The 72,089-nt window shown below is 38.6% G+C and overlaps 1 pseudogene; it reads left to right on the top strand.

Moving 5' to 3' along the window:
• Positions 1-12,582: 12,582 nt before the first annotated feature.
• Positions 12,583-67,088, top strand: LOC100349577 (small ribosomal subunit protein mS40 pseudogene; annotated as a pseudogene).
• The last annotated feature ends 5,001 nt before the right edge of the window (positions 67,089-72,089 follow it).

Below are 72,089 nucleotides of genomic sequence, written 5' to 3'. Positions count from 1 at the left end.
GGGTATCATAGACATCACCAGCAACTTTGATTATATCAGGCCTATTTTACTCCTGAGTTTTTCTTTATTTTGAGTTCCTTTTCTACACATAGTCTAGCCATCCGCAGACTCACCATCTATTAAGATAACTATTCCATTCCAACTTGGTATTATTTATACTCAATGTTGCTTTTAGGAGACCAGGAAAATGGTCCTGGTTATTATCTACAACTATTCTACTGGCAGCAACTTCACATATTACCCTACAAATGCATCTCTTAGTGGTATTTTGGATAAGGCTGCATCAGTCTTAGTTAGCATCATTTTTCAAAATTTTGTTTATTGATATAAGTGAAACTACCACTCCTTTTATTTTATTTATTATTGGGAGAAATATGCTTAATCACAAGCACACTGATAATTTTTTGCAACTAAAAAAAAAAAAAAACTTATGGTATGTAAAAAGTGTGAACTTTAACATCTCTTTGGGGATTTGGCCCCAGTTCTGGCCCTGCCACTTTCTGGCTGGAAGACATTGGATGGATTAATGAGCCTTTCTGATCTGATGTCCCATCTACTTAGATATGTAATAATATATTTAATGAATAAAATAACATAGGTCTGTGATATGAATAAAAAATAGTATTCTTTTAGTACAAGTATTTTTCCATCTCTTTATCTCCAGTCCTTAGGATGCTGCTCAGAAGAGAGTGAAAACTCATTGTTAGTTTGAGTCAATGAGAGTATAGGAGGATGAATGACCAGATTAGTCAGTGGACATGAAGGTGCTATATATAGATAAAAAGAAATTTTTGATTTATCAAAACAAAGAGAAAAAAATTAGTATCAAAGACTGCAAATCTCTGAAGGAAATCAAAGGCCACCATGGATGGCTATAGGCACATGTTTCCTAATTACCATGCAGAAACTACAGTCTAAAGCAATAGCAGACTTGATGAAAATTTTTCAAAGCGCTTAACTTACTAAAAGTGTCAACCACAATTATAACTATGACAATAAGAAAGCATTGACAGTGTACTTACAATACGCTGTGTACTCTGCTAAGTACTTTACATGTTTTTCTTCATTTATTGACCCCAGATGGGTGGGTATCAACATAATCCTTAGATACTGAAAATAAAAGAAACAAGGCCAAGTCATGGCTAAACAATTGTCTCCTTATGATCAGTTCAAAGTCACACTGTTATGTAACCTTTGGTTTACAGGTCTCACTCAATTCCCTGAGAGAAACTACTGGAGAGCATTTACTCTGCACTGCTCAATTTTAAGTAATCAGAACCCAGAGAGTGTTTGGCCTTCATTAAGTAGGTATTTTAGTGTTGAATGCATTGATGATTCAGCCCACACATAAACTTTGTGTTCAGGCATCTCAAAAACCTCAAAACCTCAAAACCTCAGTTGAAGGAGCACTCTAGTCCCTTCCTGTTTCTTCTCTTCTCATCTCTCTACCCCAGCCTACTACTCATTGTGCCTCCTTACTCTGTTGCCAATCACATTTGTGGTTCTCTTGGCAAGGCCAATTTTTAAAATCTCAATACTAATTTATATTATAATGGAAACAAAAAGAGAAAGACCTAAAGCTCAAAAGTAATTGAAAAAAAATTCATGGACAATGGAATTAAATGTAAGTTTATTTGGGGGCAAAAGTTTTGAAATCCATCCATAATTGCTTCATAGTAAGAATTTTCCTGAACTTTCTAAAGACCTATTCCACTCTAAAGCCTAGACATTAATATTTGAAATATTTGAAAATAATTTGAAATAGCAGTCCATAAGGCAGAGTCTCATGCTGAGAACTGCTGTTGGATTATGATTTGTATTGTGTGTGTTTAAGTTTGAGGTGTTCATGATCATAAAAGATATTTCATCTTTCAACAACTTATGGAGCAGAGCTCATATATTGCATACATTTGGATCAGAAACATCATCTTCCCCACAGAGACCCAGCCTATAAACTGGGAAAGGGATCATGACTATTGTAGGGAGCAGCTGTCCTCAGCCTTCTGATCATCCATCCTCACTTTCTGTTTAATGACAAGACTGTGAAATACTTTTGGCTGCCCATTATCCTTTCCTTACGCATGCAGTGTTCTATCAAGCACCTTAAAAACTCTCCATGGGTGAAGCTCTCCTGGCTACCCCTCTGACCTCACTGCTAACTGTGAAACAGTACCAGCCTGGCTTCTTAAAGGTAAGCTCTACAGCCTGGTTCCTATTATTTCTTGGCATCCTATCATCCTCATTGTAGTAGGGAACCCAGTTCCCTAACAGTATCTCTATGAGTCAGTCCTGAAAAATAAGGAATAACTACCACTAAAGTTTTCAGTGTTGCTGGCACCTCTCTCACTAATAATTTTCTCATCACTTTGGTAAGTAGAGTATCTTCTGGGCCCTCTCTTAGAGCAGAATTAGCCAGTGAATCCCTTAACTACCATATCCTATCCAGCAAACTGAAGCTGATAGAGTTCTTTACATCTGTTCTATCATACAGCAAGAGGGCAACAGGTTGCACTGTTACAACCTGCTCCTGGGAAGGATACCTGAACATAGGTAAACCAGCTCTTTAAGCAATTCTGGGAGAGAGAGCATCCAATCCTTCTGGTGACGAGGAAAGAGAGCCAGTCCTGAGAAGATTTGAACAGTACACCAAAGCACTCACTTGTAGATTTCTTTAGGTGGGCAATATCTCATTCACAATTGCAAATCCACCTCCTAACATGATGCTTGGCATATGGAATAAAATAAATGTGATTATTCAATGAATGTAGGTATAAAAGTGAAGGAAAGACATAGTAAGATGGGAATGAACTTTAGAGGATCTAGACATGCTGAGATTAAGATGTCCATCAAACGTGTATGATTGAGCTTAAGTCTGGGGGAGATATAGGGGTTGAAGCAAAAGTTTTGGAGTCATTAGAATATAATGTTTGATCCCTTTTTCTTGTCAGAACTAATTATAAAAATAAAACAACTGTATTTCCCAGTCCCCTTTGTAGATGGATATTGTTATGTGAAATAACTGTTAGTAAATGCTATTGAATAGAATTTTTTAAATAAAAAGGATCTTCACAAAGTTTATAGGAAATGAGTATTTTGAAAAAAACATGCCTGAATTTCAAACACTTTTTGCATCAAAATAAATATACCTTTTAATTCCATCTTTCCATGAATATTTTGAAGTCCCACATTCTCCTAAGAAAGGAGACAGGCTCAACTATCTCCTGTCCTTCTCTTGTGCTCCTGATGTTTGAATATCTGTAGGTATAACTGTTGGAACCATAGCAAGCACAGACTGACAATGAGAGAAAGCCTCTCAGAATGCAGCCCTGGCAGCCTGGGTCTACCACACCAGTGCAGGATTGCTTGTCTCAGAATTCTATCACAGGAAAGGAAAACAAACTGCATCCCACACATGCCTCTCTTTTCAGATTCTCTTATGAGTCAAATGCAATCTATAACTGATAATGACCCTGGATGAAATAGCAGATGATGTAAGAAAAGACTGGAGGGCACTTAGTTTAAAGGAGTTAACAAAAAAGCAGTTCATTGAAAATACAGAGTAGATAACAGAAATTAATTGTGGAAACATGAAAAGGCCCCAAAAAGATTTACATCATTAAGGACAAAGGAGTAATAAACACTTTTAAAAACAGCACAGCAGATCAATAATTAAAGTGTGTCCATCGGATTTGGTGTTTAGAGATATCAGTGGCCTAGTACTCTGATAGAGAAGGCAACTGATTGATTCTTGATGACATTGCTTAATACTGAATTGATCATGATTTATTTATTCAATAAGTAATCATTGAATACCACGTAAGTACAAAGCACTCTTTATACAATGATAATCAAAACAGAGAAGTTAGAGTCTTATAATTTATAAAGATAATCCCCACTCCATGAATGAAAATGTGAATATCTGCATCTTTGGGTAAATTCATCATGAAGTCTTTTAAACAAAGACGACATTACAACCCATGTCACAAACACACTTTTTCGCAGTTTTCATGTATTGTGAAAAAAAACAAATATTTTAAACACATGACACATGATGAAAACTGTCATGATGTAGAATTTATGGGTGTGTCCTAAGGAGAGAGTTTTGAAATTCAGTCAAAAGTCCACTACACCTATTCAAGCAAAGGTGCTTTCCATCCCTGTCGTGAGTAAATGAAATGATGGAGAAGATACGCTTAAGTAAAGAATACATCCAAATGTATAGATAATAGCAAGAGAAGATCACTTACAAAATGTTTATGAGGTAAAAATGAAATAGGCTACCTCAAGATATATGTGAAACTTTCTATTTTTTCCCTTTTTCATTCTTGTATATATTGTATAAATAAATAATTGGCAGTTCTGAAAATAATTTGAAATTCATGACAATGTCACATCATAATAGCTTAACCTCGCTTGAGCAATTGCTGAAATTCACTGTTGGTTCCTGGTAAAAAACACTTCACGGAGTAGGAAGAGTCACATTTCATTGTAACATGCTCATGAAAGACATATTCTACTTCAGAAGAGCTAGGTTGCTGGGCTTGAACTCTGACAGATTGAATGGATCTCTGGCCTGTCCTCAGGTCACTCCTGCTCTGCAGATTAGTGGCACTGATGATTTAGAGGTGGATACAAAACAAGTCAAAACAACAATAGGAACTAGTTATTACTGGAAGAGAAATGAAAGAGGATGGAAAGGGAAAAAAAACATAGACGAGAAAATATATATTATTTTGCACACTGGGTTTTCAAGCTATAGAAGAGAGTGGGAATCAGGAGAGTGGAGGACAAAGAAAGATAAGCAGATTTCTAGAAATGCTAAGTACCTATTTGAGACAGACAAATGAGAATTTTTTCTGTTATGGTCACAGTACCTTCAATTTCTAACTCTTCTAACTGTACAAGAGCTTTCCCAAAGGACTCCACAGAATACAAATGTGTTTCACAAGTTTTGAAAGATCCTGCTTCCTCAAGGTATTTTGTTGTTATTGTTGAAACATTTGGAAAGCAAAGTGTCAAGGAAAATGATAGTGGGATGACTTTGCTATTCTTCAGAGTGTTTTCATGCTTCATTTGATATCCACACAAATGTCTTATTTAGCCTTAGTCATATGTAAAATAATAAAAAAACTGGAAAAGGGATAGATAAAAAGTGATCACAGACATAGTCAACATGAATAAATTATTGATATAAGACATATATGCCATATATAGAATGCTGTGTATATATAAATGCTAAAAGTCAGATGAGATTGTACAAATTTCCTTTTAAAGTATACCTTTCTTTAGCACATATATTAAGCAGATTTCCTTAAGAAGAGGAATTCAATTCAGTACTAGTATCTTTAAGTGAATTAAGCTTGGTTTAATGCTGGGTTGAGAGCATTTAGAGGCTACATTAGGGATAAATCCATAGTAAATCAAGTAAGCAAACAAAAGGGAAATTATTAATTTTAGGAAAGATGAAAAATTTTATAGGAGAGTGTTAATAGAATCCCACATTATGTAGGTGTGAAGAGTGCATAAATGTTCATAAAAATGTAAATACCGAATTCCTATCTATTCAAAATGATCTGTATAGGATGAGAAAAGGTGGTGTGTGTGTATGGGCACACACACACAATCCTCTATACATTTGAGGGTAATCAGAATATAAACATTTTAGAGAATTTCTTCCTTAGCACCAGAACAGTCATTTGAAGCATAAGTTAAGTACATTTTCCAATTTCCTTTGCAGATAGATGTAGCTATATGACAGAACTGTGTAAGTGCAAGTTCCTGAGGGGAGATTTTTTAAGTACTCCTGTTAAGTGTAGGATTGAAGTCACTAAATACTGCTTAAAACTGAAACAAAAATAGCAATCTAAGTAGATTATTGAAAAATATAAGTATAATGGTAAATACTAAGCTAAATAGTCAAAATTTATGAAAGTGGTTGCCTCTGGTGAGCTGTCAAAGAAGAACAGGGTGGTATTTGATGGTATTTGGGGACTGTTGCTTTAACAAGCTCTGGAGAACAATTTGACATTTTTTAAATCTGTAGCTATAGAATTTTGTTCAAAATTACTACTTAAATCTAAAGTTACAGAAGATATTATATCATCTAACAAAAAACCTATGATTACATTTGTATTTAAGATATTTAAAAGGATTAACTATATTTAAAGATTCTTATTTCTGTAAAGAGGGATATGGCAATGGGACAGAAGGAGGAAGACCTCATTTTTATATACTTAGTAGGTTTGATTTTTGAATGTGAATTTATGATTTTGGTTAAATTACATTTCTGTATAAATAAAGTTTATACAAATTGAACATGGAAGTAACATTATGGGTTAAAAAATAAATTCATATCACATTATTTTCATAGTCTTAAACATCGTACATGAATTTTGAAATCCCCCAAAATTAACTTAAATATCCAGCTATCATTTGGAGACTGGCTTGGAGAAGACAGAACAGTGTAGTGCACAGAAACAAAATCTGATCAAGTGGCATATTTGATGAGGTTAAGTTACATCATTACCCAGGGAAGCTTCATTTCAAGTTGCAGAACAAGTGAATGCATTAATTATCACAGATTGAGTAGATGTAAACAAACAGCAAACCACAAATGGCAATTCAGAGATATGCGCTTTATCAATATGACTTGGAACCTTCTGGAATTGATTATCATTCAAATGAACACCCACACAGCTGAATGTTGGCTGCTGTAGGTCTTTGAATCAAGTGCAGCACTGAAGACATTTAACCTCCCTGTATTGAGATTAATTGCCGTATGAGAAGCATATGCAGTTAGCTAGGCTTCTCAGAAAACGGTAAAGCCAGCTTTATTGCTTTGATCCCTAAACAGGCTGTCTCTCTTGCTTCTATGGCTTAGCCACATACTGCTATTCCAAACCTGGCGATCAGAATTGCGTGCAGGAGACCACAGGAGTTTAGATGGAGTGTAGCTAATCTGAACAAATCTAGCTGCACTATCAGACAAAGCATTCAAATAATGCCTCACTGTGTTTGGTAATTAGCAACATATTTTAAGAATATTCAATGTATTGCTATTGTATTATGACACTATTTTACTCTTGATGCTGGGGATTGTGGCTCTACAAAGAACCCTTTCTCTCTCTCTAAGTTAAGGTACTTAGAATCTCAAACCTGTAAGGAACCCTGTAGATCACTATATTCAGTCCACTGCATGATGCAGAACTTTTCCATACAGCATCCCTGGAAAAAATAATTTATAGCAACCTGATCACCACTGGTCACTGAAGGGGTAGGTGGGACTCACCATGCCAAATGGCTACTCACTACATTTGTGCATGGTGAGGGTTGTTAAAATTCCTCCAATTGTTGAGCCCACTGCTTCTAGCTTTTCCTCTCTGGGAGAATATTGAATCAATTTGATCTTTTTCTGAATTTTGTGTAGACAACCTGTGTTCTATATCCTAAGAGGTTTCCTTATGCATGAACAAAGTTGTGCTTTTCATATTCTGTATGATTCAAATATTTTCTGGATTATCAATGTCCCTCTAAAAATCTGATATCCAGACCTGTGTAGAAATTTCAAGATATAGTTCCCTCACCTCTTGGACAATGACTCTGTTGCTCTGTGTAATTTCTTGACTGTACATTTCTATAAAGATAACACAAGACAGAAGAGCCATTGACTGCTCTAATCTCAGTGCACTTTATTTTGGTTTCCTGAATATTATTCTGTTCTTCCTCTGGAGTGTAAAATCATCCAGGGCAACTAATCAAGGGCCAAAGGGAAGTTTGAGCCCATTTTGAGAAACTCAATAACTCTAGCAGAGGCTAAAAAATTATTTTGTGAGTCATGTGGTTTTCAAATTACTGCCATCAACAAAATATGGATGATGGACCAAGAGGCCCTCCCCAGATGCCAGTTCCTCAATCTTGGCCTCCCCAGCCTCTCATACTGAAAGCCAAAAAATTTATATTCATTATAAATTACTCAGTCTGTGGTATTTTGTTATAAGCATCACAAAATGAACAAGACACAAATTGAGTAGCATTTTTATAATAAAACCCCTTTCATTCTCATCTATTTATTTACAGGAACAAGTTTTCTTAATGCTTACAATCATAAAAGCAAAAAAATAGGATTGATATTCCGACAGAATCTTATTTAATTCTAGCACTAAAAATTTTACTCATAGATTTATGAATTTTTAAAAAGTCTAATTCATCTTACTAAGAAATACACCTCTACCAACATTTTGTTTTTATGATGAACAAATATTTCTTCAAATTTGTCATAGGTTATGTTGTTTTGGTTGATTGGTACTAGTAATAATTGTCAACTCAAATTAAAAAATTTTAGGCACTGGAACCTTGTGAACATAGGAATTTAAAAATTTTGTATTTGAACTCATATACATATTCTTCTTAAACATATAGCATGACTAATAAAAGACTCAAAATTTAAAATATGGGAAAAGTAAAAATATGAGTTTTCATGGATAAAGGGGCAGCATAAAATTTCATATAAAGCTGAATATATTCCTGTATTTTATTAAATGATGACAGGAATATTAAGATATTAAGTTATTTAAATTCCACTGGATACTTTTTTAAAATTGAAGGATTCATTTCATTTCTAAATATCAGTATTATCAACATGCTGGAAATTATATTTTTTGCATTACTTAGATAATTATATTCTTAAAAACTACTTAGGTTCAAAATTTACAGATGTCAAAGTGAAACAATATAAAGCGGGGGGACTAGCTTTTTTCAGTGAAAATTAAACAGATTGTCTTCTCATAAATGAGCACAAGAGTTGCATATCACTTCCTGAAGTCTTCCATGAGAAGCCTGGTGCTATTTTCCCTGGATTAATTAGGAGTGTCTCAATCATTTAACCCTTTAGTGCCCTTGGTTAAAGGCCAAGTGGTGAAGCAATACAGTTACTCTTTGGGATTGGGGTGGAAGTGTAGAGGTGAGAAGAAGTCAAGAATTGCATAGGAGGGCTTACACATAGCTCATCTCATTCCTTTTGCACAGTACCATAGACCGTGCCTAGCAGACCTTTTCCACTGGTTTGAAACTGACATTTCCTCCATTTTCTACATAGGAGTCAAATATTCACTGCTCATACTTCAGGTAAAAATGTACTTTAAATGCAGCTCCAGCAGAATGTGAATTTCACCTACTTGTACTAATGACTGTCAGAATTCCATTTGTGGGCTCTCCATAGCCAATTTTAGTCATGCTGCACTTAAATGATTGAAACCACTCTTTGCTTATTGACTTTTTCATACCACATGAGACGAAACACTGTCTCTTGTGAATTTTGGAAAAGCATATAAAGATACTGTCACAACCTTTTATTTAATTTAAGGGCCTCATTTCCTGCCTGATTGAGCTCATGTACTGTCGTGGAAAATTACTCAGCCTCGTCAGAATAGCCTCATGAGTCAACCCTTTGAGGAAAACTAAAGCAGTGGCACAAGGTGTCCCCTACACAAGAAAATGGACTTCTGACTTACCAGGGCCCAGCAACTACAGGATGCAGTTGGGTGAGACTGACCAGGTCAGTCTGGGGAACAGCAGCTTCTTTGACTTCAAAAAAGAGCAGAAGGCTCATTTATCAACCAATGAAAAATGACATTTCAGTAATTGCTTTGCTTTCAATTAAATTCACAATTTCTTCTAAATAAATCTTTTTGTGATTATGGCCATTTTTGAGGCTTGCCTATATCTGAACAAACTGACACACCCTAATTAAATGTCATATATGTATAAGTAATTATAAAGAATGAGGGGGAAAAATTAAATTTTCTGTTTTCTGGCAGCAGGATAATAGTACTTCACGGAATAAAGTTGTATACCATAGCTTCATCAGGTTCCATGGATATTAATCCATTCTCCTGGATGTGACAAAATCCATGGAAAGTCAAGAATAGCCTGTAGATACTGGATTAATAGGTTCACAGACTCTGAGAGTGAGATACAGCTTCAAGACTTAGTTCTAGATGCAGTAAACCGAGACTCAATGAGTTCAAGTTGCCTGAGTTTCTGAGGAGGCAAATCCCATGCATATCATAGCACAACACCATTCTCTTCTTCTCAGCCATCTCCTCCACAGAGACCCAAGAAACTAAATACCCCCTTTCCAAGTCACCATTGCAACAGAGGGACTCATTTAACAGAGTTGGCCAATGAAATGCAAATGGATGTCTGCCACAGTCTCACAGTCTCTGCCTTTGTGGATTAAAAAACAAAATATGTAGCTGCTCTGGTCTTTTTCTTTCTTGTTATCTTGAGTATGAATTTGCAACCTGGAGTTAAGTTAGATATCTTTTGAAGATATATATATATATATATATATATATATATATGAATGTCCAAGAAAAATAGCTATCCTGACAAACCTGAGCAACTGAACAGTTTCCAAGGGACTGCCTATTTCAAAACTTCTCTTTATTTTCAGATTTCCTGTTTTATGAGAAAAAAATCCTCCTTCTTTTGGCTTAAGTCACTGTATTTGTATTCTCTATGCCCTGTATCCAAAAACATTCTGTTCCTCCTTTTACATAATACATACTATCCAAAGAAAGCCACAATGTCAACTTGAGAGCTCAAACTGAGTGTAAAGTGTGTACCTGATGTCTTAGGCCAGCTGATGAAATTTGGGCGGTGTGACCTGTGTACATACTACCTATCTGAGTTCCCTTTACATTCACACTCATTCCCTATAGATGGTTAAATAGTGATTCCCAAAAGACATGTTCAAGTCCCAACCCTTGGTACTTGTGAACGTAACCTAATTTAAAAATAGAATCTTACAGGACACAAGTTTGACCTAGATGTTGAGATGCTCACGTCCCATGTCAAAGAATGTGTGGTTCAATTCTTGGCCCTGGTTCCGATTTTAGCTTCCTGCTAATGTGCATTCTAGGAGGCAGCAGGTGATGGTTTAAGTAGTTGAATCTCTGTCACTGACAGAGGAGACCTCGACTGAGTTTCAACTCCCAACTTTGGTCCCAGTAGACCCTAACTCAGACTCATCAATTGCAGGCAGTGGGGGCTCTCTTTGATTGTATATATGTTTCTGTCTTTCTCTGCCTCTGTCTCTGTATCACTGTGTCTCTGCCTTTCAAAATAAAAACGTTAAAATAAGGTTTTGCAGATGTAATAAAGTTAAATATGTTGTAATGAGATCAAGTGGACCATAAAGCCAGTGATTAATGTCCCCATAAGAGAAAGGAGATTTGGCACAGTCAAGCTCCAAGACAAATTAGCCATGTGAAGACAGAGGCAGAAGTTCAAGAACAACACAAGCCAAAGAGCACCAAAAGTCACCAACAGCCAAAATGAGCTAGCAGAGAGGCAGTGAAGGTATCCTCTCACAGAGCCCTCAGAGGTTTCAGACTCTTCTACAAATGTGAGAGGACAAATTTCTGTTTGCTTGAAGCTACCAAGTTTGTGGTAATTTGTTACTGTGGCCTTGAGAAACGAATACACTTCCAGAGATGCTTTGATGGTGAAGGAGAGCAGTCTGAAAGAGGGACAGTGACCCACACTTAACACGAACACAAGATACCCTTTAATCTTATCCACAGTGCAATAAGGCTGCACTGGCACATTATTTTATTTTTCATAAAAGCACTCTGAAGAATATAGCTTGGGTTTGGGAGAACTAGTAATGCAGTGGTAAATGTCCTTTCTCTGAGTTATGTGGATGTTTTTTTAAGAGAGCAAAGGCAAGAAGTAAGCACACTCTCTGCCCAAAGTTCAGGCATGATGGAGGTCTTAGCTAGGTATAGAGCTCAGTTGAAGGGGTGTTTGAAAATGAATGAGGCAGCTCTTCATTGGTCAATCAATGGACAATGGTGGGGGAGGAAGGAGACTGCCATTTCATGGTTGAAGGTCAGAAGTGTTTATTGCTCTACAGTTCTCAGGATTCCACATAATCAAGCATGTTCCCTACCAAAGTATCCACATCACCCCACAAACAAACTCTTCCCCCAGGATCCCGGGATCCAACACCAGGCTTCCACTTCCAATAGAGAGCCTTTGAAACCTACACTCCTGTCCCTGTATCCACAGTGAGTGGGGAATCACCTTCCCTCTCCATTTTAACTTTGGCTACATGGCCACGATTGAGGCCTTCAGTGGATGCCAATCCTACTTCCTCCTTACTTCCCTGATTAAATGATGAAGGAGAATTAAAGCAAATCCATCAATCCTTTCATCATTATTCAAGAATGAGGGACTGTGTTTTATTTTAAAAACACTTTCCCTCCATTACGGGTTGTAGTAGAGGTCATATCAAAATTTTAATTAATGAAATAAAAATTAATTCAATTGATCTAATATTTCCTGAATTCATTATTTCTTAACTTGAAAAGAATGCATTCTATAAAATAAATCTCAATAATAAAACTATATAATTAGTCTGAATGATGATGGCATATTTAATAAAATTAGAAATTTTTTATAATTGTATCAATTAATATGAACAATAATTACTTAGTTTTAGTATGTAGTAGTTTTATATATTGCATACACAAATTATAGTATTAAAATAATCAGGTCCTGTTGGGGGCCTGCGTCAAGATGGCGGCCTCCGTATTGCACACGCAGCTGCGGCGGTTTTCTACCTTTCTGCTTTTCGCAAGTGCCTGCGGAGTTCAGGTTCCCTTCCAGACTCTTGGCACCAAAGCCTCCCCTGAGAAAGATTCTTTGTCCACTGTTCCCATTTCTCCTTATAAGGATGAACCCTGGAAATACCTGGATTCAGAAGAATACCAGAACCACTATGGTTCTTGCCTTGTCTGGGCTGACTACCGCTGCAACCACAAAGGAGGGGTACCCCCACAGCGGACTCAAAAGACATGTATTCGTAAGGAAAAAGTTGCGGGGAATCCCTGCCCCATCTGCCGGGATCACAAGTTGCACGTGGACTTTAGGAACGTGAAGCTCTTAGAACGGTTTGTCTGAGCCCGCATGGGTATCATCTTCCACGCTCCATACACAGGAGTCTGTATGAAGCAGCAAAAGAACTTGAACCAGGCCATGCAAAAAGTCAGAGAGCACAGTCTCCTCAGGTACCACCTTCCCTAGGGTGAGCCCCAGGACCTTGACTTCAGTACCTCTCTCTGAGCTGTGAGTGTCACTCCACCAGCCCCTACCCTGGTTTCCAGCGATCCCTGGTACCCGTGGTACAGCTGGACACAGCCACCAGAGAGAGATCTGCCCCGCCTTTGGCAGCTCTATTACGGCCATCCACGAGAAGAGTGCGGCCCTCTGCCTGCTGCAGAAGCTACCCCCTCCTCCAGTGATGTGGCAGTTCCCAGAGTGCTCTGCAGCAGATGCAGACTGAGGGTCAGGAGACAGTGCCTAGGGTTACCCTGGATGTTACCCTGTCAAATTGTATCTACTTTGTGGCCAGCAGCAGGTCCAGGGAGAAAGTGATTGTTGATGAAGGGATATAGATATATTGGGCTGAGGAGGGGCAGTACAGATGTGTATGGAAACTCTGTCCCCTATATATTGTAAATAAATGGGCTGAACATTCAAAATAAATAAATATAATAATTAAAATATTTTAATGTAATTCCAAAGTAACAACCACAATTTAGCACTTTATTCTTATTCTTACAGTAAACATCTCCAAGTCAACAAAAGGAGCCAATTGAATTAAAATTGCATGCTTAATGTCAAATCTACGTCAGTAGGAACAGTTGTATTTAACAGGAAGGGGCATGGTGGTTTTATTTCACCTGTATTGATATATTATTCTCTAATCACTTTAAAGTCTACATAATGCTCTTAAAAATACTACACATGATAGTTTTATTCAACAGAAAAAGCATATTATAACAGTGATTTTTGTCTCCTAGAAATAGGCAGTTAGCTAAATATAGAAGAGAGTAACTGAGAAATCCAGTCCAAGACAATTGCTGGCTCTTGCTTCATTTGGCTCAATTATTTCTCTTCCTATATAGAAGAAAAGGCATCCATTTATAATCACTAAAAATTAGCTTCCCAGAGCCATAGTTATTTCAGTCATTATATTCTAGACAGCCACTTTGTCTTAATAGGACATTTGGATAAATAGAGCATGCATTTTATTCCAAGACCCTAAGAACAAAGAGTTTTGCATTCATGGCCAAAATAAGAAGGTGATTTTGTATCAAATAACAGAGAGGTAAAGATAGCATGAAGTAGGTCTGTACCTCCATTAGCTATAAGACTGGGATTGGAACCAAGATATCCTGAATCCTTGCCCAGTGATCCATCATAAAATTCTAAAAGTTTCATGTAGGGAAAAATAAGAGGCATATAAGGAGAGGGGAAAACATTTAGTTTGCCTATGGCTGATGTTACATTGACATGGAAAAGTGCCATAAGTTTTCCAGAAAACCTGCCCTGCACTCTGCTTATGGTATCAGGGGTTTTCTTCTGGCTGTGTGGCCATCCACAATTGTGTGAGGTCAACATCTTTAGGACCAGAGCTGTGGCTGTGCCGTAGCAAGTAAAGCCACTGCCTACAGTTTCAGCATCCCATATGGGCACTGGTTCGGGATACTCCACTTCTGATCCAGCTCCCTGCTAATTTGCCTGGGTAGAGCAATGTAAGATGATCCAAGTGCTTGGGCCCCTGCACCCACATGGGAGACCTGGAAGAATCTCCTTTCTCCTGGATTCGGCCTGGCCCAGCCCTGGTTGTTGCAGCCATTTCGGGAGTGAACCAACAGATGGAAGACTTCCTTTTCTCTCTGTAACTCAGTCTTTTAAATACATAAATAAATCATTAAGAAAAAAGGAACAGAAAAGAAAATGCAGAGTAAACACAAGATGTTTCTATGTCCTTAAGGCTGTGGCCAACTCAGTTGAAAGCCATTGTAATCCATAAACTGTACTTTGGAAATTTATATTTACTAAATAAAAGTTAAAAAAAAAAGATAAAAAAAAAAGTTGTGAATCCCTAGTAAGTTCTTCATGGAGACTTCTGTGAATGGAGCCTTTTCACAATAGGGTGAGCCACATGCTCATATATGGAAAAAAAAGTTGGAATTGGGCCTTGTAAATTAGGTGGCCACAGAAAAGGGTGAGCAGATAACACACACCCTCCTAAAAATATACATTTGTGTCTCCATTGTTTGGATTTTTTTCACTATAATTGTACTTATTAAAAAATTCCAAGCAACCACTTTGAGGGCATTGTGTTGATTGACCTTCAGGCCAGTTGTGCATATAGCAAGTGCTTCAAGTCACAACATAGAAAATCCTTTCATGTAGGAGTTTACAGAAGGGATTGGATTTATCACACCATGAACAATGTAAAAAAAAATACACTAAGTTTTTTTCTTTCTAATTCTCCTGAATAATACCAAGATTTTTTAAAAATTCATATAAAATAGAAAATATGTGATTTGTGAGTAGCTTGGGTAATTAGTTTATTCATTCATTCATTCATCTGTTCAATAAATATTGATGGAGGACTTTTCGTGAGAAAAGCTTGTATGGAAACAGACGTGAAAAGAAAGGAGAACACTGTCTTCTGGAAGCTTGTAACCAGTTGGGGAGACAGACTATAATCGGTAGTTAGAAACAATGCAATAATGATAACTCTTGAGGCTGTAATATGGGGATACATGCAGGAAAATGGTCAGTCCTGCTTGGGCAAGTCAGACAGCTTTCCCAGAAAGGAGCCTGCGTTTGAACTAAAATAAGGGGACAGAGGGAAGTTCAGTGAGCTGAAGGCATTGCACACATAGGAAATGCCATGAAAAGCCATGAAAGTCTCAGTAATACTATCTTACAATTTCTGAGAACTTTCTCTTGGCCAGGTGCTGCTCTAAGCATTTTCATGTGTTGACTCATGTGATTTTCACAACAGCCCCCAATTAACTCATGTAATTTTCCTGTATTGACTCATTTAATTGTCAGAGGTGCTGATGGCACAGCTGGGATTCCAGCCCAGCAGTCTGCTCTTGGATCCCTCAGAGCCCAACACACACTGTCTTGATTTTGGACAGTGTCCTAATTTTGAGTTTGGACTTGAAGAGTAACTAGATGTGGCTAAAGCACAGTCTGTATGCAGAAATATGTGAGAGACCATAAACTGTAAGGAAGCCTAGCAGAGTTCATCACAGTGTGCAGGCCTCCACAGCTGACAAGTGAAGATAGCCAGGATGCTGCCATTTCAGAAACAGCCATTGTTTGGTGCGCCGCTATCATGAAGGCCAGAAAGCATAAAGCAAGTCCCAAGAAACATCCGTCACTTGCCGTAATGTTGGCCTCATTACGCACACAGATGAATGATTCCAAGCCACCTTAGTGTTGTAACACTGGTTTTTGTTCTTTTGTGACATTTTTATTCTCTATAGCCAGCCCCCCTCAAGTGTTATATGACATGCATTTATTTTCAATACAGATGTTGCATTGGGGATTTTATGACACGGCTTAACATACCAAGGGATATCCTGAGGTGCGACGATTACCAGAATGGATGGTGCAGTGATTTTATTGCTCCATTTCTCATAGCAGAATGCATATGCCCATGCTTTCCTGTTACTGTGGGCATTTCTAAGTCACAACAAAGTGGAGTCAGCTGGTGGAGCACTTGACCTTGGTAGGTTTCCAGTGTCAGCAGGCCCTCACACAGCTCAATTCCAGTCATTACTTCCTATAGGACACCTTCTGCTATGATCCAGTTGGTTACAGGGCCTCTAAAGCTAATGGCTGGTGTCTAGGCTTTAACTTACAAATATGTCCTGGATGTTTCATAAGGAAAGTGGTAAATTGAGAAAAGATCCAGCCATCTGTGATTTTCATCAGTAGACTTGGAGGACAAAAGTATCCTCTGGGACTTCCATACTGACAGAGCCTCATAGTGTTATTGTCATGACTTTGATGGTGAACTTAGGTCACATGCATCTGAGTACATACAATTTGTTTTGATACCATGCCTACTAGTAGTTCAATACATTTTTCTTTCTTTGTGTCCTATTTTGTGTAGAAATGTCTATAGGGTGCTAAATATATAGAAGACAAGAGCTTACGTTATGGAGAGATTTGTTTTCGTTGTTCTACCCCTTTAAGCTAATTCTTCTTTCGAGTGTAATATGGAGCAATAAGTGGAGGAAGAGAGAGAGAGAGAGAGAGAGAGAGAGAGAGAGGGAGAAATAATTTCTGTGCAAAGTAAACACAAGATGTTTCTATTTCTCTGAGGCCCAAGGGTCATCAGGCCACCACTCCAAGCCCCACACCTGACCCTTGGCCAAGTAAGCTCCCAGGTGAAAATCTGCAAAACAGGCCAGCTCTCAGAGAAGAACTAGAAGACAACATTTGTCAACCCACATACCCTGCCTTTGGCTCCTTTACACCACTGGCTACTTACTTTGAGAGAAATGGGAATATTTTCACATGTTCTTACTGCTAGAGGATATTTGGAGAGCCATGTATAAGAGTACTGCAAAAAGTTAATAGAAAATAAAATTAAAAGGTAAATTTATTTTGTAACAAAGAAATTTTGTAATCCATGTGTAGCTCTTTTGGAAGACCCCCTCATATGTGTAAATTTCCAATTTATTCATGCCAAAATCAACATATGTTTTGATTCCACTTTCCATAAACACTTTTCTTCTCTTGAAGAATTTATCTTACATCCACTATACCAAACAACTTATTTTAAACACTGACATGTAATTCCTTAATGAGAAGGACCAAAAAAGTGTATCTTATTAGAAACAATATTCATTATCACTGGGTCTTTAAACATTATTGTAGTTGAACTTTCATAATACGACAAAGCATTCGTGAAATTATCTGCAGACTAATTTTAACAATAACTCCTTGAAGTAGACATGTCTGTCCTACAGTGTTTATTATGAATTTTACAAACATTACTTATATTAACAGTAATGATGCAGCTGGAGAGTGTTACATGTGCCTTCTCTAGGCTGCGAAGTGAAAACCAACAAGAGTGTGGGGAGACTTGCAGCCCCTTTCAAGGCCACAATTCTTACTGCCAACATATCAGCCCAGGCATCTCCTTGTGTTTGTGGATTGGTTTGATGATCCACTGCATGCCAGGATTTCTTCTGATAGCTTTACGGAGTAGATCAATGAGAATAACTTCAAAGAATTTGTATGTGGGGTCTTCACCAACCTATTAAGAATTCAGGATTTCCACAGGCCCACAGTGGCACTCAGCTCATTCCTCTGCAGTAGACCGAAATCTTTATAGAAATAATTGCTAGTTAACACCGTGATGGACAGGCTTGCTGTAGGTTGGTACCTTTAGGAATTGGGTCACTGTGGCCATCACAGCACACACAAATCCTATAAATGACATAATCTTGCTTGGTCTTATATCGTGGATTTTGTACCTTGTCAGGCTAGGTTGGGTGGGAGCTCTGTGGAGCCCTAAGAGCTGATGGCACAGTCAGCTACAGATCCTCAGAAGAAAGTGCATCACATCCAACTGCTTCTTTTCCCTTAGTTGCTGGATATACTTGTAGGCACCAATTCTGGCTTACCTGATGGCTGCTGACGGATGGAAAGGGAAATCCTCTCTCACTACAAACTTTTAAAACTATCCTTGTACATTTGACCCTTGCTAAAAAGCATACTGGATGGAAGATCATATCTAAACAAGGCAACCACTGCCTCCTAGAGATCTCCTTAATAACTCCTTATATTTGTTTCACTGTTTTTAGTTACCTTTTATCAAGCACTGCATTATTGGGAATTATGAAATCTTTATGTGTTGCATTTCATTTAACTTAATTCTCAAAACTTTACCATTTAAAACGTTATGGGATGGAGTAAATAGTCCTTATTTAGAGCCTTGGAGAGTTTTAAGTTATCAGGACACAATCACACAGCTGTTTAAGTTACAGACTTGAGACTCAAATTCAAACTTCGAAGTCAGTGCTTTTAGCCAGAACATACTGAAGAAGACAACATGCCACTCTTTTGGCCTTACTATGCCCTGCCTTGTATGATTGTTTTGGATTGTTGTGTAAAATATTTAACAAAAAAATATTCAGTGGGAATTTTTTTTAAAAATCTGCGTTGGAGCCCCATTCTTCTGCTGCATACTAGCAAACTCTGGGAAGGATACATGGACTTTCAGAGACTCAGTTTCATCCTCTGCAAATATAATGTCCTCCTAAGGAGGCTGGAGCCAGCACATGGATGATAAGTGTAAGGTATGACAAAAATGTGCCTAGACTTTTTTCTATTCTCCACAGCATTTAGTACAACACTGAGTAACAGAAGGTGCTAACAAACTCCTTAAATTTGGATTGGAATTTTAACACTGGGAAATAGAGTTACTAAACTTATGCTGTATCTCAACAGCTAAATATTTTGCAATCTGGTACAGATTGAACTTAATATGTTTGATGTTCTCTAATATCCTTAGCTGCTCATTTACTTGTAAAGAAAAATTTTTAACTTGATTTTACTAATTTCCAATCTTTTCCCTCTATGATGTCTAAACATGCACATTGCATGATCCAAAACTTTATTTTAGCTGCACCAAAGGTCAATGTCCAATGCTGCTTTGTGACAATTGGGATAAGCAATTATTACAGATTATTACAAGGAGTCTAGACAGACCCTACCCATTTGGGTGGGTGGCAGGGTCCCAAGCACTTGGAACATCTGCTGCTGCTTTCCCAGGTGCATTAGTAGGAGTTGGATTGGAAGCAGAGCACCCAAGATTTGAACTGGTATTCATATGGGATGCTGGCTGTACATACAGTTAATTAACCCCCTTCACCAAAACACAGGCACCAGACTAGTTTACAAACTTGTTGTGTTACTATCTCAATTTTTAAAAAGCTACCTTAAAAGAAAAAAAAAAAGTGCTATCTTTCTCACTGAAGCAATCTTGCCATAGGTATGATGGCTTTTTTCCCAGTTATATGAATCAGGATTCAAAACCAGTATGCCAGGGACTGAACATTAACTTGCATGTTGAATGTTCCCCAGAGGCTCATGTCACACATACACACACACACATACACACACACAGACAAAATAAAACAAAACAAAACAAAAATAACAAAACAAAACTTATGTTAATAGTATTAAGAGGGTGGAAACTGAATTCAATTATAGTAGCTGAGGCTACGGCTTTTGGAAGGCAAATGCATTGGATTGGGTCATCAGAGTGGAGGCTCCATGTTCTATTCCCAATAGCTTTCTAAGGTCAAGTCACAGAAAGACACCAGAGAGAGACATACACTCCCTCTTGCTGTATAGTGCTCTGCATCTCCTTGGGATTCTGCCAGCAAGGAAGTCATGATCAGAGTCTGAACTTTTGAACTGTGAACCTCCACAATAATGAGCTAAATAAACCTTTTCTCTTTATGTAGGTAACTTTCCTTCTGAATTCTGTTGTGGTAATGAAAAACTGACTAACACATAAAATATGCCTCAACCTCAAAATTATATTGCTTAGACTGTCGCTTGTACTATAATAATGTCTCAGTCAGTTCATTGAACACTCAGCAACTCCCACTTCCCTATCATTCTGTTCTGTTTTTGTAGCTTGCTACGTACTTACTGTCACCTTCCTTAAATCCCAAATCATTGAGAACAGGGATCTTCACTTTCACCTGCCTGTGGCTTTCATGTGAGATACACTTTTGGCTCAAGTTAAGCAGAAAGGAGCATATCTGAATAGTCGCCAGGCATTCCCCCAATGTGCAGGTCCCAAGACCACCCAAGAGTTCTCCAGAGCTTGGAACCAGAGACTGTATCATGTGCCCTGATGGCAGATCAGGGGAACTTTGAAGATATTGTTTGACTTTCCACTAAGGTTCTGTGAGGAGGCTTCTCCTGGCTGGAAAAAGAATCCCCAACCATCTCCCTTGTTCTACTGCTTTAGCCTAGTACTTTAAACATAGCAGGTGTTCAGTTGATAAAATAAATTATTGATAAAATAAGTAAGACAATAACCTCTCCCTATTTATAATTCCTACACCTAATCCTTGCTCACACATGGTGTTATGTCCCCTCCCCCTATTCACAAGTTGAAGTTCTGTTAGTACCACAGAATGCAATGCTATTAGGAAAAATGGTCTTAGCAGAAACAATTAGTTAAGATAAGTAGAGTAGGCTTAATTTAATTTAAGTAATTAAATAGGACTGGTATCCTTACAAAATGCTGAAATTTGGATATAAAGATACATATGATACATGCATACCAGGGAGAATGCCATGTGAACATGAATACTGCCATCCACAAGCTGGAGCACGTCCTCCCCCAGCTACCTACAGAAGGGACCAACTCTGCCCACACCTTGAGGTCCGACTTTCAGCATCCATAACTGTGGGCTACCCAGGGTGGTAATTTGGTGTAGTAGACACTTTAAAGTGATACCTAGGCTCATGATGTGTTTTCAACCTTCCTTCTTGTTTTGCAAGACCAATCTGGCCTAGGGATAAGTTGTTGCTTCTACTCAAGAGTTTTTTTTCTGCTTCATTCAAAATATGAGTTTTGTTGCAACATTGAAATTTTTCACATATAAATATTTTTCCTGACTTAATCAATAAATTCAAGACTTTGACAACACAGAATGATACTGCCCCTCTATGACTTCTGTAGAACTGATCCAAGACAATCTGATCATGAATACTCCTGGGAGCTTTTATGCTTGTTTGTTTTAATTTTTACTTATTTAATTTATTTCTATGAAAGGGAAGGGGAGAGAAAGAGAGAGAGAGAGAGAGAAAGACAGAGAGAAGGTGAGAGTTCTCTGATCTGCTGGTTCACTCCAGTGTTGGGCCAAGCTGAAACCAGGATCCAGGAACTCCATCCAGGTCTCTCACATGGGTAGCAGGGTAACAAGTACTTGAGCCATCACCTGCTGCCTCTCAGGGTGTGTACCAGCAGAAAGCTGGAGTAGGAAGTGGAGCCAGGAAATGAACTCAGACACGCTAATAACAGATGAAGGTGTCCCAACAGGCATTTTAACCATTATGCCCATCACTTACTTCTTGGGTCTTTTGAGAGATAGACAGTAACCATTATGAGCCTTGAAAGAAGCATGAGTTAGCTACTCTTGGTAAGTCTCACACCAAATATTGCCACAACATTCATTTATTAAATGAATGTTTATTAGCAAGCTATCTGTTCTGTGAGGTTAATGAAGCCCTACTAAGCTCTCAGCACTTTTTGGTGCTCTGAATCTTAAAAGTTTCTCTCTCAGAAGGTGCAGGAGAATTCTAGAAGCATGTGCTTTAAGATCTAGTACTTTAGCTTCAGTATTGAGTAAACCTCGATACTCTGACTCGTGGACTGGGTGCTACGATCAGCTTTGGGGACAATCTTCACTCTTCACAGGTACAGGCCACAGGTGCCATGAGATTCTCAGACAAGTTTCCTATCAGTTCAGGGAATGCGTTTAGAATTCACCGTATTTCTACTCAGGAGTAGCCCATTTCTGAAATTCATTTTCTAATTAACAATTTACTGATTTTTCACAAAATCCTCATTCAATATATTAATTAGCTGAATCTCCAAGGTTGATCTCATGGAAGTGCTTATAGTAGTTCTGGAACATGTCCATTTTAACACAGCATTGGCTGACTATCCCTGTAGTGCAAATTCTCTTCTGATCATAATGCCTGCTGCACTGGTTTGCAGCTTAGCCTTATCCGCACACAACATACCACATTGTCTAGGCTAACAGTTCTTTACCCTGGCTGCACATTAGAATCACCTGGAGACTTTTAAAAAAATTCCAATGCCCAACCACCACCACCAGAGATCATGATTTAATGGGTCGAGGGTAAGGCCCAGACATCAGTATATTTTAAATGGTCCTCCGGTGATTTTTAAAGTCCAGGGTTGATAATCACTGGTTTCTGCTAAGGTGTTTTAAAATGCATCACTGCCATGGTAACAACAATTAGCTGGAGCTAAGTGGAGGCTGCTCTGTTTGAATGGGGAGGGTGTTCTCCAGTGGTCTTGTTACTGAGGTTAACCTTGTGATGTGTTTGGCCCTCAGGCAGCCCTGGAACCACAAAGCAGGTTTACTTTTGGCCTCCAAAATACTTCTAGGCCCTCCCAGGTCCAATTATTGCATAATCAGTCCAGCATTTATTTCCCCAGCCTTCGCATAATATAAAGCAAGTATAGAGAAGTAAAAATTAATTCAAAAATTATACTTTTATGCAAAAGAACAAATTTGTGTACTCAGAGAAATTTAATACCCCATGTCTGAAAAAGGTTTGAGAGGTGCTACAATAGCTCCAAAAAGCTTTTTAATTTTTCTGTTTTCTTATACCTTCTTCTAAGAAAGCTGTCGCAAGTAAGTAGCAGAGATGGAACTATTAGGCTTATTTTAGCTGTGATAGGAGGGGGCTGTATGAGCAACAACCTGACATTGAATCCATCATACTTTTATAGGTTTTATTAGAAAATAGTATCATTTCTGGGCCTTTTGGCTAAGAACAAATGTATAAAATAGTACTTATGATATATTTATCTTATTCATTTTTCTATTAATTACTAATTTCATTCTCTTAATGAAACTAAATTTGAGCATTTACAGAAAAAAATCTATACATGAATGAGCTACATAATCATTACACTGCTACATATAACTTCAGCCTATTTTAAATATTTACTTGTTCCTTCCCCTCCCTACCTTTTTGTTGTTTAAGCTATTTTCATGGTTTCTCTCCTCTTGTATTTTAGCTTATATCAGCTGTTACCTGGAATAACAGTCTAACTCCTAGATAGAGGATGAGGTTTAGAGAAAGTTTTAGTATTCCTTTGATAAGGGGTGGAATAGATTGGCAAAGTATGAGTACTTGGGAAAATTTCATTGATTCAGCAATGCTTTCTCTCTTTCCTTCATCCTCAACTACTGTGATCTCTACTGCCTCACTGAAGTAAGGAAGAAAAAAAGATGAAAGAAAGAAAAGAAAGAGAAGGAAGGAAGGAAGGAAGGAAGGAAGGAAGGAAGGAAGGAAGAGGGAAGCAGAGGGGAGGGAAATCATTGACCACAAACACAAATACCAGGGCTTTATTTTTTCAACACCTCACTGATTTCTGTGCTGTTGATTGGATCTTTCAATGTTATATTCTAGCCTTAAAGCCATGACCAGAATTTCAGCAGTCTTTCTACCACTGTCTTCCAATCATGTTTTTCAAATTTGCTTGCACATCGAATCACTGAGGAGCTTTTAAAAATGCTCAATACTTGAGGTACACCACAGATCGATTAAATCAGAATTTCTGGAGTCAAGGTGGGACCTCTTATATTTTTAAGTACCCCTGATGACTCCAATGACTGAGAAGCACTGCTTTAAACTGATTAAGAAATGCTTCTAATCCACACATAAATTCCCACAAGAAGTTCAAAATGCAATGATTCTTAGACTTTATTAAGCAGAACTTTTGAACTATGGTAGACTGGTAAAATTCGCAAATCAAAATACAAATGCAGTTAAATGTGAAGCTCAGACATTCTAAGTATAATTTTAGTGTACTTATGCCCCATTTGTCTGTTTGAAACCTCACACGTAACTGGACACCCTGAATCTATGCAACACTCCTACCCTAAGGAGTTCACAACAGTAGATTCCTGCATGCCACCCTGACCTGTAGATCAGGAATGCATCAAACTCTTTGTCTTTCTCAGAAGCATTTCAGGCTATTGATTAGCACTGATGGATCACAGTTTTGGAAATATTGTTCTGTTTGTCACCTTATTGTTTTCATTAGTGGCCAGTTCATGAGCCTTCTATCCTCTTAAAAGCATTAAATAAAGCATGAGGGAAGGTTGAGAAGTTGAAAATTTCTTCACAAATGATGACCTTTCATTTCTAAAAAAATCCAGGGACTAGAGCTGGCATTCAGTAATTGTCAGTGTTATTAATTTACTTTAACATTTAGAAAATAAACATTTTGGAAATATCTACTTTCTATCCATATCTGAAAGAGACATCGAGGATGTTGAGATCCCTTTTACAGCAACAACCATGGGTTATATCAAGAAGATGCTAATTCCACTCAGCAAAGGTGAAAACAGATAACATAAGATAACAAGACAAATTAGAAAAAAAAAATTCAGTCACTCAATTACTCACAGATTTTAATAGGAATGCATCATGTGGCAAGCTTCATGTAAAAGGCGAGAGTCAGACAAATACAAGTCAATCACTGTACCACATCAGCAATTTTCAAAATTTGCCCCAGGATCTATTTACACTCTTAAAAATTAATGAGCATGCCAAAGAGCCTTTGTGTATTTGTTTAACTTTTTATTAATTCATTTAATGTTAAGACTTATAAGCTAATATGTATTAAAATAAATATTTTATGAAAATAATTATATTTTGTTAATAATAGTGAAAGGAATAGCTCTTGCACTTTTTAAATATTTGACTTAATAAAAGACAGCTGGAGTCATATCTGTTTCTGCATTTAATTTGTAGAATTATGTCACTGTGGTTGAACTACATGAATAAAATCCAGCCTGACACAGACATGTGGGACCATCAGAAAACAAGCTGCATTGAGTGTACACACCATAGGACAATGTGGTGGAAATCAGTGAGTAGGTCAGTGGTCTCCAGACATATTTGACTATGTATCTTTACCAACTGAATGCTTTTGTCAGGAATTATCACTTAAGACACAAAATTTATTATGGTGAATAACTTTATCACAGTTACTAAATTCTTTAGAAATTATAGGGAGTAATTGCTTATGTCAAATACTGTGAAAATTTCACTGTCTTCCCCCAGATTTTGTTAAGATATTTCTTAATGTAGCTGATATGCATTAAAGTGTCTGTTCTACTCTTTTCTTATCTTTAGCTTATTCTTCTATAACTAGTATTTATATTCATTTGTGATTTCTGTTTAAGAATCTTTTTAATGCCACCTGTCCATTTCATGGGGATACATTAGCTAATTCACAAAATAATTCCTACCTCTACTCTCCGGACTATAGGAACTCCAAGGAGACTGAGCAGAGGAGACACCACTCCTTCATGTGGCATCAGGTAATTCCATTCTCTTCACAGAGCATCTCGGGTAGCACAAGCAACGTGCTTCTTCTGACGTATCAGGAACGGGGGGAAGATGCCAGGATGGAGAAACATACTAAGGACGAGTCAGAGTTACTGTATTCCTTCCTTACTTTTTTCCCCTCCAAAACAAAATTTCTAATATTCTCTTCACACCCAAGGTGTGTGTTCTGGGACCTACCTTCAGGGTGAATCCTGCTGCATGCAGATCACTGATTTGGAGTTGATGTGGTTGAAGATCTAAAAGGTCATAGGTTCAATGAAGTATTTGTGGGGAATCCTAGGGCAAATAGGAGCTTCAGAAAGTTTGCTGGAGGAAAGGACACTTGAATTAAGGTTTGAAAAACAAGAATAGGTGTGTGTTGGAGATGGGAGTAGAGTGTTCCAAAAAAGGCAAATTACATAACATTTTTAACTCCAATGATTTTTGAAACTCTTTCACTGCTTATCTTGAAAAAAAAGATTAATTATATTATATATATTATAAAATAAAAATAATTGATTAATGACTAAGTGTCCAACCTAGCTAAGTGTTATATATACATTTGCTAATCTATATTGCAACAACTCAAGGAATTGCATACTCTTTCACCTTAGGAAACTGAGACTCAAAGGTGTCCAAAGCCACACAACACAGTCATAGTTACAGGGATCATGTTCCTTACCACCGTGCAATATTGTCTCTTTAATGTCTGGCCAAATACATCTAGATTCTTACTGTGATGTTTTTCATACTATAACATGCATGCTATAACTTTAAATCAGGGTCTGAGATAAGCTCTGGAGATACAACTGTCAACAAAATGAGTCCCTGTCTTCATGGAGCATATGACAGAATGAGAAGGGAAAAAAGTAAAGTGATAGCAAAACTTTCAAAGTGTGATTAGTGGAATGAAAGGTAAATGTGAGCTGAAATACAAAGTAATACAAGGTTCTAATTGGGTGGTCAAAGATGGCATTTCCAAGATGGCATTTAGATTGATATTTGAAGGATCAAAAAGCTGTGCACTTGCACAGAGAATGAAGGGATTCTGTACCAGGAAGAGGGGAAGGCACATGCAAAGGCTGTGATAAGGGACAGAGTTGTCCATGGAAGCCAACTCCTGTCTGTAGCTGGCCACATGGGAAATGGATAGACATGACTGTGCATGGTGCTCTGAGCTGCTAGCTGTAGCTCTTTGGTTTGTATTCTGTGTATTACATGTCATTTGATTTTTCCTCGAGTGATTGGGCATTAAGGCCTAAACACACTGAGCCATGACTATTGTATTGTCATCCAGAGACTCTTTGCATCTTGATGAGATCACTCAGGCATGATGAGTGAACAAGGCACAGCTTGGTCAGCATTCAAAAGGAAAACCTGACACAATTTTCAAGGCAAAATATAGAGTGGAGAAATCAGTTAAGAGAATATAAGCATGCAAAGGTAAAGTTACATGAAAAAGTAGAAATATTTATTTCTAACATTTGGTATATTCATTTCTAAGAAACATTGGGACAGTGTATTATCCATTATCAGATTTTCAGAGTATGATGTCATCCCCAAGAGTATCTTCAGAAATAAGTCTAACTTAACTATGTATTAACTTGTACACCACATTAAAAACCCAAATACATGCATCTTTGTGATTGCTAGACTGATGATCAGTATTAGATAATGCTCACAGCTAATATGCTCAGTCTTGTACGCCTGACACTTGGCATCCAATTTAGCTCAAGATGTGTCTTCTGGGAACACTGAGCTGTAGCACCAAAGGGAATGCTATTTAGATGTATGTGGGGTACATTTCATTTTCCTGGTCTCTGACACTCAGCAACAATCAATGAGGCACTGATAGCTTTATTGATCATAATGATGGCATTGTTGATTTTAGGAGTCATTCTAGGTCTTGCAAGCCTCTGAATATGAGATCAAATTTCAGAAGAATGATTTTCAAGATATGGTGATTTTGAACTTTTAAAGAAACAATTATGTATGGTCAGAAATTAGAATTAATCTGAGACTGAATATTAGGCTTAGCATCTTTAAAAAATATTCTTATCATTAAATAAACACTAAGGCTCAGCTGACCTGACTCTCAACTGTACCCACTCTTGAGGAACTCCACTGCAATCTGGGCTGCAGTACGTGGTGCACAGGCTGTGTCCTGTGAATTCCAGGAAATGTCCTAGGTTCTCTGCCCCTGAGGAGAGAGATTATTAACGTGTAATCATTGTGCTAAGTAAGCTCAACCTCAGTTACAATCAGAACTCAGCTCTTTCATTTTGGTAACGTTGCTGTAACTATATTCACATTTCATTGCTCTTAGTGGAAACTCAGGCAAGACCATGACTTTTTTTTTTTTTTTTTTGACTTTTAACTAAATCATAGTTACATGGTCCTTTTAAGTAATCAATGAGTTCTCACATCAGATATTAGAATCTCATCTGATATATTGATCAATGGCCTGAACTTGATTCAGTGACAAATCTTTTTCCATCTCCAATTCAGGTCAGCTTTAGGCTAAAAGTGTCAAATGAAAACAGAGGGCAACACTGATCTCTTGTTGGTTTCTCTCATGGTGTCTCTCTCCCTGTACCACTCTCTCACCATATGCTATTCCCTGGTAGCAAGTTTCTGACTCTTCCATGAGAAGAGAGAAGGGTGGAATAGGGATAGGAAAAGTCTTTGATTTGGTACCTTTGTTAGCTGGTTCACACACTCTGAGGGATGGTAAGAACTTGAAGCAGACTCCCTTGCCCTCCGGATGGGCTCTTTGGCTTTTCCTGTTCTTGGGAACCTTTCCTGGAGGCCATGATGTGACTAGTACCTCCCAGAATTCTGCACTACAGAATTATGGGTACTTAGTACATGAATGGGCAAAATTTGATTTAGATTTAGAACCTAGGTTTTTCTTTTTTTTTTAAACTTCTATTTAATGAATATAAATTTCCAAAGTACAGCTTATGGATTACAATGGCTTCCCCCCCATAACGTCTCTCCCACCCACAACCCTCCCCTTTCCCACTCCCTCTCCCCTTCCATTCACATCAAGATTCATTTTCATTTCTCTTTATATACAGAAGATCAGTTTAGCATACATTAAGTAAAGATTTCAACAGTTTGCTCCCACACAGAAACATAAAGTGAAAAATACTGTTTGAGTACTAGTTATAGCATTCAATCTCAATGTACAGCACACTAAGGACAAAGATCCTACATGAGGAGTAAGTGCACAGTGACTCCTGTTGTTGACTTAACAATTTGACACTCTTGTTTATGGCATCAGTAATCACCCTAGGCTCTTGTCATGAGCTGCCAAGGCTATGGAAGCCCCCTGAGTTCACTGACTCTGATAATTTTTAGACAAGGCCATGGTCAAAGTGGAAGTTCTTTCCTCCCTTCAGAGAAAGGTACCTCCTTCTTTGATGACCCAGAACCTAGGTTTTTCTTTTTGTGTCTTCCAACTTTTATGAAATGAGTAATGAGCGTTTTCCTTCTGTTGGCTTTTCTAAACTTCCCCTCGGCTTTTGTTTCCCTGGTGGTTATCTTCACTCAGACTTTGGGGTGCTCTCACCAGTTTCAGGAAAGCGTCTTCTCTCATGTAATCTCCCTGCACATCCAGACAAGTGTTACCTGACCAGACCAGCCTTGACTGATTAGCATGCAAATCCCTGGATAGTGCTGCTGCAGGCTGCTTTAGCTTGCTTGGGCCAAAGCAATGCCCTTGACCTTGAGCAATGCTATGCCACTCTCTTAAATGTTCGCTGAAACAACCACCTCTTTAGACCTAGGGTTAGACTATAGCAGGCCCTAATCTCCCAGCAAATCTCTGGGCTCATCCCGCAAGGCCCGTGTGCTGTAAACAGGGGTGGGGTGATGGCATTCTTCAACAAGAAGCACCGGAGACAAGTTTTGGTGAGCTTGTCCGCTTTATAAATGACAAAGCACACCTTTATAAACGACAAAGCAGAGGGGGCAAAGGGCAGACAGAGGGGTGTAGCTAATTCAGGGCAACACTAATTCTATAGGATAGAGCTGATATTGGTGCCGCTAAGCTTCTCCAATCAACTTGAAGGTCACATAGGCTAATAGCTTTCCAGGTGGGCCCGGCTACAGCCACACCCAGGAGCAGTTTACCTGATTGGGAGAAGGCAGTGATGGGGGAACCGTGCCTGGGGCTGCCAGCATGGGCTAGGTAGACAGGCTCACGGGATCACAACAGATATCAGCTCGCTCTCTCTGCAGCAGCACTGTTCCATGCAGAGACATTGTGATACACATATGTAATTCTAATATTCCAGCAACCACACAAAAAATAAACACTAAAAAAGTTAGTATATTTCATTTACTTTTTAATGTATCCAAAATATTATCATTTCAACATAGAACAAATATGTAAAATTATTAATGAGATAATTTGTAGCACTTCCCCTCATATCGATTATCCAAAAATCTAGTGAATATGTTATTCTTTAAGCAGATCTCAACTTGGATTAGCCACATGTGACTAAGTGGCTACCATCTTGGACCACAATGATCCATTAAAAAATCTCTCTCCATGATATAAAGCAATCTACTTTTATGCCACAAAATTCCCTGATTTAATTTAAGAGTAAAGTTGAACAGTTTTTAGTAAACTTTCAGAGTTGGCAACTGTCACCCTAATCCAGTTTTAAAATATTTTTATCATCCTAAAAAGATCTTTTTTGAACATTACTGGTTCCTACACCTAGATCTAGGCACTCACTTTACCCTTTGGAGATATTTCCTTTAAACCAGATCATGCAATAAACTGCCTTTTGTTTCTTTCTCTTAGCATACTTTTTGAAGCTTACCCACACTGTGACTGGTTTCAATATTTCAATTTCTTTTTATTGACAAATTGTGTTTCATTGTGTGGATACTGTATGGCATCTTGTATAGACAGTTTACTTATTCTCTGATGGATGTTTCCAGTTTGGGGCTATTATAAATAATGCTACTATCAATATTTTTGACAAGTTTCTATGTGGACATGTTTAATTTTTCTTGGTAGAATCATAGGAGTGGATTTGCTGGAATATAATGACAAATTTATGTTTTATTTATAAGGAAACTGCAAAAACATTTTCTAAGGTGGTTGTACCATTTCTTTCTACTTTTCAATTATTTTAAAAATAACCTAGACCTTACAAGGATTTAAAAGCCAGGGGACTGACCCTTCAAGGCCCCCTTAAAAAATTCTGCATATGGGGAATTACTATCACATAGTCAGGCTCACAGACAAGCCTAGAAGAGCCCAATTTTCACATCTTACTCTAATATAGACATGATTTTCAGCAAAAGCACCTCTTTGGAGAAGCTAAGCACTGTTTTTTTGTTTTGTTTTTGTTTTTAAAATAAAAGAGAGGACATAAGCTGTAAAAGCACTGGGAACAAGGCCTATTTGCACAGTCTCTCTAATGTGATGATTGCAAACAATTAGTAAAAGGTGACCTGAGTCCAGGGATTTTCTATGTGTGTATTATACAGCAAGAGATACTAAAACATCCCCCAATATCCTAGGAGAAGCGTAATTTCTGAATAGGTGTCCCTAATGGGCAGCTAAACTTTGAAAGAGGCATTGTCTTTCTCAAGAGTGCATCTGTGACTGCTAACTTAAATAAAAAGCTCCCAGATGGAGAAGGAATGGAAACATTGGACACAATCTCCATGTGGATTAGAAGAAAGCATCCTGTTGTTTTCTTGTTTTTATCAACCTCATAATCCTGTTGGGATTTTGGAGAAAGCTTGACATGACTGTCTTATAACTCCATTTTTTTTTTCTTTTTTTGGTCTGCGATGGAGGGGAACAGGAAAGACAATGTGTAGATTTAATCAGCGTTTGATTTTCCTCAATCTCTTTGCATGTAGAGAGGAGCAGCTGGTAGTAGGTAATCTTTCTCTTGGGAATTATCAAGTAAAAGACACAAGCAGTAGCTTCAACAAAGGCAGCTTATGAGGCTGAGCTAAAGAATCACCAGGGAAGCATCTGGGTTCACCATTTTCATCAAAGTAATTACTTGAAGAGAGAGATGGTTTCCAAGGTCATTGGTAGAAAGAGGAACTAATGGCCAGTCCTTCCTCTGGGAGAACACTCAAAGGAGATAGGATGGATGAAGATGTCAATTTCCCAGCCTGCCTGAAAGAAGCAAGCAGAGCCAATGAAAGGTTTTTTTTTCCCACTGAACAAGAGAGACAAGAGTTCAAATCCTGCCTAACTCCTCTAAGTCTTAGATTCCCATTTGTGACTTGATGACAAGAGTAATGATTCCACATTTTATGAAAATTAAATAAGATAATCAGGCAGGATTTATTTCCATCCCCTCTTCAGTTTGTCATGAAGTCACTAACAACCAACCAATACCCAACTGTCCTTTTCCTTTGAAATTGTCTCCATTAAAGAAATTTTGGAAATGATCCTTTCTGTTTATCATAATCAGGACCAATAAATCAGGCCTAGGATCTTTTAAACTCATCCCCTTTCAAAATGAATCAAAACAACTTAATCTCTTTTTTGGAAACAAAATTCATGAGATACATAGGTTATTGCTTAGCATCTCCTTTGATCAAAGCCAATTAATAAAACTTTATGCCATGTGACTTAGCTTTTAACATGCCCTTGTGCCTCAAACTTATTCTGGAGAGACATGGTCTTTGTTTTGGCTGAGCAGGTGCTACTTGTTTCTCCTGAATTGTAAAAAAGACAGATCCAATGCTCTATAAGTTTGGGATTTGGTAATACTTGATATCCCAGCCCTTAAATACTATTAATAACAATGCCGGTTTAAGGATTGTTGTTTTTGCAGTTTCCACTGAAAACCAACCTGCACAATGTAAGTTTGTTATTTCTAGTCAAAGATCTTGCTTGGTTGCTGAAGAATTTCTTGTGCCCTTGGAAGAATAAGATATGGACCAGCATATACACTAAGTTCCTTAGTATCACTGGAATCTCTTATTAGAATCCACTGGAACATTAGCTAAAATGTAGATTCTTGGACCCAATCTATTGAAGCCATCTCTAGTATGGTGTAATCATCTGAGTTTTAACCAATCTTCCAAATGAATATTCAACTAAAGCTAAAGAAACTTTCATTTTTAGAACAGCCAAGAAAATCCCAGTAGTTAGAAGAGTTGTGTTAGATTTCTATCTGTTCTCTACACATACGTTAGTTTTCCTCTTACTTTTTCTGTGCATTTTCTAAGTTAACAGTTTGAAGTCACTAAAGAAGTGCTAGATAGCTGAGTTAAACTTTCATATAAATAATGAAAGCAATCTTATGCACAGGGCATTACAATGATTTTACTATTGATAAGAAGAGAGAAAAACCTTCATAAACCCATGCATTTATGTTAATTGCCCCATTTTCCATAAAAGATGAGAACTCCTTACTTTTAGCCTGTAGTCTTTAGTCTTCAAGTTCTACTATTTTAAATATAAAAAGTGCCAAATATTGCATTTATAGTAGAGCTTTGGAAGAAGATTCAGCTAGGAATTGTCTCTCCTTGCTTACAATAGCCTTTTAGTCTTGTCTCCTTCCTTTATTTTTTTGTTAAAAGCTTTTAACTTATTGCATTCCCTCCCATTAGGGAATGATCAATATACTTTCTCCCTTCCTTTGTAGGCTTAAAATAAATCACTTTCATAATACAATAACTAATACTCAATATCTGGACTTCAAGCCTAGTTGGTCTTGTTTTCTGTCTTTGGACAAGGCATCCCTCCTAAAGGTTTATAAACAGAACCGGCTGCAGTTTGCAGGTGCAGTCATTTTGCTGGAGCCCAATTCAAGATTTACATATGCAAATGTGAATGGATGTGCCCAAACTGGGTAATTGTGCATGCAAATAGGTGATTAAATAGACAATTACCAAATCTGCATGTACAAATAGAAGTTATGCATTTTCAAAAAGCCCAGAGAACCTGAACTTGATGCAGAGAACTGTCTTCTAAGCTTATGGAAACCAGGCTCCTGAGCCTCAAAGTTACTGAAATCCCAGGGCAGGCTGGGATCTCAAGTTGCACAAATGGAATTTACACTTTGACCTCAGCTGCCATGGTAATGACCAGATCTCTAATAAGGTCATCTCCAGGAAGAACCATGAGAAAGGAATTCGATTTCTGCCATTTTTTCTGGCAGACCAGATTTAAAGCAGAAATTAAAACTAAGGATTTTTTTGTGTGTGTGAGCAGTATCAAGAAATAAGCTTTGGATTTTTCTGTGGATTATATTATATGCTCACTCCTCCAAGCCAAAACCTCAAAGCAGGTGTAGAGAATCCGGTCCAAGTTAAACTACCCTCATGCAATGGATGCAACTATGTAATGCTGTTTCTCAAACTGTGGTGCCAAAAATGAGAAATTGAGAGTGGAGCTTAATCACTCTTAGGTAGCAGTTTTTACTTTGTCTTTGTGGGCTGGAGGAAAACATCCATTGGTTTTAATTCTTCACTTCTTCACAATTCAAGATCTCAGTTCTCTGCCTCCCACATAACAGTGATGGATGGTGTTGTCAGCAGAGTACATCAATGAGAAATGATTTCACATAACCAGGGGGGCTTTTCTGACAAAAGATTAGTGGCAATGCCTACAGTAGCCCACCAGGAGCCAGAGATAAGTAGAGTTTGAGGCAGTTGAACAGTACTGACTGCTGCAATCCTCATATTTCTCAGGAAGATATTTCATCTCTAGGATATTCTACCTTTCCCACCTTCATTTTTATAGCAAGTGCTTCAAGTCTTTCACTTCACAAAGTAAGAAATAATATTATTACAGACCATAAAATCAATTACTCCATTCAATCAATAACCCAGTTAAGTGGAACAATTTTTTTTTGCTTAGCACCTGTCAGCAGATTTCAAAATATTTTTACCAGAGCTCAGATGTGAATGAAATTAGCCACATTATCCAGATCAAGTAGCCAAGTCTCCTCTGCAGATTAGGCATTCCCATAAGCAAACAGAGCTTAAGAAACATTGAGTAGGAATTATCCATGGCTACAGCCTGGCCGAGGGGACACTATGGAAACCCACTTCCTAAATGCATCTTTATAGTATTGTTTTCACACTAGGTTCATTAGATGCTAACCAAGGACTTCTCTGGAATTGCAAGTCAGATGTACATAGCCCATTTGGACAGAAATTCATTCAGTGTAGAATTCATTTAGTATTTGTCCCCCAAGTGTAAATATAACTGTCAGTTCTTCAATTTTTCATGTGTATCTAAATAGTTTTTTCACTACTTATGCACAAAGCAGTGGCATGATAATACAGAGCAATATGTGTGCATCACCACACATGTCTTCAGTTGTCTTAAAGGGTGTATAGTTTGCCACCCATGTGGGAGATCTGGATGGAGTTCCTGGCTCCTGAATTCAGTGTGGCCCAGATCTGGCTGTTGTAGTCACTTGGGGAATGAACCAGCAGATGAAAGATTAATTCTCTCTCTCTACCTTTTAAACACATACATTAATAAGATAATATAATTATAATATAATATCTAAGTAAGAAACTTCAGATCACTGAATGGCCCAGTGTTCAACAAATCTCCAAATTTCCACCCTTTGAAATAACCCTCCAGATTTTTATCCTCCATATGATCCTGTGATGTTTAGTTGGTAGTTATGCTGCTCTGTTAACTCCAGAATACTTATTATGTGACCCTTTTCAGGGTACTTAAGATTTTGCTCTGTTAGTTCTTTTATAATTGTATTTTGTCCCTTATGTAACATAATTGGGGCAGTTGCTGAAGTCATGGGAGGCAAATAAGATTTAGCCTATACTTCCAGTGTCCCAGGTACCATGCTGTGTTCCTTCACATGTGTTTTTGCTTATCCCAGCTTTATAAATCACAATCAACTAGTTTGTGGTAGCAACCTGTAGCACCACCAACTTGGGTCTCACTCCTCCATTTTGACCTCTCTATACCTCAGAAGGATACTGACCGCCTGCCAGTCTAGGTGAATCTGCTCCTCACCATCAAAGCTTGGGGGCTATCACAAGTTTTCCTGATAGCCTAGCCCCTATTGCATAAAGTAATATTATAAAATAAGCTCCTTTCATGGTTCCCCATTAAATCTATTAATGTGTAAACTCACCTGCCTCTTTGAGCAGTAAAAAATCTTGGGGCAGCTTCTAACCACCCTGGTCTAGAATCTCATGTGTAAATATCCCAAATAAACTCTACTCTTTTATTCTTATGTAGAGCATCCTTCTTCATTCCTCAATTTCAGATTTTTAATTCAGTATAGGATGTATCAAACATATATATATAATAAATCTCTCAAATCATATATATTATGTATATCATATGATATATATTATATATATATATGATATATATCATATATATATATATATATGATTTGAGAGATTTAGTTACAGCTTAAGACCTCTCTCTGGCCTCAGATCTCACTCCCAAAACTCGCCAGTCATGTGAACTTGAATGTATTTTTCAACCTTTCAGTCTTGATTTCCTCATTCAAGGAAAAGAGAAATGTGCCAATTTATTATACCAAATAATCACATTAAAATTACAGTATGGATTAAAGGAATCCATTCATTAAATGTGTTTAACACAATGCTTGACTTATTATAATCACTGAATACTGTCAATATTATTAGCAATAACGATGTTGTCAGGCATTCCAATCAGCCTTAAAAAACTATGTTTTAGTACTTAAATTGGGCATAGCATTTTGCTCAGTAATATTTTTTATTATTTGCTGGCAATGAAAGAATGAAAGCATAAATAATTTCTAAGTATTTTTCTGGCACGTTGGCTGTATCCTCTGGAACCTTGAGTTATTTCATCTGAACTTTGAAAAAAAAATTCATTGTGATGTAGATTCCATCCCTATTGGCCCTTTAAATCTTCCTAAGTCCAGAAGAGTATAACAAATGCATAATCACTATTTATCAGGTTCCTCCCAGAAAATGCATGTGCATTTTGTCTGTAGTCTTCAAAACACTAACACATAGGGTTTTGCATTTCATTCTTAATAATGCTTTTTTCCATTTAGTGTACTGGGTTTCAAAGTATGGCCTATAGAACCTGGAGAGTCCCTCAGGGCCATGCAGGGTGCCCATAAGGTTGGAATTATTTTCGTTATAATGCTAAAAGTATATTTACATTTTTCAATCTAGTCATATTTGCACTGATGATTTAAAAATACAGCAGTGGGTGAAATTATTAGTGCATTAATTTGAATGAAGACAGTTCCATCAAACTTTATCTGCGGTCATTGTGCACCATAAGATCAGGCACTCACAAGAAAAAAAATCAGTTTCACTTACAAATGCGATTAAGGAGGAGTAAAATGTTTTCATTTTCTCAGATCTCTGAGTCCAGGTCGTTTCAGTATCATGTGTGATGAAATGAGATATACACAGAAGGCCCAATGAAGCCACACAGAGTAGCATCTTAGTTGTCCCAAAGAACAGCACTTGTGTGATTGTCTTAATTGCAAGCTGCACACTCTCACCATGACACACCCTTTAACTTAAAAGAATGACTGACAGACAACTATAGTTGTTCAGACTTGGATATTTTGCAGAAATATTTTTGAAAAAGAAGTGAGTCTTTCCATTGTCAGTAAAATAGCTGACAACATTTGTTACCAACAATAAAATTTGTGCTTTGAACAAAAATTAGAATCTTAAAAATCTTGACAGCTTCTCAATATTTAGAGAGTTTCCTGATGAGATTGTTGATGATATTAATGAACATAGCTTTTTGAGATTGTGAACTGAAGTGTGCCAACAGGAAATCAACATAACTTAGCAAGCCATTATTTTTCAGGTGACCAATACAGTATGTTAAAAAATCATGCGAAGTCAAAGATCCAAAGTGAAAGATAGACTAGTATCTCATAGTATTATAAAGTACAGAATGTATGTGTTTTAATTCCACATTGTCGCTAAACTTTCAGAAACTACTAATAATTAAATGTTGATGTAGTGTCAAAGAAGAATATCCACAATTATCTGGAAAGACCATTAAAACATTTCTCCTTATTCCAACTGTATGTCTGTGTGAGGTCAGCTTTTTTTTTTTCCATTTACTTCAGCAAGAACAACCTGTCAGAACAGATTTATTGCCAAAACATACATGAGAAACCATCTGTCTTTTATGAAGACAGACATTAAAGGAATTAGCAAAAATGTAAAATGCTATCTATCTTCTATTGTTCCTTGTTTTGGAAAATACAGTTATTTTTCATAAACTTTGATATTTATGTTATCAGATCTATTATTGTTATTTGAAATTAAAAAATAAATAGTTTTAAATGCTATCAGTATTAATTTCTTGTTACATATCAATAGATAACACCCATATAAATAAATGCCCTTTGAGTTATGCAATTTTAAAGGTGTAAGTGTATCCAGGAGCTATCTTAATTAAAACTACTTATGACCACTGATCTTATAATAACTAATTGGAATCACCAGTGAGCGCACCAGAAGTGATTACTTAGGTATAAAGATAAGATAATATCTGAGCATAGGGTAAATACAAGAAAATTCCTGGCATATATGCTCTGTTGGGATTGAGGAACTGGGGATTTATCTGCACCCAATTTTGTGACCAAATTTTTTTTGAATTACCAGAAAATGGAACGAAATACAGGATTACCCAGGAGGCTAAGGTAATAGAAGCAAAGAGTAGAACTCTTTCAAGTGGTTCTGGGATCTGAACGAAGATAGAAGGTAGAAGGAGTATAAATAATATGTGCAGAAAATAAAATCCCAACTCTATCTTAATCACTGACCTCTATCCTTTTATTCAGATCAAAATCAACTTCTGGGCTTTTGCTTAGCTGTCTCAAAAGTACTCCAAATTTAATTTGATCTTAACTCACCATTGCATTCCTTCTGTTTCTGTGCCTCGTATAAATTATGGCAACCTCATTAATTGTCAGGAAATCCGATCTTTTGAGTTCTGGATGATAAAGTCTGGAATGAACACTTGTCGTAGAGAGGATATTCAATGTTCAAATCTCCCTTTCTATTCTGGAAGAATACTCTAGAATTATTGACACGTATCCTCCTGCAGGAAGAGACTCTCCCTCCCCCTGTACATCCTCTAGCTTTGCACAGAGAACACTGAATCCATATTGGTTGAACATCCCTGGAACTGAATGCAGACTCAAGGACAGCAGGTTCAGAAGCTGTCATGCCAAATAGCAACGGCTACCTCAACACGTTTGGATCACAATTTTTCTGCTTGAGATACTGGAAGTCCTCGCTGCTCCTGACCATTCAGAACCATAATTGCCTTTCCTATTTTGCTGCACATTTTTGGATCTGATTGTAGAGGCTCACATCAATTATCAAAACCAGTCTTGATAGAATCCTTCCAATAATTCCTTTCTTCTCTCATAACCAGAGTAAACTTTTCTTGATTACAGTCAATTTTAACTTCTACATGCTGGTTAAGTCCTTTTAATCTGCTTTGTAATTTCGAGCACTCAGATTCTTCAGAAAGGAAGTCAATCAAAATTTGTCTGTTGAGAATCAGATCAGGTTTTATCAAGATGTTTGATGTAGAGTAAAAGCCAATAAAAGTTTGAAATGAATGAATGACTTTTGTGTCACTCAGAAAACCTGTGCACTAGACACAATTCACTATTTGTCATTACCCAAATTCTTTCCAGAAATATTCATGTCTTTCTATATGAATTGAAAGTTGTATTTTGGGGCTGTCTATGGCACTTTGTTGCCCTCGCTGGCTACACTTATAGTCAGCATGAGTCTGCCTGCCTCGTCCGATAATGCATGAGATCTCTTATTGCAAGAATCATGTCTTATCTCTTTATCCTTAGTGCTTCAATACAGATTAGATACTTTGCTTAACTTTGCCTCTTAGCAAAGAAGTTTGCAGTGTGAGATGGGGTAGGGAAGAGTTTTGTTTAACAAAAATTTCACTTCCCCATCTCATGTAGGAAAAGATTCAATATTTCAACATTAAATATGACCTGTGCTGTAGGTTTTGATAGACATACTTTGCCAAATACGATGTCTACCTTTTGTTCCCTGTTCCTTGGTAGTGGTGACCCTGAGTGCTTGATATTTGCATAGCAGAAAACTCCTTGACTTCTATAGTTTCTTACAAGCCACAGTACCCACATTATAACTTGCAGACAAAATTGAAATAAAAATATTGTTAATTATAAGAATTGTGTAGATGGAGGGAAAAGCCTGGGGAAATTATGGAGTGGTTAATCCTGTTTATGTTCACTCATCACAGTTTGAGCATAAAAGATGGGGTGTGTTTTGGGAAGCAATTGGAGTATTTTTATGAACTAAATCCAATAGTCATTAAGAGATGCTTTGCTTTTTGTCCTTTGTGAAAGGGAGCAGGGTCAAATGCAGGCAATGGATTTTCTGTCTTGTCTGAATGTGGACAACTTTGAAATATTCAGTGTGTTCAGCAATGTCTTTAGATAAGTATCAGGAAATGTATTTCGCTCATTTTTACATTGAGATTAAGATAAACTGAACAGGTAAATCCTTCCAATTTTAAGGCTTGGTTTCCAGAAATTATCAACCTACATTTGGACTGCCATTTAAAAGCCCTCTCTTAGGTCCAGCATCCCTCTTTTTAGGGGTGTCACAGCCAGCGAAACCATGCCACAAAGGCAAGAGAGGTGTGGATGAAGAGCTGACTTGACTTTCCAAATGGTGATACCTGCTCATCTATCATTCCATTTAGACAAATGAAAGACTACAGCCCCATGAGAAAAGGCAGTCATAGCCATACAAAGCTCTGTGCACAAAGTAAATTGCTAGTTTCCTGTGATCTTTCTGACAAGTAAATTACTGCAGAAAATTGCATAGATGGGAACACAACAACAAAAATGCAGGAACTTGGTCCTTCAAAGGAGTTATTAGACCTCACATGCAATGCATTTCTAAAGCATTCCGGAACCTCAACCCACCCTCAATGGAGAGAGGCTCTTCCCTCCTCATCTATCCACAGCATATTTTGAAGAAGATGAATATATGATGGTTAGGGCAAAAAGTGGGTTCCAAAAGGAATCAAAGGCCCCTTTGTAAAAGAACATATTTTAGGAGAAGAGCTTGCTGCGGAAGTTGCTGTGCCTGTAAGCAGGGTATCTTAGCTCCAGGGACTACTACACTGATGTAGTATATACTGCATAAGAAAAGCAAGTCACTGAGGAAGGTCTTCTCCAGCTTTTTAAAAAAGATTTATTTATTTATTAGGAAGTCAGAGTCACAAAGAGAGAGGGAGAGGTGGAGTGGGAGATCTTCCACCCACTGGTTAACCCTCCAAATGACTGTAAAGGCCAGGCTGTGCCAGGCTACGCCAGGCTTAAGCTAGGAGCCTGGAGATTCTTTCAGGCCTCCCACGTGGAAGGCTGGGGCCCAAATATTTGAGCCATCTTCTGCTGCTACCTCAGGTACATTAACTGGGAGTAGGATTACAAATTGAGGAGCCAGGACACAAACCAGCATGTATATGGGATGCTGGCATTGTTGGCACAGCTTCACCTGTTATGCCACAACACCAATAGCGGTCTTTTCCTATCTTAACCATTTCAACTCCCCGTATTATTTTTGATCAATAAGAGGTGAATTGTTATTTTGATTTTTAATAAAATATGGAAAATCCATCTACTTAGAATTCATTTCCTTTTGCCTATTCAAAGTCTAGACTCTCAAACATCTTCTAAATATGGAATGAACCCCCAAGGCCAAAAAATAAAGTTCTTTACAAGCTAAATCAAATGGAGCTAGAGAGAGAACGAAATTGGAGATAATAAAATTAAATTAAAAATCACAAACACCAGGCTGGTCCCGTGGCTCAACAGGCTAATCCTCTGCCTTGTGGCGCCGGCACACCGGGTTCTAGTCCCGGTCGGGGCGCCGGATTCTGTCCCGGTTGCCCCTCTTCCAGGCCAGCTCTCTGCTGTGGCCCGGGAGTGCAGTGGAGGATGGCCCAAGTGCTTGGGCCCTGCACCCGTATGGGAGACCAGGAAAAAGCACCTGGCTCCTGACTTCAGACAAGCGTGGTGCACTGGCCACAGCACGCCGGTCGCGGCGGCCATTGGAGGGTGAACCAATGGCAAAAGGAAGACCTTTCTCTCTGTCTCTCTCTCACTGTCCACTCTGCCAGTCAAAAATTAACAACAACAACAACAAAAAAATCACAAACACCATGAATTTTCTTGACTTCAAATTCATTCAGAGAAGTATCTTAAAGTTGACAGAGTTAATAAAATTGCAGAATCAAGGAGTCAGTGTACCTCAGTAGTTAAATCCTTAGTTGGGACATCCACATACCATACTGGAGTGCCTGGGTTTGAGTCCTGTCCTCAATTCTGATTCAGCTTCCTGCTAATGCACACCCTGGGTGGCAGCAGATGATGGATCAAGTTCCTGGGAACTTGCCACTTTGATGGACTTTTGTGCTCCTTGAATTGGCCTTGCCTAGTCCCAGCTATTAGGGGTATTTGGGGAATAAACCCGTAGATGAAAGATTCTCTCTGTCTCTCTCTCTCTTTCTCTCTCTCTCATACACACACACACACACACACACACAGGCTTTCAAATAAATGAAAATATGTGGTTTTTCTTTTAAATGTAGATCCCAATAGGGTTTTTAGTAAGACTCAGTGACATAAAATGAACTACCCAGTACCTATGAGACTACAGAATAAAAGCAGATACTCAAATCCTGATATTAAAGTCTGTTGAGTCTTGTATTACAAAGAAGGGATTTTTCTAGAAAATCTTATAGCAGGGTGCTGTAGCCAGTAAAGTACTTAACTGGAAGATTTGCTATTAATCCAACTCAATTGATATCTTGCTGTGTGATCTTAAGTAAGAAGCATGAACTCTTGGGTGTCATGTGGATGTGATCAGGAATTCTGAAGTGGCAACGAGGAGTATATATTTGAATAACAGGAACTCAAGACCATCTTCATAATTTTATATGTAAAACTATAAAATAATCTTTGCTAACAGAATAAAAATGCAGAAAGCAGAATTCAGCTGAATTGGCTAGTGAAGTACATGTTAAATGCATTAAGAAACACAGAAAATGGAATGCTAAAATGCCTTCCCAAACTAGTGGTAGGCTCTGTAGTTCCAAGTGACTGGTGACAATTCCTTTGTGTTCTTTCAGTGCTGCCTCAGCCTCCACTTCCGCACCATAGTTCATTCGTTACTGCATGGAGTCCCTTCCCGCCACCTAGAAAAATCTGCCTAAGAGCACAGAATCATTGACAGATTTTTGGATAACAGACATTATCACCACTCTCATTACATTTAAATACTACCGTTTAAAGTTAGCTAACAAACATTGTCGTGCCCTTACTATGTAAATAAGACTTTGTCCCTGGGTTTGGGATTTTAAAGCCTTGTGCAGAAGATAGTGTCTCAGAAAATGACCTGTAAGCCTACACTTAGCCTCAGGTCTTTTTGTCAGCTTTATCCTGAGTAATCCAGGACCACAAGGCGTTTGTGGAGAATGCACATGCACTTGCAGGGAAGAAGCTCTCCTCATTTGAAAGAGCAAGCAGACTGGACATCCTTGAAACGATTAAATGTTACGTGCTGTTTGCTTTGTTATTTGCCAGGAGCAGAGGACTCTAGGACTTCTTACATTTACAAAATATATTTTCATATGTAATTTGGTCAACACATGATTCTAGGGCAGATCCTACAAATTCGCAACTCTATAATAAATTCCCAAGTTATAGGGATACTCTTGGTACAGAGTCACATTTGAGAGCCTTTAACAAGCAATATAAAAACTGCATTGTGAGATAAGGTAGGGATATATAAAACTTATGCAGAGGTACTCAAGGATAGTTATAATGAGAGACATTTCCAGGCCCTCAATTTCTGTTACATAGATTTCTAACGTAATCTCTGAGAATTCACCAGTGGTTCTACTTTGCCACCTCCTCTTCAGCAGTTGTACTTCTACTTGAAAATGGAAAACATAACCCTCCCCATGAGAAACTAAAAAAATCAAGCAACATTGCTATAAGAAAATTCTTTCCATTTTTCTATCTTATTTACATGAAGAGGTTTTCTGAGGTGTTGGTTTAACCAAAAAAGAAGTAAGGCTGAAATCTGTCTTATTCTAACAACCAGTAATATTTTTTCATGGACTCATGCATCCATCAAAGAAGACCATTCCTCATTAAGTGATGCATCTCAATAAAATTTTCTTCTATTTGGAAAACATCTGTTCAGTACTTTAATTTATTCATTTTGCATTGATTAACTATGCACAATGAATAATTTTAATAATAAGTTGACACTTAAACCCTATGTTACAGAAAATAAAATATCAATGTATATAAATATTATTACAACTTGGATGATTATGAATAAGAAGTTTTAACATGAATGTGCTAGGATAGAATACTGACAACATCATATGGAAATATCAGGTGAAGGAAAAATAAAACTGTAATTTCACACTCTTAAAGAATAAGCTATTTGTGTGGTTTTAAAAGAGATGGTACTGAATATCAAATCATTATTTTGATTCTTTAGATTGAATTTTCTTTTATGTGTATTTAGAAATAATTTTGTTTTAAAATGTCTTTGTTGGGCTGGTGACGTGGCTCAATAGGCTAATCCTCCGTCTGCGGTGCCGGCACACTGGGTTCTAGTCCCAGTCGGGGTGCCAGATTCTGTCCTGGTTGCTCCTCTTCCATTCCAGCTCTATGCTGTTGTCCAAGAGTACAGTGGAGGATGGCCTAGATTCTTGGGCCCTGCACCCACATGGGAGGCCAGGAGGAAGCACCTGGCTCCTGGCTTCAGATCAGCACAGTGTGCTGGCCACAACGCGTCAGTCATGGTGGCCACTTGGGGGGTGAACCAACGGAAAAAGGAAGACCTTTCTCTTTTTCTCTCTCTTTCACTATCTACCTCTGCCTGTAAAAAAAATAAAAAAAAAATTTTAAAAATTAAAATGTCTTTGTTCACAATATGAGATAAGTTAATTTTTGCTTAAATTCAAGACAAAAAAAAAACCAGCACTCTGGCCTCAGAATCAGCCCTTAAGGCATTTGGATCTGGCTGAAGAGCCCATGAGAGTATTTCAGGTATGGAAAGCCAAGACACTCTGGAGAAAAAAAAAAAAAAAAAAAAAAAGAAGACCTAAATGAAAGATCTCTGCCAGTGAGATCCCAGTGATCTCTGTGAGTGAGATCCCAGTGGAAAGAATGAGGCCATAAAAGAAGGAGGTACCTTTCTCTGAAGGGAGGAGAGAACTTCCACTTTGACTATGACCCTATCGGAATAAGATCGAAGTTGGCGAACTCAAAAGGTTCCATAGCCTTGGCAACTCATGACTAGAGCCTAGGGAGATCACTGACGCCATAAACAAGAGTGTCAATTTGTTAAGTCAACAACAGGAGTCACTGTGTACTTACTTCTCATGTGGGATCTGTCCTTAGTGTGTTGTCCAATGTGAAGTAATGCTATAACTAGTACTGAAACAGTATTTTACACTTTATGTTCTGTGTGGGTGCAAACTGATGAAATCTTTACTTAATATATACTAAATTGATCTTCTTTATATAAAGATAATTGAAAATGAATCTTGATGTGAATGGAATGGAAGAGGGAGTGGGAGATGGGAGGGGTGCGAGTGGGAGGGAAATTATTGGGGGGGGCAACCCATTGTAATCCATAAACTGTACTTTGGAAATTTATATTTACTAAATAAAAGTTAAAAAAAGAAAAGAAAAGAAAAATAATCTGATATATATATATATATGTGTATATGCAGTTTTAAAGAATTTTTCAAATTTATTTGAAAGGCAGAGTGACACAGAGAGAGATTAACTTCTACCCCCCTGGTTCCCTCCCCAGAGGCCGCAATAGACAGGCCTGAGCCAGGACAAAGTCAGGAGCCAGAAATTCCATCCTGATTTCCCACATGGATGGCAGAGGCCTAAGTATTTGTGCTATCTTCTGCTGTCTTCTCAGGTACATTAACAGAGAAATGGATTAGAAGCAGAGCAGCCAGAACACACCATGGCACTCAGATATGGAATGACAGTGTCTCAAGCACAGCCTAATCTACTGCACCGCAACACCAACCCTGTATATTTTTGAGTACTTATTATTGGACTTTGTATCAAATTCCCAGAACAATGCACAGTGATAGACCCACATCACAGACTATCACTGTGAAAGTTCTAACTACTGTGGACAAGGGAAAGGTCATACAAATTTTCAGAGAGAAAATAAATGTTTACATATAAAAGATCAGGATTCAACAATAACCAATAGGTGGAAGACAATGGAATAGAACCTTCAAAATTCTGACTGAAATTTATTTGTAGAATTCTATACTTAGCCAAATAGTAGTCAGGCCTGAGGTGAGATGAAATATGTTAGTATAGCTTCCAGGTCATAGAAGATCTACCTTCTCTGCATTATTTCAAAGAAATCTTTTAGGGGTAAGGGTTCTTCTATTATACTAAGGAAAACAAAAGTGATGGTTTCCAAGCTAGAGAGATAGAGCAGGCAGTCCTTATAGGGCAGCTGGGCAGTGAGACATGCCAGGCCAGACTGGAGCAGTCAGAAGTCATCAGCAGAAATTTCTTTAGTGGAAGAAAACCAATGACCACTTACTACACTTGAGAATACTGACATGGATTTAAAAAATTAGAAGAAATTACAAAGTTTAATTATTGATGAGATATAGAAAATAAAGAAGGGAAATAGTTTCATTAAAAAGAAAAATTGATCAATATATGCTGTGTTGGTCATATGCTACCATTGAATATTGCTCTAACCAAATCAAGCTTTAGCTATATTAAAGGACAAGGGACAAGAAATGGATATGCATGGCAGGGCAGGATAGGGAAAAATGTTAAATTCTTAACTTATATAGTGAGAAATCAGTGGATAAGGCCAAAGAATTAAAAGCAATTAAGAAAGTAATGATGAAACAACTTAGAGGTGTGGAAGTAATAGGAAAAATAAGGCAAAAGAGTTGTAAGTGGTTGTGTCTGGATACTTGGGCAAGATGACCACTATTTCTGCAGCAAGCTTCTTAGACATATTTAACTCTTTTAAATAATGTGCCTCAGTGCTTTATAGAGAACTATTATACAGAAAAACAACAAAAGAATATTGTGAGCATGAACAAAAAAGCTGATAGTTAGTTTGTATTTTTGTTGTTTTTCTCTCATTATTTCTATTCATAAATAATTACCTTGAGCACCTTCTTTGTGATTTTGACATGCAAAGATACCAGATACAGGGCTTGCTGTCAGGAATATATGGTCTTAGTAGAAGTGATATAAATATGAGAGAGTTGCTCTAGTTTCTATGTCTCCTAAAGGTCCATGCGTTAAAGGCTTGGCACTACTAGAGAGGGCGGCGATTTGATTCAATTATGGTTTTGAAGAAGTGGGCCTAGTGGGAGGTCCTTAGTCACTGGGGTATGTCTTTGTAAGGTCCTTCTTCTGGTGGGGTTGGCTACAGAAGCCTGAATCAAGCCCAGTTGCTTCCTGGCTTGCCCTGTGATCATTTCTCTTCACTTGTTCAGTCATCCACTGCCTTCATCAGATAAATGGGGTTGCCCAATCTTAGACAGTGAACCTCCAGTACCATGAGCTGGATGTCTTCATTAGCTTTTCTTAGGTTGTTACAGTGATGAAAAGCTGAAGATTGGTACTGAGAATGGAGTTATTGCTATTAACTATACCTATAGATATGGAATAGCCCTTGCAGATAGTTTATCGGGAAAGACTGGAAGAATTTAAAGCAGCAGGGTGCAAAATGTTTAGAATGCAGTATGCAGAATGTCTAAGTAACTCTGGTAAGGGCTTAGAAGACCACAGTGCTTAAAGGACTTTGGACATTAAAGACCATACTGATGAGGTCTCAGATGGAAATGATGATTCTATTGGAAACTGGACTAAATCTTACCCTTATTACATAGCGGCAGAGAACCCGGCTGCATTGTGCCCATGCTCTTATACTTTGAGAGAGGCTGAGCTTAAACATGGAGGCAGAGGAGATTTCCAGGCAACAAAACATTCAGGCCACAGCCCAATTTTTCTAGGCTGTTCTCAATAGCTTTTACAGTGACATTTACGAGCATAAGGGAGAGAAGCAGGAAGAATTGAAAAATTTGTAGTCTGACCAAAGAGAGTATAAAGGAAAAGTGACATGTTCTTGAGAGGAGAGCACAGTAAAGAAATCACCTGCCATGGATTAGACAAGGTAAATTATGGAATTATATGATAATGGAAAAAGCAACATGAAAAATACACCCAAGGCACTTAAGACATCTTTGAGGCCACCCCTCCCATTGAAGTCCCAGAGCCATAGAAGGGACAAATTATTTTGTAATACCTCAGGGAGTTTCAGCAAGTTTACTCAAGATTGCCTTAGAATCCATTTTTCGGTGTTTAGCTGATCTTGCACGCCAAGATTGCAAACATTGCTTAGGTGGGCCCAAGTGAGAATAGTGCTGCTGGCAGATCATTTTAGCATCCATGTGATGCTGATTTTGCAGGTATGAAAGTGGTAGTTATTGAGTCATGGCAACTTCAACCAAGATTTCAAAGGAGAGCCTGGGAGGCCAGGCAGAGTGTTTAGAGACACTGTAAGGACCTCCTAATGGAAAAATGCCTAGTAACGCTGTGGTAGTAAAGCCGCAGAAGAGATCCATGGAAAGCAGAGGTACCAAGAGTGTGATACCTGCCAAGGAAAGAGGTAGGCAGTGTGGCAGACGAACCTGGGAAAGGTGTGGAAACCAGCATGCAGCCTCTAAGAGCCTCTGCTCTCTAAGAGTAGATACAGGAGTAGAAACCAGCAGAGCTGTGAAGGCATGGAGGCCTCCATCCAGATATCAAAGACTGCCTAGGACAATCTTATATCCTGTCCAAGCAGAGACATACATCAGGTGTGTAGCAACCTCAGAAAAACACTTATATGGCAATACCAAGCAGAAATGCGGGGTTGAAGTTGCTGCGGATACTGTCCACCAATATACTGACTAGTGGAGTTGCAGAAGAAAAACTCCAACCTGTGAGAACTGAAACATGTACTGTGGTCTGCAAGGTTGTGGTGGAACTACCAAAACCCTTGGTTGCTCATCCACCACCCTAGTATGTCCAAGATACCACATATGAAGTTTTAGAATTTAATGTCTACTGGTTTTCAATTTTGCTTTTGTCTAATTAGTTTTTCTATTTCTCTGTCTCTCCTTTTGAAATAAAAATGCATGCCCTGTGCCTGTCTCACCATCATGTCTTGGAAGCGTGTAACTTGGTTTAGATTGTACTGGGGCCCATTGTTGAAGGAGTATGCCTTGGGTCTTAAATGAGACTGTGGACTTCGGGTTGTTGAATTAATGCTGTAATGAATTAGGTCTTTGAGATTTTTGAGAGCGAAATGAATATATTTTGCATTGTCAGATGGATATTAATGTTTGGGGCCAGAGTCAGAATGTGAGTGTTCTCTTGTCTTGGCCCCAAGGAGGGCACTATTGGGAGAGGATGGAATTTCTTTCAACTACGATGCTTAGGAGATGGGCCAACTGAGAAGTCCCTAGGGGATTGGAAATGTGCCTTTGGAATGTAGTTCCCGCCAGGCAGTTGAAGATATAAGCCTGAGTTGGGCTGAGGAACCAATTGCTCTCTCTCTGCTTCCGAGTTCATGATGCAATCCTTGTTCTGGATTTGTTCCACCAACCCTGTTAGATGCCAGACCAATGGAGCTGCCCAATCATGGCTGTGGTTCCACAACCATGGCCCTAAATAAACCTTCTTCTTTCATAAGTAGTTTCTCTCAAGAATTTGTTGTAGTAATGAAAAGCTGTAAAGTGGAATTGAAAGATAACCTAATTATGGTGCAAATAAATTCAAAATTCATTTGTAGATTTTTCTTAATACATATTTTACATAAAAGCTTTGACAATCCTTCATGTGCATGGATTTCAACTCTTTTTACACCAAAATAAATTAATCTATTACTTTTAAATTTAAATATTTATTTGTAATTCATTTTATTTGTAAAGCAGTGTGACAGAAGCAAAGAGAGAGACTCCATCCAAGAATGCACTCTCCACACACCTGAAAAAGGTAGGGCCAGACCAGGCCAAAGCTAGGGGCCAGGAACCCCACCTCATTCCCTCAAATGAGTGGTAGGGATCCAAGCACTTGTGCCATCACAAGAGCACACATTACATTGCCATGCTTTTTTAAAAAATTTTATTTATTTATTTATTTAAGAGATAGAGTTACAGAGAGAGAGGGAGAGACAGAGAAAAAGGTCTTCCATCTGCTGGTTCATCCCCCAAGTGGCCACAACAGCTGGAGCTGGCAAGATCCAAAGCCAGGAGCCAGGAGCTTCTGCCGGGGCCTAAACACTTGGATCATCTTCTACTGCTTTCCCAGGCCATAGCACAGAGCTGGATCAGAAGAAGAGCAGCTGAGACTTGAACCAGCACTCACATGGGATGCTAGTGCCATAGGCAGAGGCTTATCCCACTATGTCACAGTGCCGGTCCCTACATTGCCTTTTGGTATACACAGTAGCTGGATTCGAAACAGAGCTACAGCATCAACCCAAGGACTATTAGAGGATATGAGTGGCCCATGCAAGGACTTGCACAAAACACCAGTTCTAAATTTATCTTTCAATATCATTTTCCACAATCCATTTGATATATTCTTGGATACTATTACAAAACGTAGCAAATCTTAAGTGTTAAGATAAATGAACAAAATATAAAACTTAGAGTCCCTGATATCACATTCAGCTAAAGAAGGCTCAGTGGCTCAGCTGGCATCTGAGCTGTCTTCCAGCATGGGAAGCGAACAAGAACTGCACATCCATGGTGCTTGGAGTGGGGCAGGTTGGGGGAAGGGCAGGGAAAGCTCCACATATTTGCATGAGACCTCCTGTAGATGAGTCTGCTATAGCTCAGAGAATGTATAAGTGGAATTGAGTTGAGAAGGCAGGCTGCAAATATATTGTGGAGGCTGGCTTTGCCAGCTTAGAGGTTTCTGGGACTTCAAATGCTTTTCCCATGTACTTTGACCCTTTGTTTTCAGAAATGTAAATCTACGGAAAGAGAATGGTGAAGTCTGGCTATTGCATTATTCATAAAGCCTGCTGTCTCTTAAAGTTTTCACCTTCTGAATCTTCTTATATCCCATAAGAGATGTTGTCAGTCCCCTAATTAAACTTTCATTTCCAAAGGATTTTTTTCGTATTACAGGTACTTTTATACTAAAAAAGCTCAGCTGAATCTGCCTCCCCCCAAAAAAATAGTTGTCATATGCAATGAAAATAAATGCCATTAGCTCTCTGAATTCTTTTGCATTCCTACAGGTCATTGAAATAGTTTTGATTTTGCACTGGATAGGCAGTGCCAATTTTGTACAATAAAATCACCAACCCTCATATATGATACAGCAGATTGTGGTGAGTCTCTTTTTTTGTTCTGTACTTCTCAATTCCCACTTTTCTGTTGCATCCATGGAAGGACAAGCTGTCTTTTTCATCCCATGGAATCACCATCCCGCATTCCTCAGCTGTAGGAGTCTATCCATAGTTAAATATATTTTTTAAGGTAGCCTCAATTAAAGTTGCCTCATAAACAGGCAGGACCTATAAAACTATAAAGGAAACGAAGAAGACAACCATCAGGAGAAATATATTTAAGCCTCCCGTGTCTCAGCTCTTGCTCTTATTTCAATCCAATTAGATCTCTCTAGTCCTTCCTTGGCTTCTTCCCAATTCTAAGCTTTGGGTTGTTAACTCCCAATAGATATTTCACAGAATTGTTTTGCGATTCCTTTTCACTGATCCCCCTGGGATCTGTTCACAAAGATTACTTCCAGATTACAGATTCAACAAGACTCTGATGCATTAGTCAATGTAACAGTCCGGCATATTTCAGATTTTCTTTGTAGCCAGCTATTGGGTTCAATAGAAGTGGGAACAACAGACTGATTTAAAGATGAAGTCTATTTAACCAGGGGGCTCATTGAACAATGCCCTTCCTTCAGGGGTAGAGTCTTTTGTTTTTATCTCCTTCTTATTTGTTTCTATGGAGCACAGCTAAATATTTGGGAATTGGCAGGCCTGAGGCCCCTATCTGTTGTCTCTGGACCACAATTTGTGGCAAAAGAGCTACATTTAACCACTAACTAATCTAATGCAGGAGTTTCAAATTTAGCACTAGGGTCTCCATTAGGATAAGGCTAAGGATCTGTAAGGTTAAAGCCATCCAATTAAGGCCTCAGATAGTTAGAGAAACCATGATTGTTAGAAACCAGATTAACAGCTCCATCTAGTAACAACTTGACTCCCAAATTAAAAAAAAATCATTAAGTGCACAAAAATGTAAGCAGACAATGAGGAATAAGGAGAGGCAACCAACTATGTGCAAATTACGGATTTAGGAATTTGCTTACATTATTTTATTTAACTAGTACAAATCTCTATAAAGATAAAGGAAATATGCAAACACTTCTTGAATCCTCTACTAGTTTATTATTAAACAACACCTAAATCTCAGTTGTTTTCCACAATAAACCATGTGGTTTTTGAGGATGGATACACATAGCTCCCTATTACAGTCACTCTCCTGTACCTGTACTCCCAAACTGTGCCCAAATTATAGGATGCTCCTTTCTCCTGTACTGCATAGAATTCCCCAGACATCAGTGTTCCCATCAGAAAGCATATATTTTGAAAGAAAATTCCTGAAGAAAGCAATACGTGACCCCAGAAAACATGTTTCATATATGATCCTCTGACCCTAGTGCTGTTTGCTAGGACTAGTAAATTTGAGTAGGCAGAACTTTCTGATAATTCTTCAATCAAGCATGTACCTTACAATTAAAATAAGAAAAAGGATTTGATTCTTGTAAAGAAGGCACAACCCCCCCTTCTTTCTCATTCAGGGTCTAATGTCTAGTGGATTTTATGCCTTGTTGAAAATAGATGTGTTTTTGCCAGCTGTAATGTCTCTCTACCTTTGTTCCCATGAGATGCTTCATATTTCGGGGTAAAAAGGTTTTACCTCTGTTCACTTTGGAAAAAAACATTTTATGCATTCTATTGGAGTGAAACAGTCATAGAAGGATTGCTTTTATCAGCCCTTCCAAAATATCTCCACTAGTCTCTATTCCATGGAAATAGCATGTTTTCTCCATGTTCGAGTATGAGGAAAAAGAGTATGATGGCAATCTTTGCTCCATCTTTCTCTGGATAATCTAAATACATGTTTAATAGGCAACAAAACATAAAATCAGGCTCATTGTAATTTTAAAAAGAAAGAGATTAATCCCCAATGTTCTTACTGTGTGCCTGTACCCATCTGGTATTCAATATCCATTTGTTGAATGAATGAATAAGTGAATGGATATATTGATAAGTATTAGTCAAGTCTTATATTCTACTAAATATTTTACAGTGCTTCTGTTCATGTTTATTCAATAATTACACATTTGGAACTGTTGGATGGTAACTGACCCATCATAAATGCTACTGTCATATGGATTTATTTATAATAATTTTCTTTGAAAGACATCAGTTTGAATCATGATCCCTTGCTTTTATATGTCTGTATGTGAATTTCCAAAATACTTTATAGTGTATAGAATTCAGAGTAAATTATCAAGAGAGTTTTGACTCTCTCTGTAAAGTGTGGAAGTTTATTTGTAGATTTTAAAAGAAAGGCCTACAGCTTAAGGAAATTTTCATTTGTGCAGAGTATACTCATGCATGCACATACCACAGTATTTTACATTGCAGCAAGTGCCTTTTTCAAGGCCGCTTTTCAATGTCTTGGTTGGCTGACCTTATAGTATGGCTTTGGTGTGAAGGGAATAGAGGTCAACAGGAGGAGAGTAGTGTGGTAGAGAGAGGACAAAGAGTGAATAAGTGGATCATTACTAATGTCAGAATTCCAGGAATGCCTGGAATGCCTGGAGCATTCCTGCTGGAGATTGAAATAACATAACAGAGTGACCCCAGCCCTGGAGATTCCTGCCTCATTTATTTTCCACTGGAAAACCACTGTAAAAATGGTCCTTAGCCTCGTTTGAGCATTGACCTACCCTTAAATCGAAAGAAACCAATAACAGTTTTACTCACAATCCCCAATGCCAATATGTCTGAAAAAATATGTTGTGAAGGAAAAAGAAGGAGAAAAAAAAAAGCTTTCACAGGCATAACTTATCTTTGACTGTCACAAAATCAATAGGCTTTACAGAGCAGGGGAAATTCAATAGCTCCACATTCATAATAAAGATTGGTTTGGGTGATTTGTCTCTCTCTAATAAGGCAGACTTTGGATCCCAGTTTCCCTTCCTTTAAAACTCAATGGGGGTGGGGATTTCTTCATCACAGCCAAATCCTCTTGCTTGTCTATTGTCGAGACTTTACAATGGTACTGCTTGTCTGGCCAAGTACAGCTTCGCACAGAACAGCCCTTGCATTGGGGCGTGGAGTAACAGATGCCTAGCTTTGCACCAGCATTCAGCCTCCCTCAGCCTGCCTGACAGCCTTTTCATGCATCATGGATTCATCTGTTTCAATGAACAACCCAGAGCAATACTGCAAGTATTTGTTTTTGCTTTTTTCTTGGAGACTTCTTTATATAATGTGTCCAGATATCACTCTGGAAACTGGGGCCATTGCAGAAACATGTGAAGAAAAGATTTCAGTGCCCTAACCTGACCCAGATTTCATCAGAGAAAGCTTGTACCCAGACACCCATTGGTGGGTTTAGTCAAGTGGAGAGATGGAGGACTGGGGAGAGTGAAGAGACCAGCTGCATTAGCTGGAGTACCATGCTTGCTGCTTGCCAATTCAGTAACTATATAGCACCCAGTGTATGTCCTTAAACATGGCAGGGAATCAATAGATGTCAAATGGATTGAGGTAGATTTCTAACATACATTGGATTCCCAACATGTGCCAGTTACTTTACATCTTAGTCCCAATCTTCTTAATATTCCTAAAAATAGATGTAGTAATATCTCTGCATGAAACTGAAAAAGAAAACTGAGGTTAAAAGAGTTTAAAAATATACTCAGTCACTCAGATACTCAGTATTAAAAGCAAGAATACAATCGATATCTATTTGACTCTAAAGTTGGGTCTTTTTAAATACTCCTTGTCCTTTAACTACTGCTGGGGCAGGGAATGAGCAAGTGAGTTGTGAGGATTGAGTTTTCTTTCTAAACTTCAGTGAGTATAACTCTACCAGACTCTGAAAAACCAGAGCTTTAATCTTGTTTCTGCCATTAACTCACTGTGCAGCTTTATGCAAGTTAAACTTTCTGAGTGCAAGATTTCTTTTTGTAAAATATGCTTAAGAATCCCGGCAACCTCCCTTTAGTTGAATGTATGGGAGAAGAAGATAAAGGCACTTCCTGAGCCCTTGGTAGTCTAAAAATGTTGGGTATCCATAGCAGGTTATGCAGAGCCTGTCTGGGAACAGAGGGAAGGGATGACTGACAGAAAAAAAGAGGAATTGACTAGTTTCACTTGGGTGGCAGCTATCTTTTTTCCAAAGATGCTCTACTGAGCTTGAAGTGGGCAGGCATACAGGTTAAAATCAATTAGGTTTGTGAGCTGCAAGATCATGCCTTTGCCATGCCCCTGTGCAACCTCACACCCTACCTGATACCTTCATCATGCCCTGTGTGACCTCATGCCTCTACCTGGCCACACCTGGGTGCCCACCAGCCAATCAGGTTAATTAACCACTCCCCTTTGGAAGTGGGTAAAAAACCTGGGACACCGTGTGTCCCGCCCTTCTCTTCTTCCCTGGCTTCTTGCCAGGAGGGGGCTTGCTGTAGCCCTGTGCCTCCAGGGCATGGCCTTCGGGCCACCCGCCCTAGGCTTCCTGGCCTAGATGCTCCTCCACGTGGCTGGCTCTGGGTGCTTGGTATGAACCCAGATTTGCCTCTCTCTCTTAAATAAAGCTCTCACTCTCCTATGCATCTTTCTCACTAAATAAAAGCTTAAAATGTACCATGCTACCTTGTTTATTTATGCCGGTATTTCAAATTCTCTAAATATTAGGCAAGAACCCTCTCAGGATTATTATATTGGGGATTTATTAATAAGCATATGGTGATATCATATGGCACCCCGAATTCAGGTAGCATATGTGTCACCCCAGATGGTACTTCTGGCAAACTTTAAGGGGCCATATTTTTGTATATGTTTTAGGGGGTCATCTCCAATACCAGGCTCTCTTGGAAAAGTGGGAAACAAATATCAATTAATTAGTCAATAAGTTACCATTGAAAACTTGGTGTTCACTCTTGATTAATCTCAGAGGCATCTGCAAAATGGATTAGAGGAATGGAGGTTGATGCTACAACTGAGAAATAAAGTGATGGGAACCTGGCCAAGTATGACAACAGAGGGATGCTTATGAGGCTAGAGGTGTAGAGCCACTCATCTCCCATCTACCCTCTGCAGGCAGGAGCCCCTTTCCTGTTTAATTCCTTCTCTATTCAAACAGTGATTCTGGGATAAGATGAGCAGCTGGCAGGTGATCTGAGAAAAGACTTAAGGGAGAAAATGAAGCAAACACACGAAATCATGGACACATGTCTTAACTTACTTGAAACACAAGGAGTGAAAAAACATGGAGCAATTGCCAAGCCCACCCATTCCCACAACATATTTAAAACCTCTTAGTTTCAACATAGGCATAGTCAGAGGAGAAAAATGAAGAATTGGGGTTCTTACCAACAACAGGAGTTACTGTGCACTTACTCCCTATGTATGATCTCTGTCCTTAATGTGTTATATTATGCAAATTAATGGTAAAACTAATATTCAAATAGTACTTTATACTTTGTGTGTCTGTGTGGGTGCAATCTGTTGAAATCTTTACTTAGTATATACTAAGTTGATCTTCTGTATATAAAGATAATTAAAAATGAATTTTAATGAAGAATGGGATGGGAGAGGGAGTAATAGATGGGATGGTTGTGGGTGGGAGGGAGGTTATGGGGGGAAAAGCCACTATAATCCAAAAGTTGTACTTTCAACATTTATATTAATTACATAAAAGTTTTCTTAAAAAAGTGAAAAAGCAACATAATAAAAGGGCTCTCAATATTGTTACACACATTGTAAGTTGCTGGTTTTACTGTGAGTGACAGAAAATTAAAATAAAAGTGGCTTAGAGTAAGCATTTGGTGCAGCAGTTAAGTCACCACTTGGAAAGTTGACATCCTTTATCAGAGTACCTGGTTTGAGTCAAAGCTCCTCTGCTTCCAATCCAACTTCCTGCTAACGTGCGTCTCGTGAGGCAACAGACGATGACATAAGTACTTGAGTTCCTGCTCCCCATGGAGGAAACCCAGATGGTGTTCTGGACTCTTGGCTTTGGGATAGCCTAGCCATGCTTGTGGGCCTCTGGGAAATGTGCCAGCATATGGAGGATTGATCTCTCACTCCCTTTCTCTCTTGTTTATGTTTCTCTTTCTTGCTCTCGCTCTGCTCTTGCTCTCCCTCTGTTGCTCTCTCTCTCCTTCAAATAAAAAATAACGTAAAACAAATAAAAATGGTTTGAGTTAAGTGTAAATATATTTCTTTCTTTTTCACAAACACACACACACACAAACACATAGATACAGAGTCTGAAAATGCTGGTGCAGGCCGATGGTACAGTATTGAAATCTTAACAATTTGGATCTTTCTCTCATTCTGGTTCACTATTCCATCTTCAATTTGTGACATCTGTCTAATAGTCTGACATAAAAACTCACATTCTAACCACCATTTTTTATTTCCAAGCAGCAGAAAGGAAGAAGGATGAAAGACAATTGCTTTTTTCTTTTAGTAAACTTCACAGTTCTATATGACACTTCTGTTTATATTCCAATGGCCAACACTCATGCACAGATCAAACTCTAAGGGAGATCTTCGGCCATATTCCCAATTAAAGGTCTCCTGTTCTACAGTTAAGGATATAAGAGAGATGGTTAATAGGAAACAATTTCAGTGTCCTTCATAAAGTTTGAATAAAGAATAAAGTCAATATTCCTTCACTGCAACCCCTAGTGGAGTCTAGTAGAAAAGGTCAATGACTCATTCCTGCTGTGATAATGCAGCCTTGAGACATGCTCAACAAGTCACAATGCCATCCCTCTTACTGAACGTACTTTAGAGGTAACAAGGGAGAATTTCCAAGGAAAGCAGAAGAGGGAAGGGGGAGAAAAAAGAAGAAATGGCAAAGGAATGAGTTCAAAGAGGGAAATTGAATAAAAATGAAAATTGATTGGAATTGGAAATTTCAGTACTGCAAGTAATCTGACATCCATGTGCAGAAGTCCCTGGAAATCAATTTTTGGTGACCCTCTAAAAAATACACACACACACAAACACATACACTTATACTTACTCTCACATTTTTGCATGCTTACAGATAAAAATCCATCACGCTGTTACATGTGTGTATCTGGGATGACACAACTAACTGTTGTTTAGGAAATACTGTCATTATATACAAAAGCATTTACACAGATGTATCTTTCTTAGCTCTTTATTACTCCTTCAATCTCAATCAGAAACATGTGAAAGTTGTGTTATTCAGGACTTCCTTTGGAAGTGCAAAGTGTGTATTGGATGGAGAAGAAGCAGCGTTTTTCATCTCCATCCTCTGTGACTGAGGTTGGTGGATGGGAAAAAATTATTTTCCTCTTGCTTGAAAAGAAGCCTTTGGGATGTAGGGATTTGTGACAGCCCTTTCACAGGGCTAGTGAACCATTTAATCAGACTGCCAGTGGACATGTCGCTGTGTAAAGGAAAAACACACCTTTTCATATAAGTAAGCTCCACAAAGTGTGTAAGTTAGTGTTAGATGAAATATGATTCGAAACGTTCATTAAATGGAAAGCTCATAACACGTTGGCTTGTATTATATGTGTAAAGCCAATGAAAGAACCTAGTACCTTTTGTGGAGAAGTAAATGTAGTTGATTATCTTATTTTGTTCATCAAATAGTGATGAATCAATGATGAAAAAGAGGTTCCTTGTGTGGAAATAAGTACTAGTCTTAGTGAGCTATGTTAGAAGTTGGAAATGCTGGAGCAGCAGGAGATACATACTAATGTTCACCAAGTATTCAATTGCAGTCAGTCTGGGCCAATTGACTAGCTTTGCCCAGCAAAGTTTGAACAGATGTGACTTAATATTTTCAGAGGCAGTAAAAATCCTTGCTCATTTCTCAGTTCTTTGACTTCTCCCTTCCCTCTGTTGTTGTGACCAAGCAAGGCTCATATTCCAGATACTAGAATCACAAAATGACTTCAGAGTTCTGGCAACCAACATAAAACAAATAGCATGAGATGCAAAGTGGTATAGCCTCTAAAAAAATTTAAAAAATAAAAAAGAAAGGCCGGCGCTGTGGCTCACTTGGTTAATCCTCCGCCTGTGGCGCCGGCATCCTATATGGGTGCCAGATTCTGTCCCGGTTGCTCCTCTTCCAGTCCAGCTCTCTGCTATGGCCTGGGAGGGCAGTGGAGGATGGCCCAAGTGCTTGGGCCCTGCACCCACATAGGAGACCAGGAGGAAGCACCTGGCTCCTGGCTTCGGATCAGTGCAGCGCCAGCTGTAGTGGCCATTTGGGGAGTACACCAACAGAAGGAAGACCTTTCTCTCTGTCTCTCTCTCTCACTGTCTAAAAAATTCTACCTGTCAAATAAAAAAATTTAAAAAAATAATAGTAAATATCTCAAGAGAAAGAGTCAGGGGTCCAGCTGGGCCCAGGTCTTTCCATTGCACTATGTGGTAATATTGACCAGCATATCAGTGAATCCGCCTAGCTGCACTCATCTTGATTTCAAATCTTTCTGGAGAGAGGGTCTAAAATAAAAATTGATGATATGATTATAACTACAATATCTGAGTCATAGATATAGATGCTTTAATGTCACAATCTTAGAATGTAAAAATGTACAGATTCTGGTGAAATTTGATCCTGCAATGGAAGAAACAGTAAGGCAGATCCAGGAAGCAGGATTTGCCACACTAAATTCGTGGTGCACAATCAATCTGAAGGAGGCTGCTGTGGGAAGGATACTAAAAGTTATAATTAAAGTTATCACCTTGCCGAGGAGCACTCTACCAGTAGAAAATGTTTCTTTATTCTACTCTTTGCAGATTTTGCTCTTCAATAATGCATATTTGGTTTATTTAGATTTTTCCTTTATTTTTTATTTAAGTAGGAAAACCACTGTTCCTCAAGAGTATAGACAAGGTCTATAAGCAATAATCAAGTCTCAAAATGCCAATTTCACTCATATACATTACATTTCTTTTTGTATTCTGTATATTAGTTGCCACAAATCAGGAATATAAACAACATAAGACACAGGAAATTCATTTCACTCTTTTTAAATTAGAATTTGAAAATAATCATTCTGTTTCCTTTATTTTAAGATATTTACTTGTTTATTTGTTTATTATTCAAAAGGTAGAGATACAGAGAGAGAGGAAGAGAAAAAGAGAGACAGAGATATCTTCCACCTTCCTGTTTACTCCCCAAATGGTTACAGCTGGGCCAAAACCAGTAGCCCGAAACTCCACCTGAGTCTCCCACGTGGGTGGTAGGGTCCCAAGGATTTGAGCCATCTTCGGCTGCTTTCCCAGCCACATTAACAGGGGTCTGCATCAGAAATGGAGCAGCCAGGATTTGAACCAGGGCTCCTATGGGAAACCAATATTGCAGGCAGCTGCTTAACCTGCTGCACCACAACGCTATCCTGCTATCCCCTTGTTTTGTCTTTAAGCACATTTCTGATAAATATGCTTTTTGGTCATTGAAAATTTCCCTTCCTGTATTTATTTATTTAGCTGGATTTATTCCTGTGCTGTGCATGCAGCATGCATCTCATCTCATCTCCCATTCTTACAGAATACAAATTCACTGAGTGTTCAGTCCTTTCCTGAGTGGTTGCTTGGGGGTCAGGGATAGGCTGCGAAAATTAAATTAAGGAGAATTATGAGGAAGGCATTGTGGTGCAGAAGGTAAAGCTGTCATTTGTGATGCCCACATCCATAACAGAAATGGTAAACCAAGTCCCCACTTCTCTGCTTCTGGTCCAGTTTCCTACTAATGCAATCAAGAAGGAAGCAGAAAATGGCTTAAGTGCTTCAGTCCCCACAATTCCCATGGGAAACCCACCCAGGTCTTCCAGGTCTCCTACTTGGGTGTCAGGAACTCAAGTACTTGAGCCATAATCCACTGCTTTCTAAGTACATTATCAAAGAGTTGAATTAAGACTTGAACTGGCATTCCAATATCAGATGCAGGCATCCTAAGTGACAGCTTAACCCTCCACATCACAATGCCCATAGTTTATGTAGATTTTCGGACAACTCAGAATACTATTTAGTGCATTAAATATTTTTAAGTGAATGGCTATTCAATTCCTCATCTAAGAATTTTCCACTCTCAAATTTTCATTTTTTTCCAATTTCTTAAAAATTAGGGGACTGCAGATTATATTTCTAGGTTTCAATCTCATAGTAGCTTTTCTTGGTACATCATGCAATAGGATTTCCCATTTCACTGAAATCTCCAATTTCTCTAGAGGGATTGCAAAAGAATAGTACTCATGCTCTGGCTTTAAATTCTTATACATATTATGTTTTTGATGTATAAACAAAACTTTTAAATGTTTCCTCCTATTAAGGTGGTATTTAAAATACTCAACATCTCAAGTTACTGAAGACTGCTATAAACCTGGATTAAGAACCAGTCATTTAGCCGGCGCCGTGGCTCACTAGGCTAATCCTCCGCCTAGCGGCGCCGGCACACCGGGTTCTAGTCCCGGTCGGGGCGCCGGATTCTGTCCCGGTTGCCCCTCTTCCAGGCCAGCCCTCTGCTGTGGCCAGGGAGTGCAGTGGAGGATGGCCCAGGTGCTTGGGCCCTGCACCCCATGGGAGACCAGGAAAAGCACCTGGCTCCTGGCTCCTGCCATCGGATCAGCGCGGTGCGCCGGCCACATCGCGCTGGCCGCGGCGGCCATTGGAGGGTGAACCAACGGCAAAGGAAGACCTTTCTCTCTGTCTCTCTCTCTCTCACTGTCCACTCTGCCTGTAAAAAAAAAAAAAAAAAAAAAACAAGAACCAGTCATTTAGAAAGAATGAAACAGCAGGTATTAAAACAAAACTTAGAAGGGCAAATCTGAGAATTATTTTATTGTTTGCTTGTTTTTTTGTTGTGTTTTTTTTTTTTTTTTTTTTTTTTTGGTTTGTGGGATAAGAGAGCTGGAAGTTTAGTTTTCCAGATACCTAAGAAAGTAAACAACAAAATAATTATAGTTTTCTAGCTTTTGAGTATACTGTAGACATTTTCTTACTCTCTAGTTTGTTTTTCTTTAATCCTCCCCTTTTTCCACTTTACGATGGCAAACTATCATTTTCAAAAAAGAGTGTTTTTCTTTTCTTGTTTTTTTTTTTTTAAAAATTACCTCAAACCCTTATTCAAAGCAAAGCAAGGCTCTGGTCTTATATCAGTCCTTATTCTGGGAGAAGCAAAACCAAACTAAACATTGTTTGTCCTTACCCTCAGTCTCATCTTTGAAATGGTGATACAGTGGCTGATCTGGGTTAGGACAACTTTAGTTCCAAATAAAACTTTTATTCATAATGTCTACCCATCAATCCAAAGCGGAAGAAAGAAGAAAATAAAGTGCGCCAATCTTTATTTAGTTATCAAGATCAAAACCCAAGAGAGGAGTTGGTCAACCAGCACAGTGGGGAGTGAGTAAGGCTGGGGGGTTAAGAATTAAGAGCCTGGTTTCAGTTGATACCAACAAAAACTCACAGTTCTTATTCAGCAGGGAATGAGCCATCAATGCCTACTGCTGTGCAACTAGGGAAGCAGCCCAGGCCAGTTAGTTCATTCCATCTTCATCAAAGGAGAAAGTGGATGAACCTGGACAAAGTCATTTTGAAAGGCTTGTTGAAAACTGAAACATATTAAAAAATAACAGATATCATCAGGGAGCCCTCAACTTGCAAAATGTAATCAGGCCCATCTCATGGTCTGTTCTAATCATCTCCTAAAGGCTCATCTTCGTGACACCAGCCTCTGTTCTACACACTGACCTAGGAAAGTGCAAGATTGATGGTGTTTTCTTCCTGTTGCCAAATCCCAAAGACAGAGTCCCAAGTTCTTTTATGCAACATGAAATATCCCTTACCCGTTGTTACCCCACCTGGCCATATCATATCCGTCAGCTGTTGCTCATGGACCATCAAGCTCCTTATCATTCCCTGACTTTGACACCTGTTGTTCTTCAGCCTACAAAATTGTTCTTGTGTATTCCCAGGAATCAGTCACATTTCTCTTCGTGCTATTTGTCTTTTGTTCATATTGTCATTAATGTATCTGTCACAGTATATTTTACTTGTTGACAACCCTTTTCTCCACCCCAGAGTACCACATATGGCCCTGCAAGCTTTCTGCTTACAACTCCAGAAAAATGTTCATGTTGTAAAATACATGATTTCTCAGAGTGTTACTGCTGTCTGCCCTGTTAGCATTCATGACAGTAGCTGCTATTTTTTGAATATAGGTTACAAATAATTCTTCTGTCATTTTATTTTATCCACTCAACAAAATGATGAAGGAACAAATTTCTGCATGTGTTCAATAGTTGTTTATTGAGCAATTACATTATGTCAGGAATTCTCGGAGTTTGGGATATACCAGTTCTCTACTACCTCTAGTAGAAGGATACAAATGATAAAAAGACACCCAACAAATAAAGAAGACATTGAGTATGTTAAGGCAATGTGTGTTGTGGGAAACAGAAAAGGCAAACAGGGTCAGAGTGGTAAGTGTTCAATTTAGAAGGACAGACTACTCCTAATAAGAAGGGAATGGTGAAATTTGAGGCAATAGTTGAAGAAGATTAAGGATAGCCAGGGGACAACCTAGGGGAAGAAAAATCCTGGCAGGCAGTATGCTGCATGCGTAGTCCCTAAGAGAGCACCTGGAATGTAGAGGGACAGCAGGGAAGCAATATATTTGGAGTAGAGATGTCAGATAAAACATAAGACACCAGATAAGTTTGACTTTTGTAGTTACTACTCTAGATGGTTGTAGGGGTACTGGCTTTGAGAAGTTTCAGTGGTAAAAGAAAATTACAGGGGCAGGCCAAGTGGTTAAAATGCCCACATCCCACATCAGAGCATCTGGGTTGGCATTTCAGCTCTACTCCCAGCTCTAGCTTCCTGCTAATGTGTACCCTGGAAAGCAACAGGTAACAGCTCAAGTAGCTGGGTCCCTTCCATTCCTGTGGAATATGTGACCTGGGTTCTGCAGCTTGACCTGGTCCAGCTCCTGTTGTTGTGAGCATTCGGGGAATAAACTGGGTTTCTCTCTCTCTCTCTAACAATACATAAATATCTTTAAACTTTTTGAAAATCAAAAAAATCCTCTTTCTTATCTAATACTCAATATTAACTGGGCATACTGCATTTTTCTTGTTCAGTCTGACAACCCTAATTTAGATCAAAAGAAGGGTAGAATAGTCTTTGTCTTATGTCCCTGCCTTTTTCTGTCCAAAACCATTATGTTCTGGCTCAACAATCTGCCTTCTTCTACATGGAAAGAAACCTCAGGGCTTGAGAGTGTAACTTTATCATCAAAGGAATATAATACATACAATCCACGGTACCAAATGACAGAATATGAGCGGAGACGTAGTAGCAAGAGGATGAGGTCCTGTAAGAATCAGAATGGTTCAGTCAAGGACACCCAGTGATGTTAGATGGCACAGCTCCTAATGGAACCACATGACTGTGGCTGTGGGGAAAACATGCATTGAAGGAATGTGAGCAGACAAAAGCTATCCACCCCTGATACCTTGGAAGATCCATGGTACTAACTGAATAATCAGATTTTGCTAGTAAATAGGAGTAACAATGACATAAAAAAAAATCCCTTTAAGTAAATCTTCCAACTCAATTTACATTTGAAATATGGTGTCAGCATATTTATGTTGTTTATTTGATTAAAGTGTTGTTTTAAAAATTATCATTTTCCTTAATTAAACCACTTCATTCTTAATTGTTTTACCATATACTAAATGCTATTAGGGAGAGATAATGCATAAGCATACTCGGTAATGAATGACTAGAGCTCCCAGAACTGTTAACTTCCTCACAATAATCCACCATAAAGATAGTTCACATTTAGCTGATTACAATGTTAAGCTTTGATACTGACTTTAGCACTGCATGAATGGACATTATTTTCCTATAAAGACTTACAATCCCACCTGGATTACAGAAGTTGGACTCATGATCTAAAAAAATAGTGTCTGGGTGCCTGTAAAGGCCTGCACCTGCAGTTCTCTCTGTCTCAGAGGTGGCAGTAATTTCACAGAATTCAAGTGATTTATCACCAGATTTTGCAATACATCTTGCCCGATAACTGTAATTACGAGGTGTCGCCGCTATAGCTGGCTGTCTGGATGCCGAGGTGGAGAAGTGTCAGTGATGAAAGAAACTGACGAACAAACTTGAGTGAGAGAGTGATTTCTGGCAGAAGAAAAGGAGAGTGTGTGGGTTCTGGGGTTTGGGGTTGTGGGAAGCTGTTTGGCTCCACTCAGTGGAATAGAAATTGTGCCCAGGGGTCATAGCCAAAACCCATCAGAAACCACACATGATAGCTTGAAGTGTGCTCTCTGTGCTCCCTGCAGAGTCAGGGCGTCTTCATTTCATACATCATTTATTCCTCCCATGGAGGGATTTCTCAAAGGAGTGGTCTGGAATAGTTATCAAGCTGCTGGTAGCACTAGTGTGTGGGCCCTCCATTGGGATCTTCGTCCACTTGGAATTTGCACTCTCCCTTTCTTCCATGACAAGCATCGTGTTTGCTAACTTATCTATAAAATTCGGCTTTGCATTTCTCTGGAGATCTATGCACTAACCATAGCCAGAGTTGTGTTTCTTGTTTGGTAATGTTGCTAGAATAACATCCAGTGGAGGAGAATTATCCAGGTCCTTTCCCTCTCATAACATGTAAATACATGCTGACACCAAGTAAAGCTAAGAAGCGATATTGTTGTCAACTCTGTCAGTGTATTAGCCTCCTGATCATTTTCACAGGCTCAGCTTAATGACTCTGCCACACGTGGAACACTCCTCAAAGACATGCTTATCAAAAATAATGTTAAAACCCATTGGGAGATTTTGTGGTTGCTACCACTAATAATAGTCTAACACTTCAGGGGTACTCAAGGTGTCACTGAGCATTTCCTGGCATGGAAGGTACAGAAAAAATTCAAATGAAATTGATATTTTATTCCTTTTGCTTTTGAAATACTAACATCTTACCCAATTCTTTCAAGAGGAGGACAACTCCTAGTAAACTATGCAAGTATTCCAGAAAGTTTGAGCAGAGAGAATTTTTAGTCTTGGAAATCAGGTGTTGCTCCAAATACTAACACCTGCTGCTCTTTTTACTATTTAATTTAAACCTGGCTCTTTGGCGCACCCACTAGGTGCCAGGTACCATGTAGGCGTTGGAAAAAGATAATTCAGTTTTTATAGCCTCCCATCATGGTCTTAGGAAACAAGTGTTCATCCCGGAGTGTTTTAACAAGTTCCTACAAAGACTTTGCTCCTGATGTTAGATTCTCTTGCAAGCTGGGTTTCTCGTTGTGTTTGTTTCTCCTTTCTTCCCCTTTTCCCAAGTCTCCAACCTGCGGCTGACTCACCGGGTGCTAATACTGAGCTGTCTCACCCTCTAGCGCTCTGTTCCTGATTCACTGAAGATAACCTGAGGTGGAAGGGGCCCCACACTTTCCCAGGGACTTTCTCTCTGTGACAGTAGCCAAGGCGCTGGTTTGCAGAGCAGGGGGTCAGTTCGCCTTGTTTGCCGGAATCTCTGCTCCACATGCTTTGTTGTCTGTCAGCTCAAACTCCTACCAGGACACACTGGGAGAAAAGCTGTCACCGTGAAAGGCTTCAGCTGCCTCGCAGTGCCGAGTCGCTCTGCCAGCTCCAGGGCCTGGGCACTGGCATGAACGCTGCGCTTCCATTTAGAAGAAAATGAAAGGGCGAAATGAATAGACTTAAGCCCTTTTGCGTTTCCTTTTCAAACACACCCCACCTCTCGGCACCCCCAAAAATGGCCTCCTCAGGTTTTTCTCGCCTTCTTTTCTCCTATGAAGACAATGGGGTAGGGAAGAAACAGTGCGGCTAAAACTTGAAAAGCTGCAGTACAGGGTTTCTATACAAACCCAGAATGCTGCTTAACAGGCAAGTAGGGAAATTTCCTCCTTTCACAATCCTAATTTATGTAGGGCCTGCCCCAGTTCCCCTCCTCTGACTCCATGTGAATTGCCTTATACCCATGTAATGAAATTCAGTATTCATTTTCATCCCAAAGATCTTTGTGAGTTTGGAGGAACTGGACCCAGAAAGTGGGCTCATCTACATTGCCTTTGAAAGATGGCAGAACATGATCAAGCCAGGGTTTTGCAATGGTGAGGGCACTGCGTGTAGTGGGTTCATGTTTAGAAAGAGGGAATGACGTTTTCCTGTGTGCATCTGCATTTTGCCGACTCATTCTCTTCAGCCCTTTCAGCAGGCTGCTGATTTTCAGTTCTCTCACCTCTTCTTCCCGGAGCAAAGCATTGATTGCCACTGGGCCCAAAGCTAGCTGTTGGTTATTCAAGTCTTTTTGGAACAGGACATAGATCATCATTAGCCACAGTTTCAGATATTGCTTATGTTAGAGTGCAAGGAACAAAAACAAGGATGGACTGGGGAGGGTGGCATAAAATACCTCGCTTCATGACATGTTACTGGCTTTGTGGACTGCCTTTCCTCCTAAGGTAGGCACTCTTGTACCACTGCTGTAGCAGGGTGTTTTGTGCAATGGCCTCATTTTCGTTATTGCGCCTCTTTTGTTCCCTCTAACTTACTAAATCTGTTTCACTGCTGTGTTCTCACTGGATTTCTTCTAATGTGTGTGGTACCAAGCAGTTTTTGGGAGCCATTCTTGTTTATCATGAAGAATAATCTTGAAGAGCAGAAAGAATTCAAAGAGCACTGTAAAAAAAAAAAAAAAAAAAAAAAGGGAAAAAAACCCTCTTGGAAGCCCCTTCATGAGGCCCTAACACCCCTCAGCCCCTTCATTTACTCTATATCCCCATTGATGAATTATTTATTCCTATCAGGCTTATGAGCCTAAACTTGAACTCATCCTTCAGTACCCAGCAAGAAATGTCCCCCCACCCCACCCCACCCCACCCCCGTTAAACAGGGTGACTTTGCTGGCCTGTGTTTGTACCTGCTCTGGTCCCAAAGCATCCTGTATAAATATGCAGCCGATATTTCTATGTGCATCTTGCCCCCTTCTTCTCCACCTCACCCCCACCAGTGAGACCACCAGCTCCTGAAGCTTTGTGCCTTTCATCTCCTGATGAAAGCTATGGTGCTGGCACACAGTGGGGTGTTATTAAGTGTTTCTAGGGTCTGTCGAAGTGACCTTCTCCCTACCTCTTTCTCATCCTTCCATTTTGCCTGAATTTTTGCTAATTGACCCAGAACATTTCCTCTCTTTTCATCATGGCCCACTGAGATAATGATGTATGTCTACCAAACCTCTTTGAGAGTTTGGAGTGACAAGAATATTAAATAGGTGACATGTGAGTGTGTTGAATGTCTTTATAAAGTGTCTACATAGATGGTGACATTTTCATTGTTTTGGAAATTCTATGCCTGTAAGCTTTTTTCTGAGTCAGAAACAGATTCCTACATTCATATTGTGCTTACACGACCTACTTAATGAATTCATTGACTCTCCTTTTCCTCCTCTGTGAAATACAGGAATTGAACAAGAGTCTCTAGTGTCTCTTTCAGGTCTAGAGTCCTCATTGAGGATTAGCCCCATTGTGTAGGGCAGGTAACCTTGGGGTGGGAAGCAAGAGTAATACTAAGGGCCCACCCAACGATCATAGACTTCAAGAAGCCAAATCCCATAAGGGCTATTTTGATTAGTACTCACGGCTGCCAGCTGCGACTCCAGCCACAGTGACAGGGGCTGAGGGATAAATTACTCTCCACATTTTAAAGCCAAGTTGAGAAATGCACTGGGGTGAAGTCAGGGACAGATCACAGAGCACTAACAATCTTCTCTTTTCCTAGCTATAAATCGCTTCCTTCCTCCACTTGATGTTATCTAATGTAAAACTATAACAGAACCTATCTTAAAAAATTAATTGATTGGGTTGTTTCCATTTAATAATATTTGGCAAAATATAAAAACAAATTCCTTCTCGGTATTAGTATTTTGGGGGCAACCTTCCAAAAAGTACCAAAAAGAAATGAAGTAATAGTATACAGTCATAGCACAGCTTAATATTTTACTGACTTAGCTATACAGACTTGTTTCAAGCCAGCTTTTTCAAAGTATAACCATATGCAAACAAAGCATATGCTTGTAACATAGGCAAGAGGAGGATTATTGTAATTGCATTTTAAAAAAAGATTTATCATGGATTTATAGATAGACGTGCCAGGGCCAAAAAGAAAAATCTTGAAAGAGTTCTAGTGATACAGTACTTATATAAGAAAATAAGTTATAGCTTTTGCTACTGTTGTTGTCTTGTTTTGATCTTCTTTCTTTAAAATAGTCACTTGCTAGCACATTAGAAACATAAAAGGAATAGATTAATAAAAGTGTACGTTCCTTTCTGTTTATATAAAAGTTTTTCACTTCGCTTTAAAATACCATTTGGGATATATTAGTTTGTTCTAATGTTTTGACACTGCATTTAGGAGATTTGGGTAATTGAGCTGGCTCCTTTATTCTGCTGTCCAATGTCTAAATTCTACATGACTAGCTAATACAAACCTTGAAGTTATATTTAAATGTGCTTGACCTTGGAAAGTTCACATGCATTTGTTATTGTGGTTTTCGCCATTTGTCAATTGTAGCTGTACCTATACAAAACAAACAAACAAACCCAAAACACACACACAAAAAAAAAAAATGCAAAAACAACAATCCCTGAGCAAGCGTTGCCTTCATGCTATTTTGAAGTCAGTGCCAAATTCAATTTCTTTCTGACAAGTTATGATGTTTGAAATTCTACACAGAGTTTTTTGAGGATGAAAAAAAATCACATAGACACCCAGCTTTATTTAAAAATTTTCACTAAAGTGAAAAAATGTGGACCATGTATCATGACTTTATTCCACATTTTTACTTCTCTTCTTTCCACACTATCTTCTCTTTATCCTTTTCCCCCTTGAGTAGCCCTCAGTTCCTGCCTCCCTGCCTTACTGTGTTCCATGTGGCCTCAGGTTCAGCAGCTTCCATGACACATCTGATGGTGAAGGATTTGGGGGCAACAACCAGCCTGCATTATAGCTGGCCTGATGGTGAGGCATCAGGAAGAAAACCTACCTACAGCTCCATCAACTGGAGAAAATTGATTTAGGACTCATTACAAATCGATAATCACCTTTGCCTGTGATTTTTGTGCGATTGAAAAGTGGCTGTCAATTTATAAATATCAAAATTCCTGCTTTGTTCTTTAAAAAACAACACAATTTTTAAAAGTAGCATTAGGAACTATATCCAGCAGTTAGGGGTCTGGTAATGACTTTGCACCATAACTGGCTTGTCCTAAGAATGTTCAATTAGAAGACAAAGAAGCAGCACCAGGGTTGGGAGAACAAGACCAACTTAAGTGAAATTGTCAACCCCCCAGAGAGGCATTAATAGTTTATTGGGTATGGAAGATGCATAGCAAAGCATAGGAAGAAGGCCAGTAACCTTTAACATTAAGAAAAATAACTATTATTGTGACCAGTGTAGCATGAAGCACAAACAGAATATTCTCTGGGCAACAAAACATAACATGTAGCCCACCAGAGCAATTAATAAAATGAAAGCACCGTTTCTTGCAGATGGATCTGTAGTAGAATAATGGTGCAGGGCTGTACTGAGCTGTCATGCATCAGATACTACATCTGTTATGGAAATCAGGGGAAGTGGGGGCCTTTTGTTCATGTGAGAGCCCTCCCAACAGGGATTTGGCTGGAGTAGATTTTCTTGTTATTAAACATGATTTCTAGCTAGTCGAGAGCAGATGCTTCTGCAGCATTTGGAACTAATAACCAACCTTCAAGTGTATGCCACCCCTTAAAGAGGCTGGTACTGTCGGAGAGACCAATTTCAGCTCAAAGATAATGTGCTCAGTTCAGTTTCTACTTTGCACATGAATGACACTGATGCCAGATGAGCCTTCTGGCCTGGTGCTTGCTGGAGACGGTAAAACAAAGACCCAGCCCTACAGAATATCCAACTGTAATGTTTACTATTTTTGCTTCAGAGTTGAAGCTTTCCAGGTGTGCTTGCAAGGGACAGTTCAGAGTCAAATCAGCAATGCGGCAAACTTCAGCTGGAAAGGAGTGGGTGAGAGTGCAGGGAAACAGGCAAACTCACAGAACTTGGCTGCTACTCCCAGGCCATGCGAAAGGCTCTGACCTCTGGGCTGTGACTTTTGTTAAATAATTCATGAGTCTACAGATCACAACCTAATTCACCAAAGAATAAGTCCTTCTTCTTGGTAAACCACCTAAATCACACTGCACAACATTTCACCACTGAGTTTCCAATTTCTGACCAAATGCCCCATCAACTCTGAAAAACAAAACAAATTAAAACAAGCAAAAAATAAATTAAGTTTCATTCTCTTCTATTTTATATTTAGGGGGTGATTTCTGAATAAAGTCATTTGGATCAAAATATTTGTAGTTATAGAGAAAACTTGAATTAAGGCAAAAAAAAGTCTTGTATCTAAAACTCAAATTTAGTATCTCAAAAATCCAGAATACAAAGACTAGGCACTGTTGATACATACTTTTACATCTGATAGGTGTTCCCATCTGTAGTTACAGTATAGTTATAGATGTAAATACAAATGCAGAAACAGGTAGTGCTTTTACCATTCGTGTCAGAACCTTTCTCCTTTGAAGAACTCTGTTCTACAGTTAGACTTTGCTTCCTG

Source organism: Oryctolagus cuniculus, chromosome 3 (genome assembly GCF_051225735.1).
Source record: "Oryctolagus cuniculus isolate XC-2025 breed Fujian yellow rabbit chromosome 3, ASM5122573v1, whole genome shotgun sequence".
In the NCBI taxonomy this organism is placed as follows: domain Eukaryota; kingdom Metazoa; phylum Chordata; class Mammalia; order Lagomorpha; family Leporidae; genus Oryctolagus; species Oryctolagus cuniculus.
Note: the sequence above shows the minus strand (reverse complement) of the source record. Positions and strands in the feature narration are given on the sequence as shown.